At 39.8% G+C, this 72089-nt stretch overlaps 1 protein-coding gene across 1 annotated transcript; it reads left to right on the forward strand.

Moving 5' to 3' along the window:
- Positions 1-21182: 21182 nt before the first annotated feature.
- Positions 21183-42069, forward strand: LOC307138438 (uncharacterized protein). Its single transcript, XM_079836736.1, has 3 exons — positions 21183-21247; positions 21696-21913; positions 40767-42069. Exons 2-3 carry the CDS (start codon positions 21754-21756, stop codon positions 41501-41503), a joined length of 897 nt encoding a protein of 298 aa, XP_079692862.1. The 5' UTR covers positions 21183-21247; positions 21696-21753; the 3' UTR covers positions 41504-42069.
- Positions 42070-72089: the final 30020 nt, after the last annotated feature.

Here is a 72089-nt window from a genome sequence, read left to right on the forward strand (position 1 = left end):
AATAAATAATTTACACAATGTGAGTGTGGTTCTCACAGCTTTAACCAATATACACATACTTACAATATACATATACTTTAAACAATATACTTTAAACAATATACTTTAAACAATATACACACTAAAACATACATTAAACAATATACATTACGCTATAATAATAATAATAATAGTATACAATGTACAGTATACATTATTATTCACAGTAGAGATCCAATGTGCAATAGGTGCTATATGATAAATAATAAATTATATAAATATGTATATAATGTGTGTGTATCGACAGTGGGTTGTGCTGAGTGATATTCTGTCCAGTGTGTGTTATGATCCTGATGGATCAAGAGTTAAGGAGTCTAATTGCTTGTGGGAAGAAGCTGTTCTGGAGTCGGCTGGTGCGTGTTCTGATGCTGCGGTACCGTCTGCCTGATGGCAGCAGTGAGAGCAGCCCATGGCTCGGGTGGCTAGAGTCTCTGATGATCCTCTGAGCTCTCTTCACACACCGCCTGGCGTAAATGTCCTGGAGGGAGGGAAGCTCACCTCCGATGATGCAGCTGGCCGTGCGCACTACCCTTTGCAGGGCTTTGCGGCTGCGGGCGGTACTGTTGCCGTACCAGGTGGTGATGCAGCCAGTCAGCAGGCTCTCTGTAGTGCTGGTGTAGAACCGTGTGAGGATGTGGCGGTTCATTCCAAACCTCCTCAGCCGTCGCAGGAAGAAAAGGCGCTGATGAGCCTTCTTCACAACGGCCTCGGTGTGGACGGACCATGAGAGTTCCTCTGTGATGTGGACACCGAGGAACTTGAAGCTGCTGACTCTCTCCACCGGTGCTCCATCGATGGTGATGGGGCGGTGTTCTCTCTCATTCCTCCTGAAGTCGACCACCAGCTCCTTGGTCTTGCTGACGTTGAGGGAGAGGTTGTGCTCCTGACACCACCGTGTCAGAGTGTGCACCTCCTCTCTGTAGGCCGTTTCATCATTGTCAGTGATGAGACCTACCACCGTCGTGTCGTCAGCAAACTTGATGATGGTGTTGGAGCTGTGGGTTGCCACACAGTCATGTGTGTACAAGGAGTACAGGAGTGGGCTGAGAACACAGCCCTGAGGGGCTCCAGTGTTGAGAGTCAGTGGTGAGGAGATGTTACTGCCCATTCTGACCACCTGGCGTCTGTTTGACAGGAAGTCCAGGATCCAGCTGCATAACAGGCTGTTTAAGCCGAGAGCCCGGAGTTTCATGTCAAGTATGGAGGGCACAATGGTGTTGAATGCTGAGCTGTAGTCTACAAACAGCATTCTCACATATGTGTTCCTCTTTTCCAGGTGGGAGAGAGCAGTGTGAATAGTGGATGAAATGGCATCATCAGTGGAGCGGTTTTTGCGGTATGCAAACTGCAGTGGGTCCAGTGAGGGGGGGAGAACAGAGCAGATGTGGTTTCTGACTAGTCTCTCAAAGCATTTGCTGATGATGGGGGTCAGAGCAACAGGACGCCAGTCGTTTAAGCAGGTGGTTTTTGCTTGCTTCGGTACAGGAACAATGGTGGACGTTTTGAAGCATGTGGGGACCACAGACAGGGAGAGGGACAGGTTAAAAATGTCCGTGAAAACTCCAGCCAGTTGGCGCGCGCACGCTCTGATGACGCGGCCCGGAATGCCGTCTGGACCCGCGGCTTTACGGACGTTCACCCGCCGGAAGGATCGGGTAAAATCCGCTACAGATACGGAGAGTGCACTAACCTCTGTATCTTCAGCCACGAGCTCTCTCTCCGCGAGGGCGGTGTTAGTTCCCTCAAAGCGAGCATAGAAGGTGTTTAGCTCGTCCGGGAGAGAGGCAGCGGTGTTCACGGTGGAGTTTGTGTTCCCTTTGTAGTCCGTGATGGTGTTAATTCCCCTCCACATGCTTCTGGAGTCGGTGGTGTTGAACTGTCCTTCAATCTTGTCCCTGTACTGGCGTTTTGCTGCTCTGATGGTTTTCCGGAGGGCATAACTTGCTTGTTTATGCTCCTCCGCATTACCGGAGTTAAAGGCGAAGGTCCGCGCATTGAGTGCCGCGCGAACATCCACATTTAGCCACGGCTTCTGATTGGGGTACAGCCGTATTGTTTTGGTCGGAACAACGTCTTCTACGCACTTCCTGATGAAACACGTTACGCTATCGGCGTAGACCTCGATGTCGTCATCAGAGGCCGACCGGAACATCTCCCAGTCCGCGTGATCAAAACAGTCTTGTAGCATAGAGTCCGATTGGTCCGACCAGCACTGGATGGTTCTGAGGGCGGGTGCTTCCTGTTTCAGTCTCTGCCTGTAAGCGGGCAGAAGGATGATGGAAGCGTGATCCGATTTGCCAAATGGTGGGCGCGGGAGTGATTTGTAACCATCCTTGAAGGGAGAGTAACAATGATCCAGAACTCGGTTCCCTCGTGTGTTGAAGCTAACATGTTGGTGGTATTTGGGTGCGATGCGCTTGAAGTTGGCTTTGTTAAAGTCCCCGGTCACAATAAACGCAGCCTCAGGATGCGCGGTTTCCTGCTCACTCACTGACCTATACAGTTCCTTCAGTGCCCGGTCTGTGTCGGCTTGTGGGGGAATATACACCGCTGTGATGATGACCGCTGTGAATTCCCTCGGTAGCCAGAATGGTCGACACATAACCGTGAGAAATTCCAGATCAGGAGAACAGAAAGACTTGATAGAATGTACGTTCCTCTGATCACACCAGGATCGGTTGATCATAAAACATACACCCCCGCCTTTGCTTTTCCCGGAGAGATCTTTTTCTCTGTCCATCCGATGCACGGAGAACCCCGTGGTTTCGATGGCCGAATCTGGAATCTCAGCGGACATCCAAGTTTCTGTAAGGCAGATAATGCAGCAGTCCCTCGTCTCTCGTTGGAAAGAGATCCGTGCTCTCAGCTCGTAGAGTTTATTGTCCAGAGACTGAACATTTGCCAGTAAAATACTGGGAAGCGGGGGTCGGTTTGCGCGGCGTCTTAATCTGATGAGCACGCCGGCTCTGCTTCCCCTTCTCCGGCGGCGTTTCCGTGGTCGGGCCGCCCAAACAAAAGGATCCGCTGCTGTGTTTGTAAGCAGCGGTTCGTCACTGGAGAATTTAAAGTCCGGTTTTCGGTGTGCGATTGCCGAACCAATGTCCAAAAGTGTCTGTCTGTCGTACGTAGTGAGGCAGACAACATCCAAGACAAAAAACACAAAAACTATAAACAGAACAAACAAAAAACTACAATGTTTCAGCAGAGCTTGCGACGTTGCGGCCATCCTCGGCGCCATCTCGACTCAGACAGTCGACTCAGGAGTTATGAATATGAAAACCGCGTCTGTACCGCTTGATTGTAATATGAGCCTCAGCGGATCTCATTCATAAAAAAACTCCTCTATTCTCCTCACGAAGACTCGCGACAAATCAACATCCCTCAGGGCTTTTAGTTCAAAAGTGTGCAGATGACGAGACATATTGATAGATTCTCATATGTCTGTGTCAAATTTCTAAACAGAGGAGTATTTTTTATTCAATACTTCCTCAAAATGCGCAGATGTAGCCTAATCTTGAGCGATTGAGTCTCTTTTGTGTTGTTTTCAATTCATACTGGCAGCCGGAGGGCGCTCTGTGCACATGTAATCCATATATGGTACAAACAGACGAAGAAGATACCATGTGCCATAATAGAAGTCCATAATAAAAGCTTCCTGAGATCGCGAAACATACATTTGACGACTAATAAACACTCAATCGCGACGATGTATGGTTTGTCTTCAAGCCACTTAGTCTTCAAATGCTCATCCTTGGTCAGATGAAAGAAGTTTGCTTTTGAGTCGCACTTCAGAACACAGCGTCTCGTCGCCATGATGTTTTCTAGTTTTCACTGGCGTCTCGTCTCCATGATGTTTTCTAGTTTTCACTGGCGTCTTGGAGCGCAATAAGTGGGCGTATCGTATTCAAATAACTTGACATGTTGACGTCATCTAGTCAGAGAAAAAGCTTCGGTCTTCTAACGATTCTTAAAAATGACTCAGAGTCGACTCTTACTTTTGAAAGAAAATAACTATATATACGGTGCACTGTCATATTTCAAGCTATCACAGGATGTTTTTGTTCACTTAGATCTACATACCTGCCAACTTATCAAAAAACCTTGGAGTGAGATTTTGTCTGGGGAGATCAAAATGATTCCACACACGCAGCCACAAAAGTTGGTGGCTCAGATATCAGAGAATTGGAATTAATTTGATGTTGTACTCTGCATTTTGGTGGTTTGTGGGGATGCCCAAAGCCGTTGATTTGGGCAGCTACTGGAGATGGACAATATTGGTTACATTCTGTGAAGCAGTCATAGCTGAAAGTCCACCCCCAGGAAATTTTGGATTAAGTAAATATGATTTCCTGTATTCTAGTGGATTTTGGGGTGGTCTGCTAAAGATGTGCAATACTTGAACTTATTCTGATTCATGTTCGGCATCATTGACTTGTAGAGCTTTCTAGACTTGAGCTAAACATTCAACCAGAAAACTATTGCTTTGCCTAAATGACCTATTTATTGTGGCCTACCACAATATAGCCTTATTCATAGACCAGTGTTTAAGGTTGATTAAGGTAGGTAGGTTGATTGATATTTTGATTAGAATGGTATTAAACTAATTCTTAACTGAAACCTAGCCTTGTTATGAATAATTGTATTCTTAAGATCACTTAATGCCCCTGTTCAGCCAAAAACGACACATGATTAGTTGGGAAGGACATTATTCTTCATTCAAAGCCTCCCACCACATGGGCCATCAGAAACAAATAAAGTGCAACAGATAAAGCGCTTAAACAGTATACATCGAGAATATTATATATAATCATTTTAAATAAATGTATAATTTATCATTTTGACTTCTAATTTATCATTTGCCCTGTTCTTAAAAATTGTTTAAATTCAGTTATGTGATGTTGATCATTTTATAAAGCTTTTTTTTTATATATAAAACGATTGCTAAACAGGATGATTTTTGAGAATTTAAGCCTTCAAATAATACCTATAATGATTAGGCATACTTCAAACTTGGTTTGAATAAATATGCTATATTGATGTTTATTAAACACATAAGCCAATTTATTATTAATTTTATAATTTATTTATTTTGATGGCTGATCAGTTTATGGTTTATTTCCAATTAACTTGTTTATAATGAGTTCACTGCTTTCATCAAAAGCTGAGCAATGTGTCTGTAGGGCTCTCTGATGATCAATATTAATGATGTTAAGATAATTTTAAGATCTTTAACCATTTTTTTTAGTAGGCCTATATGCAGAATTATCTACCATTAATGATAAACTAAATTATTTAGTCTAAATCCTATAAAATCCTCTGCTTCAGTCTATTGCAGATCTGATATTAATACATGCATGCGTATAACTACGGTGCAGACGCACAGGCAACAGTTGAATGTTCACAAAGCACATTCACGACCGGCTTTGACAACGTATAGTGGCCCATAGGAAGAGTCGCATATCGTCAGGTTTTTTTTGCGTGAGAAATTGGATGTGTGGCGTGAGTGCGTGTGAAAACAGTCAAAACCGTGTGTCACACGGCGAAAGCGTGAGAGTTGGCAGCTCTGGATCTATGTTACACACTACATGAAAGGTAAATTTCAAAATTCCATGATAGGTGCTCTTTAAATAGTGAAATAATATTCCTTTCTTGATGTGCATTGTTCATTCTCTTGACTTATTTGAAGAAAAAATACAATCGAGGAAGTTTTGAACATACTGATTTGTCTGCAGTGAAGTTTTCCTGATGCACTGTGTGTGTGTGTGTGTGTGTGTGTGTGTGTGTGTGTGTGTGTGTGTGTGTGTGTGTGTGTGTGTGTGTGTGTGTGTGTGTGTGTGTTAGTGATGCGGTTCGCGGTTATATCCACCGATCGGGCAGGCCAATTAAAAATAACATTCCAATAAATTGCGGGTGGATGAGAGATAAATCATTGTGCTTTTTTGATAAAGATATTTTGTTAACACTGGGCGAAACATTCAGTTCGCCGTTTCTCCACACGTTTTCAAAACAATTCCACATGTACTGATTGAGGAGCCGAAGCTCATTATAATATGCAAAACTGTAATCCAATCATAGCTGTGGGCGTTTACTTCCAGGTCTTCAATGCAGCACGCCCATCAAAACCAAGCGTTCCAGGAGAGAGAGAGAGCCTCAAAACCAGGGCAGAAAATAGCCTTTTACTTATTCATTATGATGTTTTTGAATGTAAAAACTACACAAACGTCATAAATTGACCAGTTTATGACCCCTTTAATATAAATAATAATAAAGATAAATCATATCAAATACCAACAGATAAAAAAAAAAAAATCAAAACCTGACAGCCTCATTTTAGGGGTATAACGATTCACACACTTTTCTTGATGCATCGATTGATGAATTGTGAATTGTTGATTTCAGTCAATAATAGATCAAAAATGTTTAGAATCAAATTAATTGTGATTCAATAGCCATTCAGTGCTTTAAAATAAACATTAGCTTATACTGCATGCGTGAATTAATGGAGACGTTGTGCCATCATCCGCGCCATCACAGCTCTCCTTCACAGACACTCTTTACCACCTTTCACTGTATTGAACTCACATTCTATCCGTAGCTCTCAACTTATGTTCATTATCTGTAGTCATTTGTTGTCTCCATCTGCTTGTTTGATTGTAATACTAAGCAGGCTGACTGTTACTTTGTGAATTAATTGTACTATTGTACTACTTTGTGAAGCGACCTTGGGTTCTTGAAAGGCGCAAAAAAAAAACCCATTTGTAATATTATTATTATTAAACTAAATGAAAGGATGAAGATGAAGATTGGTGTGCAAACGGTAGCTCAGGTAGGTCAAAAAACATGAGGAGAAGTGTTAGGATAATACAACATCAGCAATCACAGACATACGCATTCGGACGGGATTAGATTGCTCAAGAAGACCACTGAATTTGCTGAAAAACAGTAGATGACTTACCCTGGAGGTTGAGTGAGAAAACACAGATTTGGCAGATTTGGATGGGATTAAAATCACAAAGTACGAATTTCTCCAGTGTCCCCCTGGAAAACTAGTAAAGTCCGAATATGGCCATTGTTTTGTCTCAAGATGCACATCATTAATATATATTTTTTCTAAAACATATTTATAAAAGCTACTTAAATGTCCTAATTAAACTAAGGCCAAATCCTGGCTTAGTTTAAACCCTGTCTGTGAAACCAGGCCATAATATTACTAGTAACTGTACTAATCAATGCAAAACAATAGTAATTTTATGATAAAAATCCCCCCTCGCCCCTCAGCGCAACTGTAGAGGTTAATGGCACCAGTCCTACTGCCCTGAATTATTTATTGCTTGATTTAATGTTTATTTACTGCTATTTATGTTCAGGGATGTTAAAATGTTCAGTGCAAGTAGATATTGGGCTTAATCTTACACAAAATAATTTTTTTGTTTAGGCTACTTCAGGATTAAGTCGCTGTATGATTATACTTTAGTGGGTCAAATGACTGAGTTCAGCTTTGAGAATGAAACCAACCTGTTTGTTCCTCAGTTTCTTCAATCTTCACGTCTTCACTCTCCTCTTTCTCTGTTTGTTCTTCAGTTTCTTCTTGTTTCACTCTCAATGTTTCTTCAATCTTCATGTCTTCACTCTCCTCTTTCTCTGTTTGTTCCTCAGTTTCTTCATGTTTCACTCTCAATGTTTCTTCAATCTTCATGTCTTCACTCTCCTCTTTCTCTGTTTGTTCCTCAGTTTCTTCATGTTTCACTCTCAATGTTTCTTCAATCTTCACGTCTTCTCTCTCCTCTTTCTCTGTTTGTTCCTCAGTTTCTTCAATCTTCACGTCTTCACTCTCCTCTTTCTCTGTTTGTTCCTCAGTTTCTTCATGTTTCACTCTCAATGTTTCTTCAATCTTCACGTCTTCATTCTCCTCTTTAATAAACGCCATCATTATAATAGTATGTCACGTGGATCTCAGTCACTCCACCCAAAGTTTATCTTTGTGTTTGTCCTGTTTAAGATGAGAATAATTAACAGAAAGGAAAATAAATCAAAACTAAATCTCTGAGAGTGTCTCAATCAGCACTAGTTCAGTAGTTTAGTCACTGGTAAAAGAGTCAGAGAGAGTTAACAGATTACAGATTAGTATAGACACACCATGGCATTTATGATCTACATTTCATATTTAATTAATTAAATATGAGCAGTTTAGCAGTTTGTTAAAGTTGTCATGACACATGTTAGTGTTTATGTTCTCGTTCATTTACACTGTTTGAGCAACACGAGTCGTGAATCAAATCACTGAATCATTTTGCAAAGTATTTGATTCAATTGATTCGGAGATTCGAAAAGTGTCAGTTTCTCCATCATTACTCACCAGAGACTGAACTCGTGTTTATGATGAACTGATTCACGACAGAGGAAGAGAAATGAGACGCAGCTTTTCTGTTACTGGTGTGAATGAGACTTACTCACACAAAATATCCTTCATTGAAGTTAGTTAAAGCTTTACAACGTTGCATTCAATAGTGAATAATCTATTTTCACATTGCTTGTAAAAAAATGTTAATCATTGAACGGTTTCTATAGATTTAAACAGATTAAATTCTTAAAACAAACCTTTCATCAGCAGAATCACAACAGATGCAGGAGCGCGGCGCAGCCTTATGACGTCACATCACCGCACCAAAATAAAAGTCCCGTTCACACTCAGCTGTCTACAATCACAGAAGTGCAGAGAAATGTCTGTCTGTTTACTATTTTTTACCAGATAATATATATTAAACTTAAAACAGTGACAGATGTAATAAAAACAAACATGTTAAAAAAGTGTATGAGTTAATAAAGCAAAGTTCTTACATGTGTCCGAATGTAAACACATGAGAGTCAGTGTGTTTTGACAATATTATTAAAAATGTTGCACAAATAAAGTTAATGTGAGTCTAAAATGTGTAAAATATATATATATATATATATATATATATATATATATATATATATATATATATATATATATATATATATATATATATACATTTCAAGAATGAAAAGTAAAAGAAGCAATAAAATGTTATACATGTAAATGTAATTTCTATTAATGTAATAACTATTATTGCTAAAAGGTTCAGTCCAAATACAAAATGTAATATTTCACAGAATTGTAATGAAATCAAATGTCAAGTCTTCAATGTCAAGGGTCATTTACTGTATTAAGCAGATTTTTGGATGATTAAATCATAAGTAGGGCTGTACAATGAATCAGATATTGATACGGACTAGTGTCTGTGAATATTAAAGCTCTTAAAGACTTAAAGTTAATGAAATCTGAAGTCTGTATGTTGTGCCGTGTCTGTGTGAGTGAGCGCTGCAGTTTCAAATTTGTAAACCAACATAACAAAAAAAAAAGAGAATATCAGCAAATACTTTTTATATAGAATAGTGTTGTCACGATACCAAAATTATGACTTCAAGATGTTTGCAACAATCACATTATTATCAATCATGTTAACACTAACCACTATTCTGAACAGGTTGGGATGACCGAAATCTTGTATCATGATATGAGTAATTTAATATTTTTTAATGTAATATTATAATTACAATATAGATATTTAATTTTATTTTATCTTTGTTTTTGTTTTTTTAAATAAGTACAAACGAAATGTAAAGTACAATCAATATGACAAAAACAGTGCTTTATTTTCAGCTACAGTAGCTCTAATTAACAGTAGCATTCAATAAAGAAATTAAATAATCAAATGTAAAAACAAAAATGCACAGTCTGTATAGTCACTCTGTAAATTAACTATACACAGATTCTTAATAAATATATTAAAGTTTTTCAGTCAAGCATGGGGTGTCTCACCTCGCACAGCTTTTTCATGTTTTTCGGTGTCCATGTGAGCTTTGAGATCTGTGGCCCCCCCATTGGACACCGAAACACATGTGCCAGGTTTGCACACAGCCTCACACTTGTCCCGACCGCGAGAGTTAGTGGGGAATTTCTTCTGTAACTTATTTGCAGGTAGGGTTGGTGAAGTTGTATGAGTGTTTATCCCACAGTGAGATTGGGACAGTCCCTGTGCTGTCTGCTATGGTGCAGTTTTTGACTTCTCATCCCGCTCCATATGCAGGCGGCGTCCCCACTGTAGACGGATGCAGATCGGTCTGAAATCTGCAATAAACAACACAAAGACATTATTTGAATCAAGACGGGAGAACAAGTGAAATAAGAAACATTACAGCTTATAGTTGTAGGGTTGTAGAGCCAGATGTATCATTTTTACATTTTATACCTGCTTAAACTTGGAATGTTAGGTTGGTGTAGTTACACATATACAGCACTGAAAATATGTGGAGTATGTTTAAGTGCAAAAGACGTTTCAATAGTTACTTTTACTCAAAGGACAATTTGTGTTTTTAAGTATAAGTCATAACTCCCTGTTTCTGCACAAACATTTTCATGGGTGGTAAATAAAATGTTATGGTCTGTAAATTTGCTTTTAAACTAAAGGGATAGTTTACCCAAAAATGAAAAATGAGTCCATGATTGAATCACCCTCAAGTCACCCTAGTAGTGTAAATTACATTCTAGTTTCAGACATTTGGAGTTTCATTAATAAAATGTCCTTGGTCTTCCCAGCTTTATAATGGCAGTGAATGGGTGTTTCTGTCTTGAAGCCAATAAAAGTGCATCCATCCATTCTAAAGGTGCTTCACATGGCTCTGGGGGATTAATAAAGGCCTTCTGAAGCAAATCAATGCATTTTGTATAAGACAAATATAACGTTATTAAGTCAAATATCTATCTTCCGCCAGTCCACCTTCTGTATTGAACTTATGAAGAAAGTGTAGCACCTCTCTCTGTTTAAAATGCTTACACTACGTCCATTGTCATTTTAACAATTAATTCAAGTGGAAAACAATATTCTCCGATTATGTAATCAGTATGAAATGTGCATATGTGTGTCCACTGTAGAGAAGATCAATCAGCATCGTCAAATTAATCTCTGCAGCCGAAAACACAATTTATCAATAAATTTGTTTTAATGTTTAGGCAGTGTTTTTACACAACACGGTGCTAATGCACTCTTTATGTGTGAGCGCTGATTAGGCTGTATTTAGGCCATTAAAGGCTCAGTATTTGATGGCTTACGGTGCAGGTGAAACTCAAAAAATGAGTAGTAAATAATTTCAGTAATTCAACATAAAAGGTGAAACTAATATATTATATAGACTCATTGCATGCAAAGTGAGATATTTCAAGCCTTCATTTGTTATAATTTTGATGATTATGCTTTACAGCTTATTGAAAACCCCAAATTTTAAATCTCAGAAAATTAGAATATTACCTTTTGCATGAATCACTGCCTCAATGTGGCGTGGCATGGATGCTCTCAGCCTGTGGCACTGCTGAGGTGTTATGAAGACCAGGATGCTTCAATAGTGGCCTTCAGCTCTTCTGGATTGTTCGGTCTCATGTCTCTCTTGGCAATGCCCCATAGATTCTCTATGACAAAACGTTGCAAAACGTTTTTTAAACGGAAACGGTGTTGCGTTGGACACCCTGTTCTGTTGACGCAAGAGTTGCAGCTACGGCAGCTGAGAAGGCCATTCTTTGTGTTCTTTTGAGGAATTTTCGGAGCCTGATAAAATCGATATAAATACGTGTTTAATACTGCAAAATACATGCAATCACTGTCCTTGCCGTCCAGAATAAAAGACAACATCCCAATCCCATTTAATGAACCTTTTTTATCTCCTGGTAACCCAGTGGGCATTTGATGTCAATTTAACATCAAAATGACATCAAACATTGATGTCAAAATTACGTCACGAAATAGGTCAAAAATGAAAGTCATTTTGACGTCAAAGTGTCGATGTCAATTTGATGTTAAGATTTTGACCTCTGCTGATGTCATTTTGATGTTATTTTGATGTCATGCTTTGTTGTTATTTGATGTCAATTCTACATCTATTTGATGTCAGGATGTCATGATGTTGATGTAATTTTAATGCTATTTTGATATCATTCAATATCAAGCTTCGATATCAATTCAACATAAATGTGACATCAAACATTTATTGACATATTTTGATATTTCAATGTCAAGCATTACTCAATTTCAACCCAAATGTACAATGACTGACAACATACACATACTTTGAGATCTGATATGTTTTTATTTAGTTTTTTTGTAATATAGTGGGGCCGCTATGGATTCACACTTCCAGAGCTCTCAAGTGCCTGTAAAAGAGAACAAGAAAGCAAACATTAAAATTGGCCCTGTCTATCAGTAGTAGGCTACTCTTTATTATTATATTATTATTAATAGTATATAGACAACTAAAAGATAACCCACATTATAGCCTATCACATGCAGTAGTCAGAGGTGCAGATGTGTACTAATATATGATAATGGATCAAACCTTTTGTTAATCTGTTAAAGGGATACTCCACCGTTTTTTTCATATTAAACTATGTTATTCCCTTAACTAAAATGAGTTGATACATACCTGTCTCGTCTCAGTGTATGCACTTAATCTTTCTCACTGGCTGTGACAATTTGATATATCATTTAGCTTAGCATACAAAGCCCAGTTCATTCAATAGTACCAAACAGATACAGTTAGAAGCAACCAAACACCTTCACGTTTGCCCTTTTTAAAAACAGTCACACGAATAGTTGAAAGACCAAGTTTGGTGACACAAAATAAAACGTGACGCTTTTCTAAGCGGGTTAAAAAGGAGAACTATAATGTATGGCGGAATAGCACTTTTGACAGTACTTCGGCTCCGCGCAAGAGCCTGAAAGATCCTCTCCCTTTCCGGCCGGTTCACGTCTGCGGCAGTGCGCCGACTTCACAAGGCAGGAGGGCTGCGTATGGAGAGCTAGAGAGCCGCCCGCGGGAGCTGTCATTTACACGGGCGTTTGTCTCACGCAGATGAACGCGGCTCGTGTATTGCAAATACAGTTGAATATTGTCCATTATGTCACATTTCCCGTGTTCTCCTCCGAGCTCTCTGTCTCGTGCTTTGCATTTATGATGGGCAGCATATATGAGCTGAGAATGCACAGCTGAACGCGGCTCGTGTATTGTAAATACAGTTGAATATTGTCCATTATGCCACATTTTCCCGTTTTCCCCTCCGACCCCTGTCTGTCTCGTGCTTTGCATTTATGATGGACACAGATATCAGCTGAGAACTCTGTCTCATAGATAAAATATGATATGTCTCATATGATAAAAGTAACCATTAAAGTTAAGATTTAAATGCTTTAAGGATGCTTTAAATCATTTAATCTGACATTTGAAGTTTGGGCAAAAACTTCTAGCAGTGTTGTGTTTTCGCGTACTTTACTTTTTTTTTTCACAGCACTGGATGTCATATGGTGATGGTTAAACGCGAGACACTTCACTGCATGATTTCATGATGAAATTTGTTATGTAAACATATCAAAGTATGAATGAAAGCACATGATCGGAGCTGTTTTCTTGGCTGTTTGTTGTTTACCATTTACATGCAAATGTTAAAGGACAACTCCGGTGAAAAATGAACCCTGGGGCAGTTAACACATGATTACCGAGTAGATCGTTCTCTGGGATGCGTTTTCATGAAAATCGAATGTAAAGAGTTCTCTAAAAACAGATTCACTCATAACGTTAGTATATGGGGCACATGGTAAGTCAAATTAAATCGCTAGTTAATACCACTAACAAGACTCAGAATAGCCTCACACTAACACAGCAGCATGTCTAGTTGTCTTTACAGAAATACTCACATATATGATATAAGTGAACTTTATTTATAGCATTGGAGTCGCTGTACAAACGCTTCCAGGGTCTAAGTTACTCTCACAGATCTGCAGTCACAGTGCTGCTTACGCTTGTGTGTAACAGCCGTCAGAGGGAGAGGATGTTTTTCAGTGACTTTTGCGCGGAGCCGAAGTACTGTCAAAAGTGCTATTCCGCCATACATTATAGTTCTCCTTTTTAACCCGCTTAGAAAAGCATCACGTTTTATTTTGTGTCACCAAACTTGGCCGTTCAACTATTCGTGTGACTGTTTTTAAATAGGGCAAACGTGAAGGTGTTTGGTTGCTTCTAACTGTATCTGTTTGGTACTATTGAATGAATTGGGCTTTGTATGCTAAGCTAAATGCTATCAAAATGTCTCCGCGAGTTAGAAAGATTAAGTGCATGCACTGAGACGAGACAGGTATGTATCAACTCATCTTAGTTAAGGGAATAACATAGTTTAATATGAAAAAACGGTGGAGTATCCCTTTAATAGTGTCATATGTCAGGATCTCATTTCACTGCTAGTAATCATTCCACATTTTGTACTGAATTGTAGAATGTGAACATTCATTCAAAGCCAGAGAGCAGCGTTTTCAAAACATCATATTCTCTTGGCTCTTCCCTATGTAAGGCTAGTGGTGTCTCATTTCCATGGTGAATATTTTTACCCCCATGTCTTGCCACTCTGTTTAGAATGACATGGTGTAGGCGTAAAGCGAAGGGGACGGGTAAAAACAGAGAAATGGGATTGGGCCTAAATCTACATCGTTGTTTGCAGCAGCTCCTACCTTCCGGCGCCCAGTGCCCCCTCTTCTGTCCGGCGCAGCGCGCAAATGGTTGGCCATCAGGCTACCAATGGAAGCTTCCGTGATGCCAGGTTGTGACTTCTGGATGGCACCTGAAAAATTTAACAGCACTTGCCATTTATCTTGCACATACTGATCAAAATAAAAATCATGTAGAGAATAGAGCTATAGGTGATGTAGATGCACAAATAGAATAGAATAATTACCTATCATGACCCTATAAAGTTCCATTCTTCTGAATGGCAGCTTGTCACCAGTCCCATCCATGTTCATAATGGACATGAGCCTATTTGTGAGCACTCTGTCAATAAAAATGGGAATAAACAAAGTTATACATGCAGTACAGCAAGAAATGTGAAATAATGTCCAGAGGTACATGCCTGTTTGCGCACATGTGTGCGTCAGACTGAGTTACTGCACACAGACACGAGAACAGTGGCTCATCGTATCTAGCTCTATCTCTGACTGTGAATAAGCTAATTTCACAAAATGTTGGCGTACTCATTTAAGGAAAAGAAGAGTCCATAAATTTTAAGATATTAACAGCACAACTTCAGAGACTGACCTTTTCATCACATTATTGATATTTTCCCGCAGGGTAGCTCCACCAATTTTTGACATCTGAGCTGTCTGAAGGAAGAATTTAGAAAATATGCAGAAATGTACGTATGAGGTACAAGAATATGTGAATAAGATATTGTATGTGGAATAATTACATCTGTTGGCAAAGGTTTGTTTTCCTTTTTCGTAGTAACCTACCATGAGTTTTCGTTTTTCCTCGCTGGTTAGCTGTCTGTTAAGCTGTTGAAGCTGGTCTACGGAGTCGATCAATTCTAAGTGGAACTGGGAATGCGGGGGCTCATAAAAACGCCCAGCTTCAGAGAGCTTTGCTCTCATGTCAGCTAGCAAGTACAGCACTCGCTTTTGGAACTCTGAATGTCAGACCAAAGAGAGCAATATCACATCATATTCTGTAAAATAATTTTCAATGCAGCAGCTATTTTTGTTTAGAACACACTTACTTTTCTCTTCCATTGGGAAGACATCTCTCTCCCGACTTGGCGTTTCCATGATCCTGGACCTGGAACGATTGTGTGGTCTTTCCAGAATCCTGGAACGATTGTGTGGTCTTTCAAGGGTCCTGGACCTGGAACGATTGTGTGGTCTTTCTTTGAATATGAGAGAAAAGTCATTTAGAGAAAATGGGCTTTAAATATTTATCATCAGCCAATTAGAAAAGATTGATAATAACACTGGACAAAAACTGAAAACATGCTATAAAGTCTCTCTGCTGTTCCTTATTCCCTTTCTAAAAATCTTGCATCTTAATCTTTAAATGCCTAAATAAACTTGATGTAAATGTAAAATAAAGAATAAAAACATTAAAATGTCATTAATAGATAATAATTATTGGACAAATATTATGTAGTACAATAAAATATCTACTTAATATATACTGAACAAAAATATAGTGATTTTGTATTGTATTGATAAAGTTACACTTAAGAATAGCACAAGAAAAACACTAATGTCATCTCTCCATCACAACTAAAATGCTGCTGTGAATGTCTTCAGAGTAGTGCTCAATGCGTTATGCATTACTATTCAGAAAAACAAAATGGTTGGGAATAGCGAGGCTGCATCTCTCTGCTCAAACCCATTTCGCGCGCATTTCTCCTGCATGAATCATGTGACCGCTGAGCGCGAACTCAAAGCTTGTCAGTCACGACTCTCTCGAGCAATAACCGCTCACAAAAAACTCCAGTTGTGTTCAATAACCCTTTCTACACTGCACAATGAATTACATGCTTCACATTTGCACTTGGTTGTTTATGATTAGAGAACTCGGCGGCGGAGGCCTCACCGGATTCATTCACCGGTGACTGATATAACAGCCTTCCATTGCACAAAGCCGTTTCTAAACTCATCATACGCGCGTGACCGTTCTACAGCTTAAGGCAGCCTTTAAATGACAAGAACTGACATAAACCCAGCAACCGACTCTTCTCATTGTAATCTATGCATCCATGTATCAATGTAAAATGCAACAGACAGCTAAACTACCATAATAATACCATTACCTTGTACATCACCACATAAAAATGAGCGCCAAAACACTCGCTAAACAAACGCAGAAACCACACAACGTATATTCATCAAACTCACACAAAATATGATTTTAAGTTGTACACACAAAGCTAAAAGGAAGGGTGGCTAGCTGGAGACATTACTTATACACACATCACCGTCTTTACAGATAAAAACATCTTCAACATCAGCAAAAACGATCAACAACTTTACCCCAGATCATAATATCAATAATATTGCTAACATTTTATTAAAATAAAGAGCTAGATGTGACATTACAATGCTTTATAACACAGCATATCAGAAAGCAGCCGATCACTCACCTGATGAGAATAAAGTGGGATGATCGGTTCATAACTGCTCTGCGTTGTCGATGGCGCCAGCCAATCAGCAGCGAGCTTTGATTGTACAACCAATAAAATCACAGCTTTGCTTTGAATAATTTTCACAGACGTTTGCGACCAGGCAAATTAGCAATTAAAGTGGTATCGCATAATAATAATAATAATAATAATAATAATAATAATAATAATAATAATAATAATAATGTTAATATAATATAAACCAGAAAGCATAACAATAATGTTAATTTATATATCACCATGCTGAACATGCATTATTTTATACTGGCATTAAAAAAAAGCAAATGTAAAAAGTGATAGGCCTACGTTTGTATTAAAGTTACTGAGGGAGAGGTGGTGATTTGACACCTCTTCTCTATCAGCCATAATCAATCTCCCTGTAATTTATTCCTCTTATAGAAATTATATATTAGAGATATATTACACATACTTATAGTGTGTGTGTGTGTGTGTGTGTGTGGCTGTGTGTGTGTGTGTGTGTGTGTGTGTGTGTGTGTGTGTGTGTGTGTGTGTGTGTGTGTGTGTGTGTGTGTGTGTGTGTGTGTAAGAGAGAGAGAGAGAGAGAGAGAGAGAGAGAGAGATAGTGTTCAGTTATAACAAAGATGTATTATATCTTTTTTATTTTATTTTATTTATTAGCCTATTATAATTCTTCATTTATTTTATTATTATTAATCATTATTATTAATATTATCTTGCTCTATCAAGCAATATTCACGTAATATATTGTCTTTTTTATTTTTTGTTCTATCATAATTACTTTTATCTCTGAAAATGTTCAGTTGTTACAAATCAGTTGTTGTAAATGCTTTGGCAATACAAAATGTCACAAAATGTTTTTGTCATGTCAATAAAGCTTGCTGAATTGAATTGAAATTGAGAGAGAGAGTGTGTTATGATGACATATGGAAAGAATGCACAGTCCAATGCATTAGACCAACAGCAGTTAAAATTGATGTTTATTCCACAATTACTAGGGTGTTCTAGGTGGTTGCTAGGGTGTTGCTAGGGTGTTCTGGGTGGTTACTATGGTATTGCTAGGCGATTGCTTGGGTATTCTGTGGGATTGCTATGGTGTTCTGGGTGGTTGCTAGGTAGTTGCTATTATATTTTGGGTGGTTGCTACGATGTTGCTACACAGTTGCAAGGGTATTCTGGTGGTTGCTAGGGTGTTGTTAGGTGGTTGGTATAGTAATGTATGTGGTTGCTAAGATGTTCTGGGCAGTTAAGATGTTACTAGGTGGTTGCTATGGTGTTCTGGGTGTTTGCTAGGGCTTTACTAGGCAGTTGCTAAGGTATTCTGGGTGGTTGCTAGGCGGTTGCTAGGGTATTCGAGGTGGTTGCTAGGGTGTTGCTAGGCGGTTGCTAGGGTATTCTGGGTGGTTGCTAAGCAGTTGCTAGGGTGTTCTGTGTGGTTACTAGGGTGTTACTAGGGTATTTGGGGTGGTTGCTAGGGCACTGCTAGGCGGTTACGAGTGAATGAGTTAGAGATAGTGTGTGTGTGTGAGAGAGAGAGAGTGAGTAAATGAGTTTGTGTGAGGGAGAGGGTGTGTTTGTGTGTGTTATGATGACATGGAAAGAATGCACAGTCCAATGCATTAGACCAACAGCAGTTAAAATTGATGTTTATTCCACAATTACTAGGGTGTTCTAGGTGGTTGCTAGGGTGTTGTTAGGTGGATGGTATTGCCACAAATACCAAATGCTTCAGATTTGACTTCAAGGAAATCATGATAGTTAAAAATGATCAGGTTAAAATAAAAACTGTTTTGTTCATACTGCAAATAATTAAGACCATATTCACCCATCCGTTCTCCAAACCACTTGTTCTATATAGAGATGCTGGAGCTTATCCCAGCCCCATATTTTAAGAGAGAAAACATGTGAATGGATTAACGTTATATGCGGTTAACACGAACCCGTCCAAAACAGCGCACCGCTAAGGTTCATATCTGTTCTATAGGTCTGTGTTGTGCATGTCAAATAAAATCAGTTATAATCAATAATGGTAATTTCTCTTTTTTTTTATTCAGTATTTATTGATCCTTAAATTAATTTTAAATAGACTTTCTTGTTATTTATACATAAATGCACCTATGTTATTCATGATTTAATGAGAATATATTTTTATCATTAGTTACGTGAGGCAAAAGTAGTAAAATATAAGGAATAAACTGAAATTCACTTTTTCAACAACTTGCTGTGATAAAAATGATTAAACTTGACGTCTTATTTCCTGACATCAAATCAACATCGATTTAATGTCAATGATATTGACCTGAGACAGGGACCAGAAAAAACATGTCAGATTGATACCTTTATTGGGCCTCTTTACAACCACAAGAAAATTATTACAAAATATAATGAAAATATGCATATTCATGCATGTCATACATGGTGGTCAAAATCTTGACTATTTGTTGATGTCAAATTGACGTCAAGGTGCCCGCTGGGAATCAATTCTAATTTAAATCATTTTATTTCTAGTTCTTACTTTTTTAATAGCTTGTATTTTCTTTCTCACTTTAAGTCAAGCACTTAATTACCATATATGAAATTTGGTATATAAATAAACTTGCCTTGCAATTAAGCTAAAGATATAAATAAATACATCATCATGTTGATTATATATATATATATATATATATAATTACTATAAAACTCTTACGACAATCATGTCTTCTAATACCAGCGGACACATTAAACAACTTTACTTCCATTGTGTGAGCTGTCTCTTTAATACCGCGTGGTTTATATACATTTTGCCGCTGATTGGGCTGACATTTTTGACACACTCATCAAACGAGATCAAGCGCATCTCAAACCTGTTACACACCGTTGCACACCGTTTCCAGGAAACATGACGTTCAACCGGAAACCGTAGCAAAACGTTGCGCACCGGTTTGAGCTTTGAACGTGCCCCAGGTCAGGCGAGTTTGCTGGCCAATCAAGCACAGTAATCCCATGCTCAGTGAACCAGGTTTTGGTACTTTTGGTAAAATCACAAAAAGGGTTTAGGGTTTCATGACCCTTTAAAGGCTCAGGAACCCTTTGCAGGTGTTTTGGATTAATTATCTGATGAGAGTGTGACACTTTGAGCCCACAATACTGAACCTTTTCACAATATTCTCATTTTCTGAGTAACTACACTAATATATTAGTTTCATCTTTTTAAGTTGAATTACTGAAATAAATGAACTTTTCCATGACAGTGTAATTTATTGAGATGCACCTGTAAGAAGGGATTGGGTAGTTCCACACGAGCAGCACGAGTCGTGATTCGAATCACTGAATCATTTAGCAAAGTATTTGATTCAATTGACTCTGAGATTCTAAAAGCTCAGTTTCTCCATCTCAACTCGTGTTTATGATGAACTGATTCACGATAGAGGGAGAGAAATTAGACTTTTTTGTTACTGGTGTGGATTAGTTTTACTCACACAAAATATCCTTCATTAAAGTTAAATAAAGCACTACAATGTTACAATTAATAATTTCACATTGCTTGTAAAAACCGTAAAACATTGAACGGTTTCTATCAATTTAAACAGATTAAATAAATAAATAAAAATAACAGCCGCAGGAGCGCAGACTTACTTCTGCGGCAGACTAGACGCATCAGTGGCGTATTGCTGCCCTCCTCAGTTCATTTAAAGAATTCATAGACTTGTTAGATTATATCCTTATATATAATCCAGTCCGGTGCAAAAAATGTATAACAATTTGTGATTGTCTCATATTCCTTATTACTAAGTAATGATTTCTTTATGATGTCACATCACCAAGAGAAATGTCTGTCTACTAGTTTTACCAGATAATCCCTGTATTAAAATTAAAACAGTGACAAATGTGATAAAAACAAACATGTTTGTTTGTGTATGAGTTTTTTCACAACATTGTAGAAACATATTTATGTTTTTATCAGGTTACCATGTGTCCTTGCACCGTTACAGAAATGTAAATTACCATTGTGTTATTAAATGTATTTCAATAATACATTCAGCACTGAATTCTGTCATCTTTTTTAATAGATTTTTTTAATGTGAATTTCTATCCACTTCTGTGATTTTAGACTCATCAGTGTGAACGGGACTTTTATTTTGGTATCTAAGAGTGACGTCATAAGGCCGCGCCGCAATCCTGCATCTGTTGTGATTCTGCTCGAGGAAGGTTTGTGTTTTAAGCGTTTAAAGTGTTTAAAGCAAAACAGAATGAATGATATATTATTAAATGTAACGCTGCATTGCTTTATCTAACATTTATCAGCGTTGTTTGAGTAAAGTAACATCATAAACTCATTTCGCTCTTTATGGTGAATCAGTTCAGTCTCTGGCGAGTGACAAGAGAACCGGAGCTTTAGACTCTCCGAGTCAATTTAATCGCAACAAATGATTCAGTGATTCAAAGCGCTGCATTTCTATTTCCATCTCGATTTCTACAAATCAGTAAGTTGAACTAATATTTTAAGGGTCTGTATAATTGTATCATTTGAATTATTTAATTAATACGTTAGTTTTGAGTGTTTTTGTCTCAGGTAATTAAGGTCCATTAACTGAGCTACTGAACTAGAGCTGATTGAGACAGATTTGTTTCTGTTAATTATTCTCATCTTAAACAGTTTTCAAACACACAGAAAAACTCCTGGTGATGTGACTGAGATCCACGTCTACATAAAGATGGCGTTTATTAAAGAGGAGAGAGAAGACGTGAAGATTGAGGAAACATTGAGAGTGAAAGATGAAGAAACTGAGGAACAAACAGAGAAAGAGGAGAGAGAAGACGTGAAGATTGAAGAAACATTGAGAGTGAAACATGAAGAAACTGAGGAACAAACAGGTTGGTTTCATTCTCAAAGCTGAACTCAGTCATTTGATCTTTATTAAAATCTCCAGCTCTACAGAAATTGAATTATATTTTTGAAGAATGTCATATAAGTGTCATTATTTAACATGGAGCGGGTCGCCTCGTGGGCAGACATGAGATCACATGACCAGACAAACACTAATGCTGCTTCAATTGAACTTGTGAAGATCTGATGTCCATTTGTTATTACAACACTACAATTAGTAAAAATAATTAAGTAATAGCGTTTTATAATTACTTGTGTGACATTAAACCCAAAATCTACTTCTATTTGAAAACCATTAATTTCTGTCATTTAATTACACTGGATAACTTGTCTGTCTATCACCAGAACAAGCTCAGTGTACAATTGAACATTGGTCTGGGGAGTCTGCTCTGTATTTTCTACTGCATAATTCAAATGACTCCGTACACAATTGGATAGTCCTTCAACCAATCAGACCACAAGAGGCGTGATCAACGGGCAACGACCCATCGCTTCTCCATCCGTCATCGTATTAAACTCGCCAATAGCGCACCAGGTGGATAATCCAGTCTGTGATTGGTTCCTGCAAAAGTGTAACAGAAGCAGTAGAAATGAATGTACAGGTTTCCAGAATAATCTAAAACACTAATGCTGCTTCAAGTGAATCTGTGAAGATCTGATGTCCATTTGTTACGACACATTAAATTAGGAAAAAATAATACAGTAATAGCCTTTTATAATTATTTATGTGATATTAAATCCCAAATCTACTTCTGATTTGAAAACCATTCATTTATGTCTCTTAATTGTACTAGATAACAGTATCTAACAAAATCTGTGTTTTGCATAAAGCAAAGCATGAAATGTGACTGATCAGCTTTACATTTGTTGTCTATATGGGATTTTTTTCTCATCCTCAAAAGCTCTCTCTGTTTCGCTAAAATGTTAGCCTGACGTTGTCATAGTCAATTCTAGTCAGAATACATATATACTGTATATGGGGCGTGTTTCAACCGAACCAGGAAAGACCTCAATTGGATAGACCTACAAACAATCAGAGCAACGGAGCGACGCATAACGTTAGTTGTCAAATGTCAACTGAACACAGTGTTGCCAAGTCTGCGCGTTGAAGCGACCCCAATTATGTGATATTTAGACCCAGGAATGTGAATTTTAGCAGGTAACCCTGCCAAACCAAGTTCTCCGTTTAGGATTAAAACAAATTCAACCCAAGCGTTCTTTGGTGACGTGGATGATTACGTTACTGTTTATCATCTGTCCATCGTCGTATAAAGCCCACCATGACAATTTGATTGGTCCGAACAGCTCTGGTTCGAGCATAGTGGCTCTACAACGAATCAAAGGCCAGACCTCAAATGTTTTGGGCGGGGCTAAGTTTGGCTGGCATCCAGGCTACTAACATGTTGTACTATAGAAGATTCATATTGCACAATGTCATTGGTGATTGAAATGGGCATTGATATGGAGATTATGCGTGTAATCTGGAGAAAAGTTAACGAGGGAAGTGTGTAAACATTTTAAGTAAGAGTCCTGCATGTGGGAGAGCGAAATGCTAGTATTTAAAGCAACACTTGAGTTACACAGTTGAATTTTAGCGTTTTCGAATTCATTTCTGCGGGTCTGGAGGTAGCACTTTTAGCTGAAATGTCAAAAAAGCAGGTAGAGATACAAGCTTAGACAGATATTATCAGGTTGACATGACAAATAAAGCTGTGAATCATCTGCCCAACTGTATTAAGATATGCCACGTGTATTCATGTTTTGGGAGAGAAGGAAGTGTAGAGTGGAACGCGTGTAGGTGAACACTGGCCGTGGGTAAGTGGTGCAGGAACCTGCCAGAAAGCTCATACGATTGGTGCTGCTTTTAAACCAACAGCCAAATCAACCACAACACCTTCAAGATCAAAATCTGCAACCTGTAAATAATAGTTTTTTGTAAATTCATCATCTGTACATCACCTAAATGATAAACGTGTAGTGATTTTACTTTCGTCCATCCAAGGACGTTAAGTAAGGTAGTGATTGGTACTCACGTCACCACTGACGTTGTGATTTTTGGATCACACGTCACTTAAGGTGTGGTTATGAGTACATCAGATGACCACCTTCCCCCTCTCTTAGTTTAGGACACTAGTCAAGTTCTTTTACCTTGGCTGCATGAGAACACTCCAAACAGGAGGCGGTTCAATCATTTTAGATTGAATGTAAAATCAGTTGGTCTTATGGAAAGATAAACCGTTGTTTCTCTGAAAATAAGGTGAAGAACCTTATTATGCATCAAACAAATAAATGAAAGATTATTTATTATTAACTAGCATCAGTAAATTAGAAAATCATATACTGATAATATACAACTATGCCATGGTTTCTGGAAAGAGGTTTGGTTAAGTGATATTTATGTTCCACTTGGTTGAGTGAGCAGTCCGATGGCGGTGACTTCATCCACTGGTTGTGCTGGGAGACAATGCAGTGGGAAAGGAGCTGTAATCCGTTTCAACAGTCTTGAACACAAAGATCTGTGGGATGCTCATCTCCTGGAGCACCAAAGGGTCCTAAAATCTGGAACACGCAGATGAGGCCCTGAAGTAGGTGCAGAAGGTCCTTGAAGTGAAGGTTTGCTCTCCGGAGCTTAACCTTGTTGTCTTCTGACTCTGTGGGTCTAACACTCCGGACATGGTCAATCCGCTTTTGTCTCTCTGGCATGGAGACTCGGGACATGCTGTAGTCGTCTCGCTGCACTAAATGTCTTTTAAAATGTGTTTGTTAATGTCTCTTTCCTCACAGGCTGGAGGCTCAGAACGTGGTCGTATCTGTTGCTGCCTCACAAGATGTAGACTCAGATCCTCTGATCTTTTGTTGTCTCTCTGGATTAACCAGAGGCACAGAATGTTACGGTGTATCTGATATGTCTCATCCTTGGTGGACTCTTGAAGGGAGACTCAGAACTTGGTGATCTGTTTGTCTCTCTCAAGGAGAAACCCTGGACTTGGTTGCTCTGTCACAGTCTCATCTTTGTGGGGAGACTCAGAACAAGGTGAGTCTGTTGAAAGGGTACCTTTATCCTTTTCCGAATAGGAGGAGATTTTAATTTGGCGCTTCTCCATTCCAGTGTTGCGATTGGCTGCTGTCATCAGAGGGCGCACAGAGTGTGGCCCACCCTTTTTCCCCTGTGGAACTCATTTGCATACTGTACACAGAAGTCTTTAAAGTGTCTTTAAAGTTTACCAATGCATTTCTCACTTTCCAAACCACCATCAGAAAACCCTTGGCAATATTCTTATCAAATAGACACCAAACGTGATGGGAAAAGATTGAACTGTTCATTAATTTGTTAATTAACAGCTTATTCTGTGTAAGATGTTGCATTACAAATAGCTGTCACTGAGAATAAGTATGAAATGGATGTTTGTAGTTTACATCAGTGTTAAGGTTTCCAAACATAGTTATGAATGGATTTGGATGGATCATTGTGGTCTTTCTTTCACTCACTGGTCACTTGAGGTCCTGTGGAATTTTTATGGCAGTCACAGACCAGGACATTAGGGATTAGTCTCTAGATTGGGTGAAGGGTAGAAACTGCCTGTGGACCAATGAGAAGTCCTTTACTTCCTGGGCTTGGTACCAGAGGTCTTCTTCTTGCCCTCCAAGAGGTGTCTGGCTTTTGTCCTAGTATCTTTATCTCGTGGCGTTGGACAGTCTGTTTGTGTTAGTCCACCAAGATCCAATCAAAATGTAGCAAACCTTTGTCCACTGTTATGGACAGAGAGTAGCCCGGCCATAAACTGGGCCCTGGAATGTGCTGTCCACTACAGTGTGATAGAAAAAAAGGTTTTATTAACTACACTAAACACTTGTAGCAAATTAGCTCTGAGGGGAAATATTAATAATTATTCATAACTCATTATGATTATTCATTCACCTTTAGGGGACTTAAGAGGAATAAAGCCCCCGGCCCAGACAACATCAGCCCCACCGTTCTTTACCACTGTGCTGCAGAACTGGCTGGAGTCTTCACCAGCATTTTCAATAACTCCCTCTGTGAAAACTCAGTACCCAAGTGCTTTAAAGAATCCATTATCATCCCGGTTCCCAAGACCAAGACCATCTCTTGCCTCAATGATTACAGACCTATTGCCTTGACATCAGCAGTCATGAAATCATTTGAGCGCATCATACTCAAACACCTAAAAAGCGTCACCACCCCCCTAATGGACCCCTTCCAATTTGCATACAGAGCCAACAGGTCAGCTGAGGATACCGTCAACTTGGCAATACATCACATACTGAACCACCTTGAGTCCGCAAACACATATGCCCGCATCCTGTTTATGGATTTCAGTTCTGCATTCAATACAATAAACCCTGCCAAACTGTTTAATATATTACTGGACATGAATATCGACCCATGCATCTGTCACTGGATTCACAGTTTTCTCTGTAATAGGCAACAGAAGGTAAAGATTAAAAATAATACATCCTCCCCTCTGTTCCTCAGCACAGGCGCACCACAAGGCTGTGTTCTCTCACCCTGGCTATTTTCTCTCTACACAAACCACCTTACATCACACCACAATTCTGTCAGCCTATACAAATATGCGGACGATACAACTATCGTAGGATTCATTACCAACAACCAAGAAACCGAATACCGCGCACAGATCAATCAAACAGTGACCTGGTGCATAGACCACGATCTCTTACTCAACACATCAAAAACAAAAGAACTCATCATCGACCTAAGATATCGGCCATCCCCCAAAACTCCTGTGCTCATTGACGGTGAACCTATCTCCATCACTGACACATTCAAATTCCTTGGAATCCATATCAGCAATAACCTCAAATGGAAAATCAATTCAGATCATATCTACAAAAAAGCCCAGCAAAGACTTTTCCATCTCCGATAGCTTAAGAGGTTTAGAGTAAGGTTTCATCTCCTGCTCCGCTTCTACACGGCCATCGTTGAGAGCATCCTCACCACATCCATCACAGTTTGGTTTGGCAGTCTAGACACACTTTCCCAGAAAAAATTACAGCGCATCATCAACAGAGCATCCAAAGTTATTGGTTCACCTCTACCATCACTTGAATCACTCTACCACAAACGGACACTACGCAGAGCCCACAAGATAATTTCAGACATCAACCACCCAGCACACTACGCCTTCCAGTTACTGCCCTCTAGAAGGCGTTACAGGACAATCGCCGCCAGAACAACTCGCTTTAAAAACAGTTTCATCCCCAGAGCAATAAGCATACTGAACTCTGAACACTGAGTACTGTGGAGTAGGCATGACCACCCTATTTGTTACTGTTTAATGTAATGTTGGAACCTGTACATAGAGCTGTACTGAAAACAAATTCCACCAGCCTGGCTGTGTGGTCATTAAATAAAGAATAAGAATAAGAATTATGATTAATTATGAATATTTTAATCTGTTAAATAGATTAACTTGATGTAGCTACATTAACATTACAATCATTCAATCAGGTCATCCTATGGACGTTCAGTATGGATTATTAATTAATTCTTAGAAAAGGATATTTTTCATGGCCACAGAAAAATATTTTTTTCTTTGAATTTACCTAAGCGCTTAGAGCGCATAGCAAGATCGATCATTTAAGGGACAATATGTTTGCAGGCACGGAGTCAGGACCAAACATATATTGTGCACAAACTTTAATAACTAAATCACGGAACAAGACTAAAACTAACAGAAGAGATACATACACAATACATACATGACAAGAGGTAAGGTTAAAGTGGTTGGAGGGAAAAGGGTCAGAACAGATGGATGTTATACAGAGAGTCTAAACCTGGGAGAACCACCACTGATAAACTTTACAGTTTTATTAACTAAACAGCAACTTGTATTTCTTAGTACATTACTTGCATTTGCCTGGGAAGGCGTCCAGATATACGGTCGCAGGAGAAAGTCTTAATGGTTCCGTCCAATGGTTTTGCAGTTGCGATCGATTCCTTCCGTGATGAGCGAAGGAACGACGGTGAACTTGCTTGCTTTGACTCCGTCGAGGAAGTAGCACAAGCTGTGAGTTGGGCCTGCTGGACCAATTGGCTCTGTAGTGGCATCTGGTTTCCTGTCCCACACACACACACACACACACGTGAGGCTGTGTGTGGAGGCCTTATCTGGCCGGTAGGCAGGCTGGTTGAGATGAGGTGTTGTTTCAGCCAGGAAGAAGAGAAGAGTGGGCGGAGAGAGTGCATCGCTCCTTAAAAGGTCTGCAGGAGGTCATCACCTCCTGAGGTAGACTTGACCAATGAGATTGTTGGGATTTCCAAGTGGAAAATTTGTCTGGAGATTTTATGGCTCTTTGTTTCAAGCATGAAATCAAAGGTTCTGTGCCCATTTAAACTCTAATTAATGCAACAAACACATATTGCCTCCTATGAGGACGTGACATGCATGAAAGTCGTGAAGCGAGCATTAATTTGATAGGAGACACAACATATATGAGGTTACATGAAATAGTAAGTTGTTCATAAGACATGCATAAACGACATACAATACCATGGACACATTACAAGACAGTTATATCTGTACATACAATCAGTGGTTAAAGTGGGATTTGGCAGGTGGGGGAACCCTCAAATTTTGTGTAGGTACAACAAGGTTAAATGACCAACCGTGGGACAACATATTGAGTATCGTGGTTTAGCAAATCACTGTGGCACCAAGTATCACAATACTTATTTACTTGATATTTAAAAAAAAAAAAAAAGGTCCATCTACAGGCCTGGATTAAGAACATGTAAACCCAAGAGCCACCATATAGTAGCCGATTTTGGTGCCACACTGCTTTCTACCACATAATTAATTAGTATTTTAAAAATAAATAAAAAATCTTCAAAGCACAGAGATACAATGAGTATATATAGTGTCTGAATATTCAGTTTTAATATTAAGTATGTCTATATATAAATATGCCAGGCAGGCACAACACATTAGCAGCTTAAATGCATTTAACAGGAACCAAAAAGCGCAAACACATTACCCCCATCCTCGCTTCACTGCACTGGCTTCCGGTTCGATTTAGAATTGATTTTAAGATTTTATTGTTTGTTTTTAAAGCTTTGCATGGACTAGCCCCACAGTATATCACGGGCCTCATCCAAATTTATACACCGTTGCGTTCACTGAGGTCTGAGGGCCAGCTACAGCTTTTGGTTCCTAAGACCAGACTTAAAACCAGGGGGGACCGGGCTTTCGCAGTGATTGGCCCCAGATTGTGGAACGCTCTGCCTCCCATGGTCAGAAAGGCTCCCACAGTTGAATGTTTTAAGTTTCGTCTTAAGACCCATTTTCTATTCCTTGGCTTTCAACTACATGTGAGTTGGGTGGTCCTGTGTCTTATTGATTTTATATATTTTTTGTGTATTTTTCTTGTATTGCTAATATTTTTATGTGCAGCACTTTGGAAACTGATTGTTGTTTGTTAAATGTGCTATATAAATAAAGTGGATTGGATTGGACTCCAGATATTAGGTCAAAGCAAACAGAAACTGCAACAACTTTTGAGCATGCAAATAAAGAGTTTTAAAGCCAGTGAGGTCCCACATATGAGGTAGTTTGGGGGGCCTGGACCCACAATAAAGTGAACCCACAGTGTGAACCCACACTGAATGTGCATTTTAAGATGTTTGAAGGCTAAAAAAATAAATAGCTTTAAAAACTAATGTTAGTGGGCAGTAGATTGTCTCTCATTTCTATCACTCTCCTCATTTCCATCACTCTTTCACTCTTTCTTTTTATCTCAGTCTCCTCCTTTTGCCCTGTCTCTTCACCTCCTAAAGCTGAGCTTTGACTGATAGTCTTTCCATTTTCGTCTGTGTCAGTGAAGAAAGTAAACATAGGGTCAACTTATAATTAGCCTCTTAGACAAGTTAATTCACTGAAGGCTAACATATACACTAGGTATATACGTTTAATAAATTAATTCACAATATACACACATTCATTTTATGCCTAATCTGATGAAATCAGCTTCGTTAATGTCCTTTTTTTAATTCAATATGGCGAAATTAGACAAAATTGTATTAGTTTCTGTCCTAAAACAGCTGTCAAATATGAAATGAAATTTTAGTTTTTACATCTCGCACCGTGTAAAATTCAAAAAGTGCTCAGTGTCTGTGAACATAAAGCTCGCCTACTTTAATTTGATGTCATCTCAAATATTTTGACATTGACGAGCGGTGACAGACCGCAGGCAGCTCAGATGAGAAGATATACTTGCAGCATTAAAGTGTAGCCTATAGTTTACCTCTTCTGGTAAGCACTTTAGTTTACATGGTCGGAGCTAGAGGTCTGGTTCAGCTTGTTTTGCCACAGAATTGTGGATATCGCCTGTGCGTGAGATGATTCAGCTGCTCATCTCGCGCTGCGACTGCTGGATCTATTTATTCATTCATTTATCTGAGGTGCCGGAATGTAGTTCCGGACCATTCCGACCCACTTTAACCCCTGCATACAATGTCCTGGGATGTATATATGTACAGGGCTGGATTAACATAAGGGCTAGCTGGGGCTGAATCCCCAGGGCCTGAGCACAGAGGGGGCCCGTGATTGGCCGAGGAAATGATTGACAGTCGATCGGGAGAACATAAACTTTTCCTGGAGCGCCGCTCGCCAAACCCCACCACGCCCCCACATATTAAGCGCTGTTATTTACTCGAGTGCTGCAAATGCATGGGATTGGGAACAAGCATCAAAAGCCAGGTGAAGAAACGGCATTACCTGATTAAACCGCGAGCGCATCCAACAGACTCGAAGCGCGAGAGCAGCTGATGAACTCCACTCGTTCTGCGATTTTGCCGCTCAATTGAAGTGATAATGAGTTACGAGCACCAGGCAGTCACTTTATCCATTTGAATTTGATACAAGCGGAACTTCATGTGTACAGTAAAGGCTCTGTGGAGAAACTAGCTGAACAAGACTGAATAGCTCCGACCATGTGTACAGTAAAGGCTCTGTGGAGGAACTAGCTGAACAAGACTGAATAGCTCCGACCATGTAAACTGAAGTGTTGAGGTAAACTAGGCTGCCTACTAGGGGTGCCACCTTCAGTGTGGCAAAATAAGGGACACCCATTCACGACACGTCAACCCCAACGGAAAAAAATAGCCTAAAAAACAATTGCATAAAGGACAGAAATAAAGAATACGTCATGAAATGATTATTTCAATCTTAACAACTTGACAGCTCAATAATAAACCATAAGAAAACATAAGATCAAGTACGTGAACTTGCAACAGAACACATGCATGCTATATTATTTTACATTTGATTATTTTATTTAATTCTAAAGAACTCTTAGCCTATTTGGTGCACTTATGACGCCTCATGATGTCCAAACTAGAGGTCTTCACGGAGCCCCCGAGACCCGTGGACCCGGGACCCGACCCGGGACCCGTACGGGTTCGGGTCTATATTTTAAATGATCAGCCGGGTCCGGGTCGGGTCCCAATCTATTACTACGGGTCCCGGGTCTGTTTAACATTGTGTGCAATACCCGAGTCGATCCGGACTCGGAGAACACCTGCCCGTGATCAGAGTCAGTCAGCACTGCTTGTGTGTTTTTTGTAACTTGCAACTGTAAAATTAGGATAAGAAAAGTGTGAGCCGGGAAATAAGGTTTAAAAAAAAGAAAGAAGAAAAACACGAGCGATCTCTCTCTTGCTCGCTCGCCTCACGCGCTCGCTCTCTCTCTCTCTCTCTCGCTCTCTCTGCAAGCGCACGGTAATAATAATGGTTACCTTCATGAGTGATGTGTGAAAAAAGCTAAAAAACAATGAATATAAAGAAGTTAAACCCACGGGCACCTCTTCTGTCCGGGCATCCTTCATGCATATTGTGGACAAACATGAGAAAAAAGTAAGTGCTGTCTACGTGTGACGCACTGTTGAAGTTTGATTTGAAATTATATTTAAATAATATATTTAAAATCAGCAACAAAATCTCAGTAGAACTGTCACAAATGTTTTCTATGATGCTCAAATTGCGTAAAAAAGCTCATATTTCAGGTTGCTCCAGCCACCGCGCATGTGCAGTATCAAGTCCGTGTCATTTCTATGGCAACCCGAGCTTCCGCTGTGATTGACTTTAATAATAATATGAATTAACCGTCTTATTTCTTAAAGTTTTGGTGGTCAGGCTCGGCTCACAGAGATTATAGCAAATAAATAATGCGGACGTCAGCGGCCACCGAACGAGCAATCGTTATTATAGTTCAAAAAGGCAAACAGTCAAAGTTATTATGCGAGTTAACTCGAGTCGAAATGCAAATCTGCAAAGACGCATTTGTCATCCGTCACCGTGACATAAAGTGGACTTTTAAAGCTGAAATGATGAGTGAATTAAGCATGCTTGGAATAACAAGAGAGGAATAACATGGATTTAACTTTTTGGCAAGGATGTAATGAATCACAAGTAACGTTACAAGGAAGGGAGACGACGGCTAGGTAAGACAAAAAGTTATATTTTTCACAACTTGTTTATTGACTTGTTAATATCAGTTATTGTGGAATATGTGACAAACGGGTCCAGTCGGGTCTGTGTCTTCACGCCGGGTTCGGTTCCAGCTTTTAAATAATAGACGGGTCCAGGTCGGTTCCGGGTACTACGTTTTTGGCATTTCTCGGATCTTCACGGGTCCGGGTCCAGCTTTTGAAATAATAGACGGGTCCGGGTCGGTTCCGTTAAGCACATTACGGGTCTCTTCGGGTTCGGGTATGAATTTTTGGACCCGTGAAGACCTCTAGTCCAAACCTGTATGAGTTTCTTTGTTCTGCTGTACACAAAAGAAGATATTTTGAAGAATGTTTGTAACCAGGCTGCTTTGGGGGCACCATTGACTTCCACAGTAATCTTACTATGTGTTCAACATAACAAAGAAATGTATACATGTTTGGAACAACTTGAGGGTGAATAAATGATGACAGAATTTTCATTTTTGGGTGAACTGTCCCTTTAAGCCGTCATTCTGAACCAGTAGGCCTAATCACTTTTTTGAATTTTAAAAATGTTTATTTTCTTTGAATAATTTACTTAAATTATGACTATATTATCGTGTAATTATTTGTCCCATTTTTATCTAAATATTTTTTAAATGTCATAAACTTTATAAGACAGGATTATTTATTATGTATGATATAGCCTAGCTAAATTATAAATTAATAATAATCTATAGGCTATAATCTATTAATTAACCTGTCTAAAAAATAATAATTCTGTCTGCCAAGCTCTGATAATGTATTGGAATATTATATTAATATATTATCCATTAAAAAAAACTATAGGCCTAGCTTTAGAAGCACGGATGTGTGTGTCACATAGACCGGTCTGTCACCAAAGTCAGTCAGTCTGAGACACTGAAATGCTTCTCATAAAGTGTGCAGTTGGCCTGAGGTTCATCATGAGTTACTGGACAGACCCATTGATACCTTTTTGATATTCAGCTCTATATCTGGAGATCCTCTTGCGTTCAAACGGTGGACGCGACGCGAGCTCGACATGTTTTTTAAAAAACCGCGCAAGTTTTCAGGCACACTCTGGCACAGCTCGTGTTCTCGAGACAAAGCCCGCAATCACGCACAAATGAGCTCCTGTACTACTTATTGTGAAATTGATTTCTTTATATTTGCTATCAGTATTCTCCACACTGCAAAATCCTTGTGTGTTTATTGAACTATGTGTGGACCTGTGTAAAATACGGGACAAATCGCGTCCCGTATTGGTTTGATACGGAACGCATCATTTTGCTTGTAAATACGGGACGATTCCGTATTTTACGGGACGGATGGCAACCCTACTGCCTACACGATGGCCGTAGCCAGATATGAGGTCTGGACCTCTTTATTTTTCCAAGGTGTACATAATACATTAGTCATTTAGTAGACACATTTATGCAAAGTGACTTTAAAATGAAAGCAATAGAAGCAACTAGAACAGTCAAGGGCAACAAAGTGTTAATATGTGTTAAATGTTGCGAAGTAATTGCCTAATAGAGTATTAACACTACTTTAGTGCTGCAAGGATATCTTCTTGTCTGAGCTGCCCTGCCTGCGGTCGGTCACCGTCACAGCTCATCAATATCAAAATATGAGATGACCAATCAAATTAAAGTATGCATGCTTTATTCGCAGAAGCTTCTGTGCGAGTAAAACGCTCCAGTAAACGGTGCGAGATGCAAGTAGCCAAACTAAACATTTCATATTTGACAGCTGTTTTAAAGGTCCCATGGCATGGCATTTTTCTATTATTTTATAATGTTTCCTGAGGTGTACTTATATTGTTAGTATGATTTTTACATCATAAAATGTCATAATTTAGAAATAAAAGGCATTTTTTCAATACTGATGTTTTCCCTGTGGCTGAATGCCCTGTTTCAAGAGGCGTGTCTGCTGTGAGACTTCAGTAAAAACGCCCACTATTGTGATTGGCTGACATCTTTGCATTTGAAATGAACGGAGGGGGCGTGGTTTAACAAGGTCTACCAGGCACGAGCAGGAACGAGCTGCTGCCAGAGAGACGGATGGACCGGAGTTCACTTCTCATCAGTTCTCTCAGCACGTCTCAGTTCAATGACCTGTTGTAGTTACTAGAATATACTTCAGGTTATTAGTTTATTTCTAGTCGGAGGGACTGTCACTCATGTCAGAAAGTTAGTAACTTTAGTAAATTATGGATCAGCGCTGACTGGAGACGCGAATCGTTTAGAACGATTCAGTCCAATTTGGTGAACTGATTCGGTTCACTAAAAAGAACCAGTTCAAAAGAATGATTAGTTCGCGAATCGGACATCACTAATGTACCAGAGACGGAGCTCAGCGATTGCAGACAAAGTTATTTATAGTAACTACTGAGTTGTGAGAGAGCTGTTAGCGCAAGTTTATTGTGTTTGTATCTGAGAGTTCTGAATAAACACGAGTCCCAGTCATGCCGAGTCCGTCTTCAGCCCGTCTTCTCTGGTCAGCCTGAGCTTCTGCGTGCGTGAGGTTTATCTCTAAAGATGTGACTCTGCCGATGTTGAGCAGAAACTCATGACTGTATGCATATTGTAAAACAGATAGACGCTACGAGGACGCACAAAAACACTGACTCACAAGATAGAAAACATGAAAACACCGTTCTGTCAGGAGAGAGAGAAGCCGCAGTGTGTGCACGAATAATAAATAATTGGCTACACATAAGAAATCACTGATCACAGATCAGAAGGAACTGAAAAAAGACTTCTGTTTTCATTTGTACATCCAAACACTGAGCAACTGGCATGCCTCGCTCGTTTAAAAGCCATGATCAGTCGAGGACAAACAAATATGACGCTCGCTTGGGCGTGCCTGATTCTCTGGGCGGAGGAAAGGGAGGGAACCGTTCCTGTTTTGACTTCATAACAGGAGACTTCAGGATTGGCTAGTCTGGCCTGTCATTTTCTCAAAGGCAGAGAAAGACAGCCAGAACTCGGTTTACACCGATCAACATTTCTATCCACTTGGGGACAATATTCAGGCTAGGGGAACTCATATTAATGTTGAAAAACCTCATAAAATGAAAATTTCATGCCATGGGACCTTTTAATATATAAAATGTTAAACAATGAAAAGACTATCAACCAGAGCTCAGCTTTAGGAGGGGAAGAGACAGGGCAAGAGAAGGAGACAAAAAGAAAGCGTGATGTAAATGAGGAGGCTTATATAAATGAGAGAATGATGAAAAAAGGAGAGAGGAGGTATGACAGATAATCTACTGCACACTAACATATAGAAGTATATACTTATATTATAGAAGTATCGGATCGGGACTCGGTATCGGTAGATACTTAAAGGGTTAGTTCACCCAAAAATGAAAATTCTGTCATTAATTACTCACCCTCATGTCGTTGGACACCCGTAAGACCTCCGTTCATATTCGGAACACAAATGAAGATATTTTAGTTGAAAGCTGATGGCTGAGAAAGGCTTCACACAGGCCTCCATTGGCATTCAGTACATTGACACTTCCAAGATCCATGAAAGGCACTTAAAACGTCGTTACAAAGTCTATCTCACCACAGTGGCTCTACAATAATCATACAATGCGACGACAATAGTTTTTGTGCGCAAAAAAAAATCAAAATAACACCTTTATCCAACTTGTTCTCGACTTCCGTGTGCGCCTCCACGACGCATGCGCGAGAATATGACGCAGATCCGGCGTTCGGACATATGACCCAGAAGCGATTTGTTTACGAGCAGAGGAAGACGCGCGTGTCTAAGCTGTTGGATTCTACATTGATCGTGCTTTAGGTCTCGGCGTAGTGCTCAAAATGGAGCTTAAGTGTGTATTTCATCGATTCCCGAACACCGGCGCTACGTCATATTCTCGCGCATGCGTCGTGGAGGCGCACACGGAAGACAAGAACAAGTTGGATAAAGGTGTTATTTTGATTTTTTTTTGCGCACAAAAACTATTGTCGTCGCATTGTATGATTATTGTAGAGCCACTGTGGTGAGATAGACTTTGTAACGACGTTTTAAGTGCCTTTCATGGATCTTGGAAGTGTCAATGTACTGAATGCCAATGGAGGCCTGTGTGAAGCCTTTCTCAGCCATCAGCTTTCAACTAAAATATCTTCATTTGTGTTCCGAATATGAACGGAGGTCTTACGGGTGTCCAACGACATGAGGGTGAGTAATTAATGACAGAATTTTCATTTTTGGGTGAACTAACCCTTTAAAATCAAATGACTCGGACTCAAGGGCAAAAAAACTTGATCAGGACATCCCTAATGTGAACAGAGGAAATTGGTGATACTTAATGTATCAAATAATAAAAAGACAAAGTCTGATACTGGCATGTCTCAAGAGTTGAAAGAGTGTCCTAATACTAGTTCTTGAGGCTTCAGGTGATCTTTGCTGAAGTTGTGTTGATGAGAGCGAGAGAGGTTGATGGGTTGATGTAGAAGGTCTTTGATGATTAAGGCCCTTTCCACACGAACACAGGTATTTTCAAAACTGCAGATTTTTAATTGCGGTTTGGCCGTTTTCCCACATGCAAACACAGTATTCGGTCACTGAAACCAAACTTTTTTGAACACTTCCAGGGTGAACATTTTCAGAAACTCCGGTTGCAGTGTTGTAGTGTGGACAGTGAAACTGGAGATTTTGGCTTGTTGTGTCAGAATCAGAACCAGCCATAACCCTTTTTCCAGGCTTCTGATTGGCCAACATGGCTTTATGGTTAGGGTTGTATTGCCACCTGTTGGTTTGGCATGCTCTTGATGGCTTCATAGTGTGTATTTGAGTTTTCATGTGGACGCAACTTTTTTTTTTTTTTAAACAGAGGAAATACTCATGTGTGGACTAGATCTTAAAAGACAAGGCCACAGCCTGACACAAACTTAGGGGTTCTTCGAAGACTTCTAGCTCAGCATCTTCATCATAATTTCTCCCCTGAATTCCCAAAAGCTTTTTAAAGGCCCACTGAAATCAAACTTGAAGAGTTTTAGCTTTTAGTATGACTATGCTAGCCTTAAGGTTAGGAATAAGCTGGTGTGTTCCAAAACAATGACAACTTTTTCATTTAGGAGATATAAGCATTCAAAACTTAGTCACTCACTTCCGTTAAAATGAATCACAGATTTTGATGACATCATCGCAGACTTCACCTTCTCATCAAATCTTCTGTCCAATCAAATGCTCTCTAGAGTCTGAAGCGCCCCCCTGCATTATAAATAGACGCTGAAGCTGCATTTGAAATCGGTCAGCTGTTCACACTAGGGATGTCCCGATCCGATCACGTGATTGGAAATCGGGCCCGATCACGTGGTTTCAGACTCGATCGGAATCGGACGTTACCTCCTGATCAGGACTCGGATATATGTATATATATTCTCATTATTTTTTAACACATCTATAGTTATGCGGTAGCACAGAGTTAGACCCTTTTGACTCCACACAGAAACAGCAACGCGTGCGGCATGACGTCACTTTGTTGCAGAGACGCTATTGGTTAAATAAGGTGAATTAAATAACATATAAGGAACATCCTGGATCTGTTTTTTCGCTTTTCTTTATTCTTTTTTTATGTAATATAGAAGTATCGGAATCGGGACTCGGTATCTGTAGATACTCAAAATCAAATGACTCGGACTCGAGGGCAAAAAAACTTGATCGGGACAATCCCTAGTTCACACATTTACTAATTTCTACTTGGTGAAAGGCACATAGCGAACGATTCAGACGGTGTAAATAAGCTTTCACTTAAGGCGAATGAAGTCTGGTTAGTTTCTCGTTACTTTCACGCGCAACGCCGCAGCGCGCACACATAGTCTAGACCAGAGCCGTTGACTGGAGACACGAGAGCGCAGCGCGGATCATATGCACGAGTCGGCTCAGACAACCAAACATATCGGACCCATTTAAATTCTGCACGGAATGCTGTGTTTCAAAGCGATATGGAAGAGATTATGATGATAAACGGTTAGAGATTAGGAGGAAACTGGCTTTACCAAACAGAAAGGCTCTAGTCAAACTGTGGTATTAATGAAACTCTATTGGCTGTTTCAAAAAAGGGGAGGAGCTGTTAACAGCTGGAGCGTATTCAGGGGAAATTACGTCAACACATTGAATAATGCTGCGTGTTTCAAGGCACTTCAGGGGGCCTTTAAGAGTGATGATGTTAGGCGGTGATGAGGAAATGAGGAGTTATACTTTTGGAAGGAAAGTTTGCAATCCTTTGTCTTCTATTGGGTGTTTTGCATAGAGGGAAGAACTTCCGAGAATCTTACTGTATAAGAGTAATTCATAACAGAGTTGGTGAAATGTAATGGAAGTGAACATACAGAATATCATAGATACTAAACATGTTAAACATGTAAACTTTGTTAGTTACACTTAGTAATTCTAAAACATTTCAGAAGAGTTTGAATTAATCCATAGGCAAAAACAATACAAAAGGAAAATCTAGAGGTGGGAAACTTGGATTCATGTCTCCATTTCTCAAGTGTTTTTGTCTGTTTCAAAGTGAAGTGGGAGTGCAACTCTCTACAATTCCTTTAGCTCATAGAACTTTAGGTCTTGTACTGCTGATGTGTTTTTGCTGCTATGGTAACCAGTACCTGGTTCGGGTTTTCAGTTTGGGGATTACAGAGTTGAAGAACTCTAACTCTTAGGCTACGTTCAGACTGTCAGTCCAAATTCGTTTTTTGTGCTGACCCGATTAACACAGGCAGCAAATGTTGTCCTGTGCATTTTTCTCTGAAAATCTTAAAATGGGTTGAAGTATAAATTTAAGAGGTTGATGTTATGGCACATTCACAAATGAAGAGAGTCATTTTTAATGGAGATGGGATTTTTATTTTCCCCAATTAAGGCCAAGGGCTTAACAAAATACATTTTAAAGACATAACAAGTAACAAAACAAAACAAAAAAGACATGAGAGTAAAAAAAAAAAAAAACAATAGAAAAAAATTGGGGGAAAAAAACTTGAGGCGACTTTCAAAAGTACAATGAACAAAATTGGCTTCTTGCCAGCCAGCAACCATGTTACTCAAGCATCCAAGGGTTTTTACAGACATCTGTTTGCTTAGTCTCTCTCCCCCCAACACTAAACAGCCTTCTTTTTCCACATTACCTGAAAACAGCAATTGCTAAAAATAGCAATTTAGTAAATCTGAAGATTTAACCCACATAAAGTGACACACACATTTTACCAGCTTCAAAAGATCATAATTGCAGCAAAGAAAAACAACAACAAAGACCAGATTTATAACACAAATACTCACAGGTACTAGTGGGCGTGCTCCAGTAGTGAGACCTACACATTCAACCACAAAGAAGTGATGACGGTAAAACAATGCCAACGTGTTCCCAGCTTTGTGTGAAATAAATGGAACTTTACAGCACAAAAATGGTATGTGGAGGGGTTATTTCAACAGATGTAAGAATCCACTTCTTACACTGCTAAATGGAAGATGTAACTCATAGATGGGTGTAACATTTATCTATCTATTTAACCGGTGCACTGAATCAAATAAATGCATATCTGTACGTGTACAATTAAATGAATATTGTGTATACATCAGTTCTGATCAATTTCCATTTATAGAATGTAGGAATGACGACACATAGTAAACATAAAACATTTTTCATGGTATTAGAAACTCATAGTCCAATGGGAGAAATGTCTGCCGTAACGAAGAGTAAACCGGCCTAATACAAATGGTTTAATTACATTTTAATTGTAAATTATTTAACAATCAGTGATTTTAAGAATAATAATAATAATTTGTTACATTTATATAGCGCTTTTCTAAGTACTCAGAACGGTTTACATATAGAAGGGGGGGGGGGGGGGTCTCCTCAACCACCACCAATGTGTAGCACCCCCTGGATGATGAGACAGCAGCCATATTGAGCCAGAATGCCCACCACACACCAGCTGATTGGTGGAGAGGCGATAGACCGATGAAGCCAATCTGTTAATGGGCATGATTAGGAGGCCATGATGGACAGGGGCCAATGGGTAAATTTGGCCAGGATGCCGGGGTTACACCCCTACTCTTTTACCGAAGAACATCCTGGGTTTTTAATGACCACAGAGAGTCAGGACCTCGGTTTAACGTCTCATCCGAAGGATCCATTTCAATCAATTTTTTTCCTTCAGAAATTGTGTTGTGTATTTGTATCAGAAATGTTGTTGCGTATTAAAATTTTACTGGTAATCAAATGAAGACATAAAACATTCATTTAAATTATCTTTTAATCATATGAAATTAGACATAATCAAAACATATGTTAAAACATCATGCAGGTAACATTTTATTTGTCTTTTTTTCCTTAGACCTGATGTCACTGAAAAAGGAGAGTCTAGATCTGAATGAATTAAAAGAGAAAGATCAATATGAGAATCATGATTTCATAACAGAAGACACATCTTTTAGTTGCTCACAGACTGAAAAGAGTTCCTCACGAGAAAAAGCTCAAACTACAGAAACTTATTTCCCCTGCCAACAGTGTGTAAAGAGTTTCAGCCGAAAAGGAAACCTTAAAGTCCACATGAGAATTCACACTGGAGAGAAACTCTTCACCTGCCCTCAGTGTGGAAAGAGTTTCATTCATAAAGGAAACTTTAATAGACACTTAAGAACTCATGCTGGAGAGAAGCCTTACACCTGCCCTCAGTGTGGAAAGAGTTTCACTGATAAAGGAAACTTTAATAGACACTTGAGAACTCACGCTGGAGAGAAGCCTTACACCTGCAGACAGTGTGGAAAGAGTTTTGAACGACATGGAAACCTTAAAGTCCACATGAGAATTCACACTGGAGAGAAGCCTTACACCTGCCCTCAGTGTTGGAAGAGTTTCAATCAAAAAGGACACTTTAAAGACCATTTAAGAATTCACACTGGAGAGAAGCCTTACACATGCCAACAGTGTGGAAAGAGTTTCACTGATAAAGGAAACTTTAATAGACACTTAAGAACTCATGCTGGAGAGAAGCCTTACACCTGCAGACAGTGTCGAAAGAGTTTTGTACAACATGAAAATCTTAAACTCCACATGACAGTTCACTCTTGAGAGAAACCCTACACGTGCCCTCAGAGTTGGAAGAGTTTCAATCAAAAAGGACACTTTAAAGACCATTTAAGAATTCACACTGGAGAGAAGCCTTACATCTGCCAACAGTGTGGAAAAGATTTCATCAAAAAAGGAAGTCTTGAATGCCACATGAGAACTTACACTGGAGAGAAGCCGTTCATTTGTGATATCTGTGGAGAGAGTTTCAGATATAAAGCCACCTTTAAGAACCACATGAGCATTCACTTATGAGAGAACGGTTTTATGTCATCAGTGTGGAATGAGTTGCAGACAGAAAAACCTTTGGTTTATGTAATAACTCGTACGAGAGAGAATCATTTCATGTGGCATCACTGGCCAACCTTGAGATTAACATAAGAGTTTAGATTATAGAGAGGCCTTTCACCAGCCCTCAAGGCCCTGAAATACGGCAAAGTTAGTTTTGTTATATTTTATCTGTCTTTGCTTAAGGGTTAGCGCACAGGTGAATATCCCGTGTGGCAGTTAAATGAATGTAAATTTGTGCTGTCTATTTTTCCTTTCAGTAGCAAAATAAATACGGTGAGAAAACGACTCGGGTTATGACTATAACTCTTGTTCCCTGAGAAAGGGAACGCGCACTGCATCGGAACGACGAATTTGGAGATGCTCCCTAAGCAACAGCATATCTGAAGTCTGAATGAAACTATTCCAATCCTGATTGTTGTTGCGTCATGATGTAGAATGTGACGGCATATCCGGAAGCTACATAAGGGGGGCGAGCGCATAGTAATGGCAATTATCGCGATGAAGCAAGCGCTCCAGGGTGATCAGGTGTGGCAACGAGACGCAGTGCTCGTTCCCTTTCTCAGGGAACAAGGGATATAGACATAACCCGAGCCTTTCCCTTTCGAGGGAACTCGCACTGCATCAGAATGACGAATTTGAGGAACAAGTACCCACTAGGCCACACCGAGGGTCGCGCCTGGCCTAGTGTGAAGCTGGAGACCAGGCACAACTAGGACTGGAGCACCCTAGCGCCGGGCGTTGTAGGGAGGTGCAAGCTGTAAAATCTTATAAAAGTGTGCGGGCCCCTAGTGGAATGGGCCCTCACGGCCATTGGTGAAGGCAAATTGTGCACCTGATAAGCCGTGGCTATAGCCTGGACAATCCAGTTGCTGATTGTCTGAGTAGAAGCACACTAACAGCGGTTCTGATTTCCTCCACTGCGCAGACTTCTCCAAATATAGTTTTAAAGCTCTGACCGGGCAGAGCAGGTGAAGATGGAAAGCCTGAAGAACCAATGACCTGGCCACACTAGATGGCACCTTGGGCACATAGCCCGGTTTAGGATGTAAGATGGGCTTAACCCCGCTAGGGGCAAACTCCAGGCAAGTCGGCGTCACCGCCAAGGCCTGGAGGTCCCCCACCCTCATCAGAGAAGTGATAGCAAGGAGAAAGGCCACCTTAAAGGTCAGGTTCTTTTCTTCAGCCGACTCCAGTGGCTCAAAGGGGGCCTCAGCCAAACCTTCAAGTACCACTGCCAGATCCCAGGTTGGAACTCTGGAACAAGCCGCAGGCCTCATCCTCCGAGCCCCACGGAGGAACCGTACAACCAGATGGTGCCTACCCAAAGGCCCATCACTCATAGGAGCATGTAAAGCCCCAATGGCAGCCACATACACCTTGAGTGTGGACGGGGTAAGACCCGCAGAGAAGCGATTTTGGAGGAACTCCAGCACTGAAGCCACTGGGCAGTTAACTGGGTCCACCTCACACACTCTACACCAAGTGGAAAACACATTCCACTTAAAAAAAAATATCGTGCCCCCCGCCTGAGATAGGAGATCCCTCCTCAGAAGGCCAGCAGAGCTATGTCTGAGAACCAAACTCGAGTCGGCAACAGTTTCCCTCGGGACCACAGGAGGATGTGATGCGCCAGTCTGCAAAGAGGGCGCAACCTCAGACCCCCCTGACGTTTCGGGAAAAAACTCATTAGAGCTTTGTAGACTGGCATCATCTCAATTTATGTGCCAGGAGGAATGACAGCCCTCCCACGGGCCTCTCGCAAAACGGCCGTCCATGATCGCGCCCCAACCAGTGAGGGAGGCGTCTGTTGAAACGGTTTTCCGACAACAGGACACTCCCAACACTGGCCCCTGGGACAGAAACCAAGATTTCTTCCATATGACTAGGGAACGAAAGCATCTGTGCGTTACCCTGATTATACGGAACAGATTCCCTCTGGGGAAAAACCCCTTGGTTTTCAGCCACCACTGTAGGGGTCTCATGTGCAGCAGGCCAAAAGGGATCACGTTGGACGCTGCCGCCATGTGCCCCAGCAACTTCTGGAAGTGCTTTACCGTGAAGCTGTTGCCTAGCTTTATTCTCTAGACCATCGCCAGCATGGTCTCGACCCGTGCGGGAGACATCTGTGCCCGCATCGTCGGCGAGTCACATACAATCCCCAGGAACATGGTTCTCTGGGAGGGCGCCAACACACTCTTTTTCGTGTTGAGTCTCAGCCCCAAGAGCTGAATGTGGGCCAGAACGACATCTCGATGCCGAACTGCCATCTCGTACGACTGGGCCAATATCAGCCAGTCATTAATGTAATTCAGTACACGGATGCCCTGGAGTCTCAGTGGAGCCAGAGCTGCATCCATGCACTTCGTAAAAGTGCGAGGGGAAAGAGCTAGGGGGAAGGGAAGCACTCGATATTAGTACGCCTCGCCCCCGAAAGCGAACCTCAGGAACTTCCTGTGACATGGAAGGATGGATATATGGAAATACGCGTCTTTCAGATCTATTGTGACGAACAGGTCCTCGGACTGTATCTGACCCACAATGATGGGAGCAGTGAGCATCTTGAATCTGAACCTCCTCAGAGACCGATTCAAATATCTCAGATCTAGAATAGGACACAGCCCTCCATCCTTTTTGGGAACTATAAAGTACCGGCTGTAGAACCCGGACTCCCTCTTTGGCGGAGGAACACGCTCTACGGCCTCCTTTGCCAGCAAGGATTTTACTTCTTGTTCCATTACCCGAACCCGCTCTGGTACCACTGCAGTCCAAGTCACCCCGTTGTACTTTGGCGGAGGGTGACCGTACTGCAGTCTGTAACCTTTTTCTACAGTACGCAGGACCCGTGTAGAAATATTCGGAAGGCACTCCCATGCGCCGAGATAATCTACAGCCTCTCGAGGCTGGTCTCGGATGTTATACGAGCCTCGTTCCCAACACCCTGAAGCGGCTGACCAGCAGGAAGCAGTTGGAAACGATTTTCGGTGTGCGGATGCGTGGGCTGCCCAGCCGCAGGTCTTTCCAGAGGCGGCTGTGGCAGCATGCGTTCACGGGAAACCGATGTGGCCCGAAGCGTCTGTGACGGCGGGATTACCACATCGATTTCCCAAGAGCGCCGGAGGTAGCAACCTCGGTTGCCCCTGCGCGGGGGGGGGGGACTGCTCTTAGAAGCCCAGCCGAAGCTAGGACTTCTTCCCAGCAGCCTTCCTCGCCTGAAGGACGTTCCTCAGATCGCCCTTCGGCACTGAAGACTGCAGGTGAGAGCGCCGCCTCTGTTGCCAAGCTCCTGGAGTTACAATGACTTACCTTATACTAGATGCAAAGTGCCTTGAGGGCTGCTGCCCTTTTAAGATTGATGCCACTTGTAGCCTGTGTAAAGGATTACAACTATTCAAATATAATAATAAAAAAAAATTATATCTTGAAACTGTAGAATATTTCAATCCTGTGGTAACCTCAAAAATATGACTTCATTATACATTCTGTAAATGGACTGCCCTCTTTAGCTAAAGAATGTTAAGTGTATTGTGACTTAATTTTCATAAAATATCAGGTCTGAATGTGTAGGGCGATAGCACTATTGTAACTTCTAATTATTCAGGGAAGTTTCCTGAGAGCAATGGTCTCTTCTTCACTGTTTGCACCTAGAAAAACAAATGTCAGATCTGCTGGCTACTGAGGATTAAAGGGATATTTCACCCAAAAATGAACATTTTATGTTTTCCTGCTTACCCCTAAGGCATCCAAGATGTAGGTGTCTTTGTTTCTTCAGTAGAACACAAATGAAGATTTTTAACTCCAACCGTTGCTGTGTGCCAGTTGTATAATGCTTGTCGATGGGGTCTAATTCTATTAGAGTAAAAAAAACATGGACAGACAACCTCAAATGAAACCCTGCGGCTCGTGACGACACGTTGATGTCTTAAGACACGAAGCGATCGGTTTCTGAGAGAAACCGAATGGTATTTATGCAAATATATCACCTCATATCAGACGAACACTTCAGCTCTCCAGACTGCCATCACTTCCCGTGAGTGAGGTCAAAATTCCGGCCGGGTCATAGATATGTATACATAGATACCTCATTCGAGCGATCCACGCAGGCACTAATGGAGGATCTGGAGCTGTGGACGGCCATGGCAGATCAGGGGCCGTGGACGGCCATGGCGGATTAGGGGCCGTGGACAGCCATGGCGGTAACGGCAGTTCAAGGGGCCATGGCAGCAACGGCAGTTCAACGGGCCATGGTGGTAACGCCGGTTCAGGGGGCCACAGAGGTGTGGCCTTCGTGGCCTCTATGTACCCCTTGCCCCCCCAAAAAAAATGTTCTTGGGCAGGACAGTGGGCTCGTGGGCTGGAGCCTGGACGTGGCTAGGTGGCATGGTCGCTGGACTAACTGGTGTGGAGGGTATTGTGGGATTGTGGGGCTCCTCCACAACTCCCACAGTAAAAGAGGAACTACTCAACACCAGTGCAAAGTCAATATATGCCTCCAGCGTGCATGGGTCATTACTCTCAGGCATTAGGTAACTTAAAGTGTCATTAAGTCCATTACGGAAAATACCTTTGAGAGCAGCATCATTAAAGTTCACAACATGACGAAGTTCAAAAAAGTCCCCCACATAATCTTCAACGGTGCGATGGCCTTGGCGCAGAGAAACTGCTGGGTTCATGGTTGACAGTCTGTTATTCTGTAACAATCTCCACTGAAGAGGCAAGTTTTTCGAACCCAAGTGCAGTTTTTATTAACTTAAATCTTAACTCAAAACATGGTACAAAGACATGGCAAAACAAATACTTGGCGTGGCTAAACATAGGACTCACCAACAGCAGGTTACAACATCAATAACAGACCAAGACACATGGCAAACATGAGGGCTAAATACACAGACTAATGACAAGACAAATGACACCTGTGAACAGTGATTAAACAATGAACCAATGACATGACACAACACAAGATCACATGAGGTCATGGGAGGCACATGACAAGACCAGGAAACAAGACAGTGAACATGACACTCAAACATAACATGAACATGATAAACTAAAAACATGAACAATGAACATGAACCAACACCAAAACACCCTGTGACAGTCATATATGAAAATAAATATATAATTTGTTAGTTAGTTCACATGCATTATGGTAATCAAAAGTTTGAAATAATTAAGACTTTTTAAAATGTTTTTGAAAGAAGAAGGCTGAATTAATTTGATCAAAAATACAGTAAAACCACAAATATTAAGAAATATTAATACAACTTCCAATAGGCCTAGTTATTTTCTATGAGAATGTATTGTAAAATGTAATTTATTTCTGTAAAAGCTGACTTTTCAGCATCATTACTTCAGTAAGTGTCACATGATCCTTCAGAAATCATTTTAATATGCTGTATTTTTCATATAATTTTTAAACTCTTTGAGCTCTATTCCATAAAATTACAGATGTCTAGATACTATAACCACTAGAAAGGCACCCTAAAACACTCCACATTCTGCACTACATCCTAAGTCTTCTAGATGGTGAGGTGTGTTGCAGACCAGGTGTGATGGGCCGCTTTGTGCCAGAAAGTCCAGGGCCACTTTTTTGCCCCAGTCCACCCCTGGTATACGTGTTATTTGCACAGTACAAAATATTTTAATAAAAATACCAAAGCAAAAACACTGTCAGTAGCATGTTTTTGCTTTGCATGACTGACAAGACCCAATCAGGAAGCCTCTGTAGCAGTGTGGATGTAGCCTTAGGAACCAACCTTGCCCCTTACAAATAATCAAGGCTGGCACTAGACAGGTACATTTCAAGTTTCTCCACAGTGTATATGATATTTTCTACTACAATGTAAAAACATGTTTACCTCTTGCAAGATCGCCAGATGTGTGGCTAGTTTTTGGCCAGAAACAACTCCCTTATTCTTAAAAATAGATGTCAGCTGGGGTAAATGGCTGTCCAATTGAGCCATGAAGGTTGTTTCAAGTGGGATTATTGTTATGCGCTGGAATTCACACACACACACCACACACACACACACACACACACACACACACACACAAAAACAACAACAACAGAAGACAAAGAGCACTGTGATCAGCGATCGGTGTATTGATATGCCAGCCTTGCACCCACAGTGCACTGTTTCTTTGTCTGACATCATTCAACAGCTCAAGTCTGACATTTTCTAAGCTTTCATCCTTTTCGCCAGCAGGGTATGAAGGACAAAAGTTGACTTCTGCCTTTTTAGGCTTCTTTACATTATTGGCTGTGAGGCAGTCATCTCTACGTTTGTTTTTCAAAGCATTTACAGTCACTTCTGGAAAGCCAATGTTTCGCATCTTTGTCCTGTAATTAGCCATTTTATATTTTAGGCTAATCATCCAGCCATAGTACCCATTGGCAGATGGTTCCTTCAAACAGGGAAATGTTATGATGAGTGCCTCTGCTACCTCATCTATTTGGTAATTTTGTGGATATGCTGTATACTGGAAGCTCAACCCTGTAGTAATCTTCTGTTGAGTGCCAGTTTCTCTGAAGCTGTCATTTCCACGTTGAAGCTGCACCTCTACATTGTATGGAAAGCGAGGAATGGGGAATTCACGTGGCCGTGTACGTGATCTCAAGTCATTGTCTAAATGAGGCAGAATGATGGTGTTATACAAGTCTGTCGAGGGCAATGAGGCCTGTGAGGAAATGGGAGATGTTTGGCTGCTCACTGGTGCTCCAGAAGTGCTGGGAGCATTCTGCATTAAAGAAGATGGACTCAAACCCAAATCATTTAGGGGAGTTAGAGTTAGGGTTGCCATGTACACCAACTTGACTGTACTTCTGTTCTTTATGTCTTGTACTGATGTAACATTCATGAATTCATTGTTGAAGTCAGGATCCATGAATTGAATACGAAAGTCTGTTTCAAATAGTATTGTGTAACTCTGCCAAAGTTTCTGGCATTGCTGAATGGAGATCAAGTCTTCTATAGTCATCGTCGTCCACAATGACTCTCAACTTCTGATGCTATGCCAGAGTCCTGCACGGGTGCGGGTACGAATATAGGCCTATATATACAAAAATATGCCTTGCCTGTATTTCAAGTTGATAAAATGATTTCAAATCCATATCAGTTTATTTGTGGCCGTGCGGCATGCCCTCCCAGAAGAATCACAACCGCGCATGCGATCTGCCTGCACTGCAGTCGTCAAGATGGATTATGAGGAGTTGAAGAAAAGATAGCCACAAATGTGGAAGTTCATCGCTGAGGAAGCATGCAGATAACTGTGGTAACAAACCAAGCACAAGCAGGTCTATCCAACAGTATTTTTGTTATGTATCCTGAGTTTGGTCTCTTTATAACACTGTCTTAGTACATTATGCCACGTTAAGCGTTTTTTTTCAATGGTTTTCTATGGGAGGAAACGCTTAACGTGTAATTATACGCGTTGCGTTCATATTCTGGGCTCATCTGATTTTTTGTACATAGTATACGTTATTAGTATTATGTTTACTGAGTTTGGTCTCTCAATAACAGTATCTTACCTACATTAAGCCACGTTAAGCGTTTTTCACGTTAAGCGTTTAGAATGTCCCGGCTGAAGTTGTCCTTGTGTTAATGGTCGTGTAATAACTTCTGTATGCTGGCAATAAACATTTTTGTAAGTGTGTCTATAATGTGATATGCTAAACTGATTTTATTGTGGGTGTCGGTTCTATTTGAAGCGGGTCGGGTCGGGTGCGGATTTTATTTAGTGCTGCTGTCGGAAAACGGGTCGGATGCGGTTTTAAGCACTGCGGGTACGGGCGGGTGTGGATTTACAAAATCGGACCTGTGCAGGACTCTGTGCTGTGCCATTCTTCAATCTAATTGTTAAAGAAGACAAAAAAAAGTTAAATCAGCATTATGTACTATTGTTACTTAAGTATGCATTTTTATGAACCAAATTAGAGCAGGAACATACTACAACAAAATTCCAATCTGTAATGTTATTCTACACTTGAAAACACAATTTTTTATCCGTTAATTGTGACCCCGTCTGTGAAACCCCGGCTAAAGTCGCATAATCTAATTAGGAGATATAGAGCGTCAAAGTAGTCATAGCCATAAAAATGACCAAAACAGGTGATTTGTGTTTATTGCTGTAAATGATAGATTATACCAAGGGCTTTGAGAGGCAGTACTCAATTTTTCATTTATAATATTATAAATAAATGATTTTATTGATGCTACGTTTTATTATTTTGCACCAAAAAATACCGGACGTGGGCTTCTTAAATATTGATTTAATGTTTACTTTCGACGCAGAAACAACTGCTGATTCTTATATCATTCGGTTCAGAAACATATTTTTTACAATTACAAAGTGCAAACAGACCATAATATCAATCCGCACGACCAAGGATCAGGTCAGTGTCGGGAAAGGCAAGAAAACGGCGACTTAAGCCGGTTCTGATTTCTGTGTGGATTTCTTTGTGCCATCACCGACATTTCAGGAACAGCTTATTAGTTTTCTAACTACACCTTCTGCCGATATATCCATCTTATTTTAAAGACATTAAATGGCTGCGACGTGTCGAAATAGTTTGGTTTTTTGATACTGATGCGCTGGGTTTATGAATTCGCTCTCTGACAGGGCGGCCGCGGCAAGTGAAGCGCAAGGAACAGAACAGCTGATAGTTTAATTAATAATGATTAATATAGGCCTACTGTTTTTTTGTAGGCTAAATAAAGAACCCGTATTATATATTAATATAAAAAAGTTGCGTATGTCCTTAGGAAGCAAAGCTCTTGCGTCTGATGTTTTGGTTTCGGTTTGTAAGCCTATACGAATAGAACATGCATGAATGAGAACATAAAGTACAGGACGTGCTTTATGTAAAAGAGTTATTAAGCACAATGAGCCATGAAAAAATCATTATGAATCATAATCTAATCGAAAAGTGAAGATTCACAGTTATCACTAACTGTACAAAGTTTGAGACTGACCTGTTCACTTGGTAGGGCATTAGATTTACTTTACAAATGTTACACAGTGAGATTTTCTATGGATGTTTTATATATTAATGGATATATATAGGCCTATTAATGACATTTTCTACTGAGATTTCATTTTACTAACAAAGTTATAGTCTACAAATCATTAGAGTGAACTGCCTTTGTAAATCAAGCTCTGGTACCCCCATTCGTTTCAATGTTTCACGCTTTTTGGACATGAACATCATAATAAATAGACTTGTTTTACAAAACTCTAAGAATTTTCCCATAAATGTGTCCTATATCACTGAAAATTGGAGAATCTTAGCTTTTATGTGGTATATGGCACGTAGTCAGAATAATAATGGTTAAAATGTTTTGCAATTTTAAACATAAGCTTGATTTTAAAATTGGAATTTCTCAAAATCATGATTTTCTGAGGCCGAAATTCAAATAATTTTTGACATGGTCTTACTCAGTCAATATCAAAGATATCAAGGTTATATTTTCACAGAATGTTCTTTACATTATGTAGGATGATTTTATGTTTAAAACTTGACATGGTCTTACTCAGTCAATATCAAAGATATCAAGGTTATATTTTCACAGAATGTTCTTTACATTATGTAGGATGATTTTATGTTTAAAACAGTGAATCACCAAAAAATGACTTTAGCTGGGTTTTCACAGAGAGGGTCACAATTTCTTTGCGTGGAATGAAAAACACTGCAATATTTTTTTTCTTTGTTTGTGGTTGTGTGGTAGTTCTTCCTTTGAACATGATTCATTTAAACTGACAGATTTGAACACTCATTTGTATTATTTTAGTCACAAATGTTTTCCTTAACATGTGCATTTATATAATAAATGGCAACATAAGGGTAATTTAGTACAGATGTTCAGAAATTTTAGGCAGCCCTCTTGTTACCATATTTAGTGTATAAGTGTATGAACTCCTGCAGCATATGAACAACACAAACTACCATAATCCAACCTTGTATCTGTAGGAATCTTTTAAAGGTCCCATGGCATGGCATTTTTCTATTATTTTATAGTGTTTTCTGAGGTGTACTTATATTATTAGTATGATTTTTACATCATAAAATGTCATAATTTAGAAATAAAAGGCATTTTTTCTATACTGCTGTTTGCCCTGTGGCTGAATGCCCTGCTTCAAGAGGCGTGTCTGCTGTGAGACTTCAGTAAAAACGCCCACTGTTGTGATTGGCTGACATCTTTGCATTTTAAATGAGCGGAGGGGGCGTGGTTTAACGAGGCACGAGCAGGCACGAGTCTGCCAGAGAGACGGATGGACCTGTGTTCACTTCTCATCAGTTCTCTCAGCATGTCTCAGTTCAGGGTGAACTGTTGTAGTTACAGCATATACTTCAGGTTATTAGTTTATTTCTAGTCGGAGGGGCTGTCACTCATGTCAGAAAGTTAGTAACTTTAGTAAATTATGGATCAGCGCTGACTCGAGACGCGAACCGTTTAGAACGATTCAGTCCGATTTGGTGAACTGGTTCGGTTCACTAAAAAGAACCGATTCAAAAGAATGATTCGTTCGCGAACCGGACATCACGGAGACGAAGCGATTGCTAACAAAGTTATTTATAGTAACTACTGAGTTATGAGAGCGCTGTCAGTCAGCGCGAGTTTATTGTGTTTGTATCTGAGAGTTCTGAATAAACACGAGTCCCAGTCACACCGAGTCCTCTTCATCATTATTCTACCAACTTTGTAACACATGCAATGTACCATTACAGCGAGATGAACGAGTTAGTAAGTGTTGAGTATAGCATTATTTCTAGATATGTTCCAATCATATGAATAGCGTCATTGACGCGCATTGAGTAACTTACACAGCGCAAACAAAGACACAACAGCTGTAATCGAATGTAACGTTAATCCAGTTTATTGTGGGGAAAGCTGGCTAGCCTAGCCGGATACCCTCACGCTTACCCCCCTTTTGCTTAATCTCACGCCGCGTTTGGCTCCTCCGCTGTGGGCCAGATGCAGTACTGGGGGTTGGGGATGTTGGAGGCCGAGCTTCGGCGTGCGTGAAGTTTATCTCTAAAGATGTGACTGCTGATGTTAAACAGAAAAGACTGTATGCACATTTTAGAACAGATAGACGCGACAAGGACGTACAAAAACACTGACTCACAAGATATAAAACACGAAAACACCGTTCTGTCGGGAGAGAGAGAAGCCGCTGCGTGTCCACAAATAATAAATAATTAGCTACACATAAGAAATCAATGATCACAGATCAGAAGGAACTGAAGAAAGACTTCCGTTTTCATTTGTACATCCAAACACTGAGAAACTGCCAGTGTTCACTCGTTCACAAGTAACGTTAATGATCTCGAGTGTTTGCATGGGCGTGCCAGATTCTCTGGGCGGGGGAAAGGGAGGAAACCGCTCCTGCTTGGACGTCAAACCAGGAGACTTCAGGATTGGCTCGTCTGGCCTGTCATTTTCTCAAAGGCAGAGAGAGACAGTCAGAACTCGGGTTTACACCGATCAACATTTCTATCCACTTGGGGACAATATTCAGGCTAGGGGAACTCATATTAATGTTGAAATACCTCATAAAATGAAAATTTCATGCCATGGGACCTTTAAGGGTCACCATTCGCCGGCCTCCAATCCTGTAATCTGCCTAGGGCACTGCAAAAACTCAAAATCTTGCCAAGTATATTTTTCTAATTTCTAGTCAAAATATCTCATCACACTTAATATAAGACAAAATTACCTAAAGAGCAAGATTTAAGTTAGATAAAAAAACTTTTAGACAGTGCATCTTGAATATCTTGTTAAGTGAAACTGTCTTGAAAACATCTTGTTTTGAGTCGTATCTCAGATGAAATAAGCTTTTTTGTCATGTCATTAAGTTTTTAAGCTAATGTGTTATTTGTAAAAGATGCATCGTCTTGTTTCAAGAAATAGACTTAACTTGAATTGAGACAACAAATCTGCTTTATTGAAAACTGTCATGCCCAACTCACAATGCACAGTACAGTCTGGCTATTTGTCTTACATTTCCATCAAACCATGTACATATAATAATGTAAAAATGACATAGGCAAAAGCTGGAATTATGTTTCCTTCTCTGTTCTGTTTACAGTGTTTGTCAGTGCTTAAAAAAAATAAATTCAGCACAAACACCCACACTCAATACAGACTTAAGAATGATGTTTGATGATGTCTGTGAGATCATACTTCAGTGGAATGTACTTGCTATTATTGAAGTTTACACAGAAGTATGGTGTATAATCAACAAGCTTTTTCAGCATCCATGAAAATATTGGCTTGAGCTAGTTCGGGAACTTCTACCTCATAAGCTAAATAATGATCATTCCACCCAACTGTAGAGAGAGGTTGGCATTCAAAACAATACACTGAAGCATTTAAAATATAAGTGTTTTTCACAAGTGCAAACTCTGGAGTATCACTGATGACATTAGAAATAACCAAAGATTTTCCACATGTATGCTTATTTCCATGTTGCATAATCCACTGTACCGAAACTATATGTTCAACGTGCTCTATTCCTAAGAAGTCTTTAATCTTTCCTTCTACATAGTGAACATTTTTCACCTCAGAGGCTGGGCCCAAATCAACTTCACCTGAACAAATTGGATGTTTCTCATGCACATTCTGACTACATTCATAAAGTTGGTTGTGCTTCACAAGAGACTTACATATATTTTTAAAACTACTTTTCAAAGCCCACTGCTTAAAAAAGCAATGCTTTGACTCAAAGCGCAGCCTTAATCTGAGAAGGAAGATGCAGCAAGTAATGCTGTTTAGGTATAATATTTGCATCTGGAAAAAGTTGCTTGAAATGTTTTAAATGTTGCTCTATTAAAAGCTTCAGCCTTGAAAGAGTTGAGAGAGCAATAATAGGTGAAAACAGAATTTTGACTATCTCTAACAACTTAAGTAGCATTTGTGTGTAATCGTTTTCTCCAATTTTGTCAATGAGAAATGGCAGAATCTTTAACAAAACCAGCATCTGCCCAGCTGACTGTTTCAATTCATTGTCATTTGATGACAGTGTATTGACAGATATGGGGCAAGGCTTATCTCTTGCATCCACAGGAGAATAAGGGAAATAAATAATTGCACTGTTGAATGCGTCTAAGTCCATATGCCCTGAGAGCACAAGATGCTTTAAAACACATTTTATTTCATACGGGGCAACACCTTCAAGAATGACATGCATGATGTCCTGTGGGGTTTGATTGATTATATCAAAGTGAGGAAATTCTGTTAATTTGCTTCTCCTGTTTATGTCATTTTTAGATTGTCTTTCAGAAAGTCAGTATTTGCCTTTTCAATGTCATTGCATTGCCTGTTATGACTTGCCATTGTCCTTTTAACAAACAAATCTTCCTTAAATTGCTCCTGCATGTCTTCAAAGTTGCATTCGCAGTTCCTGCATTTACTGTAGGCAAATCCCACTCCTATCTTAAATCCAGCCACTTCATGCTGAGCAAGAGTGTCTCCGCACACAGACATAAGTGCCCCATAAATTGTCCTCTCACCATTTGCAGTGACAACCTGGACACCATCATACAGCTCAGTTAAGTCACGGTTAATCCGCTCAAATATCTCATCAATACCACAATGGGAAAGATCTTTTGATTTTACCATGGCAAGCAGACGAATGGCAGCAAGTCTTGATCTGTATTTAGGGTTGATGTTACCTAAGGTGTAATAAATCAATAACAATTTGTTCTTGTTTGCCCGAGATCCAAGAGGATTGCATAGCTCAATTTCATCTGTATATAAAATGAACTGCAATGCTGTGGGAAATTTCAAAAACAGTGGGTGCGACTTAAAAATGTCTCCATCAATGAAATCATGAAAAAATCCACCCTTGCATGCCTGTGGCCTCTTATCAATCGTTGCAATTATTCTCGGATGTGTAAGGTGGAAAATAATCAAAGATATTTGAAATGGAACAAAATCATCTGCTTTGCTGTTTGTAGCCATCGTCGTGATCAAGATATTGAAATTGACTCAACCCCTTCCCCCTTAACGCCATCAGAGGGGCCAGTTGGAGATAGAACAAAAGAATGACTGGCTGGGTGGCCAAATGGTTAACACCTTTGATACAATGGGGGAAGTTTTGTCTGATTAGCTACTTTCAAATGTCTCACGGTTTGGTCTGATTGGTCAGTTTTACAAGAGTCAGATTTGAATTTGGGGACATCAGGGAAGGGGATAAAAGAGGATTTCATCTGTAGCTCGCTCTCTTTGGATTCTCTGCTTTCTCTGGAGAGAGCTGTTCTTTAGCTCTCTCTTTCTTTCTCTCTCTCTCTCTCTTTCTCTCTCTCTCTCTTTCTCTCTCTATCTCACAGGTAACATTCTAGGCAGAGGCCTACAGAGCATAATTAAGGGTTTATGTTTTACATTTATTTGAAACTATTTTAAGTGTAACCATAACCAGTATTTGTGTTTCCTTTTAGAAGAGATTTATGTCTATGATGTAATTGACATTTTACATTTACTTGATTGTTAATAAATTGTTACATTTTGATCCTTTCTGAATTAAACTGTAATCATTAACTATCTCCAATGTGGAACGTTATAATTGTAACAAAGGGTTAAAATGGAACGATCAAATGTATGATTAACTATCAAATACAAATGACCAAACATTCGGTTGGGATTCTCTTCTAAATGCGACAACTATGATAAATGGAGTCAGATAAAGAATATTATAATCAAATCCATTCTTCCAGCTGAGACACTGAATGCGTGCGGCCTTCACCGCGGTTCGCTGCCGATTCTTGGAGCGAATTCATGCGGTCTTACAGATGTGATAGCAGCTGCTCCAAACTTTTCACCAACGGTATATAATGAAAAAAATGGTCCTTGATGGTAAGAACTCTGGAGTCTCCATTTTTCACATAACATACTGTTTGTTTTGCGACAAGAATCTCTGGTTCAACTGGTTTTAACAGTTCTTTGATGGTCTTATCCTGCAAATGGGTGGAAGTAATTTGGCAGAAAGGGTCAACAAACTGGTCAAAGATCCCCATTGCATCACTCTTTAGTAGATCCAGGTCTCCAGAATTTCTCTCAATCATGTCACTCATTTGCTGTTTTAGGTGCTCCAATAATGCGGCCTGATATTGCTGGACTCCACTCACCATTTGGTTAACAGCTCTCTGGGGAGTAGAAAACAAACAAAATGTATATATTATAAAATTCATATAAAAATGCAGTCAACATGCAAACTCACAGACACTTTTTTTTTTAAGTAGCCCTTTAATTACATATTGTTAGCAATTGACATGCAATGATCAAAATAGGCTATTTCCAGCAAAACTATCATGCAATAATGTTGCCTTTCCTGAAGCTTTAAGACCTTGTTTACACTTGGTCCTTAAATGCGTTTTGAGCAACAGGATCACAAGTAGACAGTGCTAAATAAAAGTGTAATGGTGCATCAGAGCCAGCGGCAGACGTCAGAAGGGCTGGCTGAGGAAAGGCTGCTCTCGCCAGGTTAATGAGCGCTGAGCGCCGCTAATCCACTGGAGCTCACACACACACACACACACCCCAGATCACATGTTCAAATAGGCACTCTTTATATAAATAAACCACAGATTTGAGCTTTAAACAACTACATTATCGACTGAAAAAGTCTTAAAACTACGTTGTCACACATTAACAGTAGATTTTAACACAAAAAGACGTGTAAACACAGCCCATGTCAGACATTTCTCAACGAGACGAGCTGCTGGCAGAAGCCCCGCCCATGAGGAGAATCATGTCTGTTGTGCAGTGAATGTCACACGCGATTTGCGCGGATAAAGCGAGTAAACTCGAGATGTTCAAGCGTTCACCTTGCGTGATTAGTGCAAATTATTCGCGTCAATCGGGTCCAGTGTGAACGCACCATAAGTGTTGGGTGTATCATGTTGTCTCTATTCTTAGCTCATGCTCAACAAATATAGTGGATGGGTAGATTTTGTAAACAAAGTATGTGTCCATTTTCATATAGCCGGGAAGTGAGGTCTGATCACAAGTGGTCACTGTAGAAGCATGTGGAGACACATTCTAATGTCAGGTGTTTCTCTGATATACCTTTAGCTGTCCACCTGTGATCGCATCAACCAAGATGCCAGGTCTGAACAGTGGCTAAATCATTCTACAGTTTAAGCTTATTGCTTTTAAACTTGCTAATAAAAATTAAATATAATTAATTGGAAAATCAGTGGCATAAATTACCTGTGTCAGTCGATGGGTTTCTCTGGCTTGAAGAAGAAATGCCGTTGCATGTTTAGAAAGATCAACATTCATGCGACCCACTCCATCTTCTTGAAATCCACTCTGAAAGAGATTAACAACAAACATATCTATTAAAACAGGGAAAATATTGGCATTTTTAGGCATCACCACCATACAATTTGACAACTACCTGGGTAAGCTAGCTAGCTTTTTTTTTTTTTTCTTCCAATAAAAAGGTACAAGATGGGTGTATTTTTACTGATTGGCACCTTTATTTTTAGTATGTAAAATAAATACAAAAACAACAACTAATAAAAGCAAAACAGCACTACGAAAATACAATAACTATAACAGCTTCAAAAAAAAAATTTCTGTACTTCATGTGTAAGATTGACACACATACTAAATTAATTGTATCCATTCACTTGATGTCTTGCCAAGAAATTAACATTACTTAAGGCCTTGAAACTGAACTTGTATTCCAATAAGCTATACGGAGACAACTTTCTGTCACACACTGTCATGAAGACATGTCTCACCTGCCAGTTACAACTTTGTGAATGATAAGCTAATAATACACACAATACATCCTCTATGCTTGATTCAAACTTTTGAAGGATAACCTGCAATTTTCTATTTGTTGTTTACATGACTAACATTAACATTACTGATTTTCAACTTTTTTTCAATGAAGTCTGGTAACTGAATTACATAAATAAATAAACTAAACATATTAAACTAAAAATCAAATAAGTTAATTAATTTACCAGTTACTGCACATAAAATTAAGCATTAGACATTAGATCATAAGTGGACAATCTGTGGGGCGGTAGGCTGCGTTTGTCAACAATGTAACCATTAAGTGAAAGGGGTACGCTGGGAAGCTGAATGTGTTTTTAAACTGGGTCATTAATGTAGTAGAAATGTGAAATTATTTTTGAATTTGGTGCCTTCTAGACTGAGAAAAGCCAGAAAATGTATTTTTGTCTCAGGGGATGAAAGACAACAACTCCCAGAATGCACTTGCTTCGCTGCCCTACGAGGCCATTTTCATACTAATAAAACCATTCAGTTCGGTTAGAGAACAGACACTACAATTAAAAACTGTCTGTTCAATATAATGCGAGTAAACTGAGAGATTGTTACAGCACAAACACAGCAGGAGTCAGATTACATTCATCACAATAGAGCGCAGCGGCCCGTGTGAATGCGGCGTCAGTCGTTCACAGTGCGTGCTCAGTCTGAAGCCTTGTTGGTTTATTATTTATACTCGACGCGTCCGCAAGAGCGCGAGGCTGCGCGCGGCAAAAATAATGTCAACGCGGAGTGGGCGGTTGTGCGCAAGACTCCATTCGCCTGGCGGTGTGCAGCGCATTTTTTGAAGATGCCCGAGTTGCAGGCGAATCTAGCCGAGCATGACGTCTCAGCACACCTGCCCCCAGTTAGCACATACAAATGAGGTGCTTATATTTACAAAACGAGTCTACGAAAGCAGAAATAAGCCCTTTTAAATAACGGTCCATGTTTAATAAAAAAAAAAAAAAAAGATTCACAAACATGTTAAGTGGACAGTTGACCTAAATAAATGAAACATTTAGCTTGCGTGACTTACCGCTGGAATGACGATGCTTGAGCCCTCCGCTTCAGCCACATGGCTTGCATTCGTTTGGTCATTCGCGGCTGCCCTTTGTGCTCCAGGTAAACCGTGGCCAGTCGGTCCTTCATCCTCCGCCGCTTCAACGTGGAGAAGATGATGCGCGTGTGTCCGCTTCACGTGATAGTAGAAGGAGTTATACACCCTGTACTCATTTGGACAGCCATCAATCCCGCACACGACGCGAAAGTCAGGGCTGCGACTGTGCATGATGTTAATGTGACTTAAAAGTCGTTTCAGAGTCAATGCCACAAATATGTAGCATATGAAGCAACGCCAAATCATGTTGGAAGCAAAGATGTCACAGGCAAGAAGACGGTCAACTGGTCACAGGTCGGTAGAGAGCAAGACTGCCGTAAAAACTCGTTACTATGGTTACACCCGCCAGCTAGCTGCTGCAAATGAGAATGTGGGCGTATCCTAATGGTCCAGAGCCACTTGGATTTGAACTACGAGACAGTGTTTGTCGTTGCTGCCGAACAGAGAAAGCGAGACGAAGCTATCATCATGGAGGAATTGGATGATGTCGCAGTGTCGATTTTAAAGGGTATGTATGAAAATATTATTCTTTATCATATATAAACCTACGATTGCAGAGGCCTAATTGAAGCTTAAAAAAAGAAGCTAATTGCTTCCTGGCGCTGCTCCACAGCTAATGCTACAGCAGCACTGTGGGCCTCGAACTTTCTCCCATTTGTCACATCACGCTCCTTCTTTCACCTGTTGTGTGAAGTGTTATGTGTGGTCGGTGAACTAAAGGAGCTGAATTGCGATAGGAAATAATGTTGTAAGTTATATTATGTTGTGTTCAAAAGCAGAATCTAAGCCTTAAACGTTACTCGCGCCATTTTGTTCCCGCTAAATTCATAAACGGTGAAGACTAACTTAGTCAACTAATGGCGACAAATAACAATGGTTGGTCACTAAAAAAATTCTTACCTAATTTGAATTAAGTTTCAACTTCATAGTTTTCACGTGCTTATAGGAAGGCCTAACGCCACCTGTAGGGCAAAGAAAAAAATGCTTTCCTCATTGCCCGCCAGTCATTTTTACCAGGTTTGTAGTCAGCAATAATGCAGTAAAACAGTGATATATAAAAAATACCAAAATTCAATATACAACTTATTGATGTTTCATACTTTGTACAGGAAAGCAGATGAACGCAGAATATTAATGCAAAGCGAGGTTTCTCGTTAGGCGTTTTCCCCATCGAAACCCATTATAAAGAAAACACTTTGCGTTCATATTCTTGCCTCATCTACTCGCCTGTATATAGTATGCATCATCAAAAAGGTGTAAACTGAATTTTATCTTTTAATATCACTGTTTTAGTTCATTACAGCACTTTATATTAAGGGTTGGTTGCACTAATAAGTTGCACTTCACCTGTCGTCAGTTCACCCTTCATCTGCTGCTTGATCAGCTCTATTACGTTTTTACTGCGTAATTAATCTGTTTAAAATTAAGTGGTGCAACAACTCGATTTAAAATAAAACCCATATCAACAAATCCTAGATTAACGTTAAATTTTGCTTAATTTAATCCTTATTGGTGCAGCTCACCCTATAGTGTTTAAGCGTTTTAAAAACGTCCCGCTGTTTTCAGTGATTGAAATACTGCAGCAGGTGCTGTATATGGATCATAAGTGCCCAAAACGTGCATCTTGTTCACATATTTTTGTTTTAAGATGGAAATTTGACAGGCTTGTGCTGCAGTTCTATGGAGTACTGAAAACTATGGATAGTCTCATGCAGTTTCATTTCTAGGGCCCTCATCTATGTTGTCTTCCATTGTTTTCATAGCTGCAAACATCACAGAGACAATGATGAGCACCCTGTCTCGTGAAGATTTGCGGGATCTTTTCCCAGGCCCAGAGAACTTTATACGGAGAAAGGCGGTCTGGCGTGCTTGTCATGATGTATCTGAGGAGGTCAGTTTCTCAGTTAAGTGGCCTAAACTAACCACATATTTAAAGGAACACGCCGTTTTTTGGGACTTCAGCTTTTACTGTATCCCCCAGAGTTAGATAAGTCCATACATATCCTTTTTATCTCCGTGCGTGCTGTAAATCTGACGCACCCAACGCTAGCCTAGCTTAGCACAAAGACTGAAAGTAAATTGCTACAGCTAGCATACTGCTCCCAATAAGTGACAAAATAACGCCAACATTTTCCTATTTACATGTAGTGATGTGTATGGTCACAGCGTGTACAAATAACGAGGTCACATGAGATGCAGCCATCTTCAAACAAAATACAAACTGGGAACTATTTTCTCAGAATGCAAAGCACTGCTACTTCTGCTCGCAGCCCATGATGAGCCCCGTGTCGAGGAGCAGAGAGGCACTGTAGCGCTTCAGAGCGGCTCAATCAGTAAATAACATACATTTATGCTAGGCAATTGTTTTGAACTAATGCTGAGGAATAATGAAAATGTTTACTTCACAATTTTTATATAGTAATGTGATTTAGAGGTTGTAACAATGCATATTTTATCTCCCTCATCTGAACTTGAATGAGCAGCTGCAATAAGGCGCATGCATTCCAAAATAAGAGTCCCGGTGCATTTCCAGCTTGTTTATAATTAGAAGTCATGCAATATATATTCGCTTTTGTTTACACAATGCACTGTATTCATTCCCATTTAATTAATAGAAAGACAAGTATTTGACACATAATCAATAACGTATTAACTAAAACCATTAAAAAGAACTTCATTACTTGAAATTAAATAAATGTTAACTAAAATGAAATACAAAGTTAAAGCCCGGCAGCGCATGCATACACAAACAACATGGCAGAAACAGCCGGCGAAAGAGAGCAGCTCCTTCCAAAAAAAATGTCTTCGACTTCAGTCGTGTGGAGTTGGTTTGGATTTACGGCATCTGATGAGGAACAGACAACACCTCGATGCAAACTATGTCTTAAGGCTGTTGTTGTTGCTGGCAGCAGTACGACAAATCCTTTGCAATTTTATGTTGATACACTTTAATTAAATATAATAAATATATATTTTTAAAATATATGTACATTTTGCAATTATTTTGTTTTAAATGGGGGGCGGGGAAAAAAATCGAATCGAATCGTAAATCGAGTTTTTTATAAAAAAAAAAAATCGCAGATTTTTTTAGGGGGAAAAAAATCGCCCAGCCCTAGTTGTTACAAAGTCCATCTCACTACAGTGGCTCTACAATAACTTTATGAATCGGCGAGAATAGTTTCTGTGCGCAAAAAAACCCTAAATAACGACTTACATAGTGATGACGATTTCAAAACACGGCATCATGAAGCTTCGAAGCGTTACGAATCAGCGAGTCGACTCAGCGATTCAAAGCGTTATGAATCAGTGAGTCGATTCAGCGGTTCGAAGCATTATGAATCAGCAAGTCGATTCAGCGGTTTGGATCGCCAAAGTCACGTGATTTCAGCAGTTTGGCGGTTTGACACGTGATCCGAATCTATATCCATGACGCTTTGAAACTTTATGATGCTGTGTTTTGAAGTCAGTCATCACTATATAAGTCGTTATTTTGTTTTTTTTTGTGCACAAAAACTATTCTCGTCGGTTCATAAAGTTATAAAGTCATAAAGTCTTTAGTACCTTTTATGGGTCTTGAGAGTGTAAAGTGCATTGTGCCAATGGAGGCCTTTCTGAGCCATCGGATTTCAACTTGTGATTTTTTGTGTTCCGAAGATGAACAGAGGTCTTATGGGTGTCGAACGACATGAGGGTCAGTCATTAATGACAGAATTTTCATTTTTGGGTGAACTAACCCTTTAAGTCAATATCAAACTGTAATGTAACCTAAAACTATTTTATAACAGTGCCGTTAAACATTAATAAACACCTTTATTTTGTTTGTTATCTGTTTGTTACCCTAGGCCTGCTAGTATGATTTTACAGTTTAAGGCAGGAATGAATTCATGTGGATCCATTTGGAAGACAGTGGAAAACAACACTCACTGACGAGAAGTGAGTTCAAAGACCTCCTTGTTGTGAACTGGAGTGATGAAGGCAGCAACAACAGACAGATTGAAGAGGACACCATGGAATGTTTACTCAACAGCATTCAGGGTAGGTTGTACTATAATTAATGTATTTTAATTTATAATGCAGCTTTAAAGCCTGAAACACACCAAGCCGACGGTCAGCCATCGTCAGTTTTTGTGCGCCGGCCAACAAAGTTTTCTCTGTGTGTTTCACACCGTCAGCTGACGTTGGTCCTCGCCAGCTATTTTTCAACCGATTCGACATGTTGAATCGGTATCGGCGCTTGTCGGTCAGTCAGGCCATCTGATCATTCTGATTGGCTGTTCTACTAGCGAACCAGTGCACAAGAAACCCCCCCCCCCCCCAGAAGTTATCATCTGTGGTGAGCGAGATTATGAGATGCTTTTTTTATATCATAGACTGTAAAAAAATATGGATGTAGTGTACGTGACGTCACCCATAGGATTCTGAAGAGCCGCTTTGAAGCGCAAAGTAGGGTCGAGCTGGCTGTTGCCATCTTGTCAGCGTGTCACTCACGGATAATAGAAAATGGGCAAAGAGGAGGGACGTGGGCGGAGCTGAAGTGACATGATGACTAAAAGACAGCAGATAAATGGCTATCCGCCTGTCACTCAAAGTGGCCACGCCCTTGTGCAGGACTTTAAAGCTTTATGGGGGGGTTGCACCAACAAGGATTAAATTATACTCAGTTTAGAGCTAATCTAGGATTTGTTGATCTAGGCTTTATTTTAAATCGAGTTGTGTTGCACCACTTAATTTTAAACCCATATTAACAAATCGGGGATTAGAATTTAACCTGCGATTAAAACCTCCATTTACGATTAATTTTCGCCGCCATGATGGATTCGTCATTGACAGCAACAATACTAATATACAATTTCCTTCTTTATTGACCACCAGAAACTCTCCCTCTGACATAAGTAGCCTAGCTCTTGCCAATAAAGGAAATAAACTTGTAAAATGTCAGCTGTCTTTATAAAGCGCTACGTAGAGAGACCGTTACAGATCAAGCAATGAAAACAGCGTGTGCGTAAAATATATTTATAGTAGCCTATCAATTAATAATGGAGTATATTGTGGCAGCGTAATTTATGACGAAACAACTGTCAGCGCCGCCCATCGCGATCACGGGCGCTCACCTCATTATCACCGCTGCCATCAATACTAAAAGTTAATATACGGTAGCCTACTCTCTCTTCTTTTGTTTGTCCGACACCGAGATGAGTGACGGATCCGCATCCCGGACTCGATAGCAGGCATAAACTCGCGGGCCGCCACGACCATCACACTTTATTTTTCATTTTTATTAGTAATAAACACCTCTCTGAGACCTGACGACACACCCACTGTTTCTATCTCTGTTCAATCATCCGCATAGTTTAATTGTAGGTGCACTTTACTTTATTTAAACCTCCTCACATGTCAGTTTAAAATTAATCCATAATTGAGATTTAAATCTGAGTTTAAAGTTATGGAGCAACAGGATTAAAGTTAATCTATTTTAAATATAAATTAAATCCAGGATCAAAATGATGGTTTAAATGTAAACCTGCTTATTTTTAAACAAGGTTTAAAGTTTGGTGCAACAGAATAATTAGATAAACCTTGATTTAATCTAGATTTAATTTAATTTAAGTTAATTTAATTTTCTAGATTAATCCTTGTTGGTGCAACCCACCCTATATGATGTAAACAAATTAGTTATAAAAAAATTCACCCCCCTCACAGTCGTCATGAAGGGTAAAATTAGCCGTATAGACCAAAACCACAATTTGTCCCAGACTGTAAACATGTGTTCTTCCGCTGTAAAGTTGAGCATTTTAACATGAGCTCAATGAGATTCTGCTCCTTCTGGAGCCTGTCCCTATTGGCCAGTCGAGGAATTGCAGTATATGTCACTTCCGTATTGGCTTCAAGAGAAACTGCGGGAGGTTTAGCTCCAACCCTGAAAAAAACACTCACCCGCCTGTAACTTTAGTAATCCTGAAGACTTTGATTAGCTTCGGGTGTGTTTAATTAGGGTTAGAGCTAACTCTGCTGGACAATGGCCCTCCAGGATCAACGTTTCCCACCCCTGGTTTAGGTAAAGCCAGGATTAGGCCTTAGTTCCATTAGGACATTTGAGTAGATGTAATAAATGTGCCTTAGAAAAAAAATACTGTTGTGCATCTTGAGACAAAACAGTGACACTAACATATTTTAATTTATGTTGTATAATGTGATTAACAGAAAAAGAGACCCCTCTGATGTTTGAGGACCTTCTGACATTCGTGACCGGTGCCGATGCTGTCCCTCCTCTTGGCTTTCCCAAAAAAGCTGAAATTGACTTTTACACTCAAGAAGATGGATGCCGGAGACTGCCTTATGTATCAACCTGCTCAATGGTGCTTTTCCTTCCAAGAGGGGTACTTGATGAATCAGAGATACAAAACCTGCTGATAGATGCAGTAAAAGGCTCAATTGGTTTTGGAAAAATTTAGATCTGGTGTAGAATTCTTGATTACGCTGCCCTGATTTTCAAAAAGTTCAATATATTAGAGTAATAGTAACCCCAAAATGAGAATTTTCCTTTAATGTTAATACAACAACAAAAGACAAAGAGAAAATCACTCACTGCTCTTGACTGAAAAAACTTTAATACAACAGCTTTAATAATAATCAATGTATATTTTATAGTGAAGTCTATGTAGTGTTTTATTTTTACATTTATTCATTCAATTTCATACTTAAATGCTGTACAGCTCTGAGCTGCCAGTGTAAATCTTTATATATATATATATTATATTATACAATACACTAGGAATGTGTACAAGGTTTTTTTTTTTTTAAAGTAAAGTTTTAAGTTTAAGTAAGGTTTTTCAATAAAGAAAGAGTATTGCAATTAAAAAATAGTATTTTTTCTCCTTAACCTCTTGCTGTTCCTGTCGCTTAAGAATAGAATAGCAAAAAACTGATGTGACAAGCCATCAGAACCGATCCGAACCGAACCGAAAACCGTGGTTAAAAACCGAGGTATGTATTGAACCGTGGACTAACTGTATTGTTGCATCCCTAATAATTAAATAGTAAATCAGGATTTATTTCCAGGTATAATGGTGTACTCAAAATATGCCTTTGCATTACATGATGCTCTCATATTATGGTAGCCCAGATTGTGCTGAATGCAGTGTAATTACACTTTTTACCATTAGTATGTTTAATATTAATAAATAACCCACAATACCCCTCACCCAACAAATAAACTAAATTAAGAGTTCTTCAACTTTGTAATCCCCAAACTGGTCCCCAAAACCCTGACTATGTTTTTGACCATGGATCTTTTGAAATGTTTTAGAATTGCTTACCATAGCAAACAAAGACCACATGTATAACATGTTTAGTCAATAGATTAACCAGGGGCTGGTTGACTAGTCTAAACTGCTTAGACTAGTCTTAAAAGTAAGTAATCTAATTTGGTTGCATGTGGTCTTCGATCAGCCTAAAATAACCCCATCACACATAAACTCTCAACCCACTGGCTGTCGCAGATCATCTCGGGCCACTCATCAAAGAGTGCTTCAAAGATTCTGCAACTGCACAGGAGTACAAATGTGCAATAACCAGCACTTTAGACACAGTTGCTCCCCTGCGCTTAAAGAAGATTAAAGAAAATAGTCTAACGGCGTGGTACAACGAGCACACTCGGGCCCTTAAAACAGCAGCCAGAAAAATGGAGCACAGCTTGAAGAAAACAAAACTAGAGGTTTTTTGCAATTCGTGGAAAGAGAGCATGATCGCATAAAGAAAGGCCGTAAAAACTGCTAGATCTGCTTATTTCTCGATTCTCTTAGAAGAAAACAAACACAAATCTAGGTATTTATACGATACAGTGGCTAAATTAACCAAAAATAAAGCTTCAACTTCTGATGTTTGTACACAGCAGTAATGACTTTATGAACTTCTTTACGTGTAATATTGATAATATTAGGAAGAAAATTATAACCATGCAGCCGTCTACTACAGTATCACATCAGAGCATTGTAGTGTCACTGAGGAAAAATTACACTCATTCACTGCTATAGGAGAAGAAGAATTGGCTAAACTCGTTAAATCATCAAAATCAACAACGTGCATGCTCGACCCTGTACCGACTAGGCTATTAAAAGAGATGCTACCAGAGGTCATAGATCCTCTTCTTAATATCCTTAATTCATCTTTGTCATTAGGATATGTACCGAAAACTTTTAAGTTGGCTATTATTAAACCACTTATTAAGAAAACGCAAACTTGATCCTACAGAATTAGTCAATTATAGACCAATCTCAAATCTACCCTTTCTGTCAAAAATACTTGAAAAGGCAGTGTCTTCACAATTATGTTCCTTTTTAGAAAGAAATGGTATCTGTGAGGATTTCCAGTCAGGATTTAGAGCGTATCATAGCACTGAGACTGCTCTCATCAGAGTTACAAATGATTTACTCTTATCATCCGATTGTGGTTGCATCTCTCTATTAGTGTTCCTCGATCTTAGTGTTGCATTCTATACTATCGACTACAACATTCTTTTGAATAGATTCGAAAATTATGTAGGAATTGAACACATTAGTGGAATTGCTTTGGCATGGTTTAAATCATATCTATCTGACTGTTATCAGTTTGTAGCAGTAAATGAAGAGATGTCACAGCGATCACAAGTTCAGTATGGAGTACCACAAGGCTCAGTGCTAGGACCGCTACTCTTCACCCTGTACATGCTACCACTGGGAGATATTATTAGGAAGCATGGCGTTAGTTTTCATTGTTATGCTGACGATACTCAGCTCTACATAAAAAAATTGGATGACTAGTAATTTCCAGCAACTTAATTCAGAAAAAAATGCATTTTTAATTATTGGACAAAAAAGCTCCACAAGTAGTAACCTAGAATACTGTCTAACACTTGATGGCGGTTCTGTCAAGTCCTTGTCATCAGTGAGGAACCTGGGTGTGCTCTTTGATACCAATCTCTCATTTGAAAGCCACATTTCTAGCATCTGTAAAACTGCATTCTACCATCTTAAAAATATATCTAAGTAACGCCATATGCTCTCAATGTTAAATGCTAAACAGTTAGTTAATGCATTCATGATTATTGTAATTCTCTACTGGGTTGTTGCTCTGCTCGCTTAATAAACAAACTCCAGCTGGTCCAAAACGCAGCAGCTTGAGTTCTTACTAGAACCAGGAAGTATGACCATATTAGCCCAGTTCTGTCAACACTGCACTGGCTCCCTATTAAACATTGCATACATTTTAAAATAATGCTTACTACTTACAAAGCACTAAATGGTTTAGCTTCCCAGTACTTGAGCGAGCTCTTAACATATTATACGCCATCACGTCTACTCTTCTTTTCCTTTCAGCTGTTCCCTTCAGGGGTCGCCACAGCAAATCATCTGCCTCCATCTAGCCCTATCCCCTGCATCCTCTTCTCTCAGACCGACTACCTTCATGTCCTTCTTCACTACATCCATAAACCTCCTCTTTGGTCTTCCTCTCGACCTCCTGCCTGGCAGCTCTAACCTCGCCATCACGTCCACTGCGGTCTCAAAATTCTAGCCAACTGATAATACCGAGAATATCGAAATCAACTGCAGGCGATCGATCCTTAAATTACCTCATCGACATGGCATCCTCAATAAACCCGTCTCCGGCATTCAAATATTCCCATTTAATAATTGTTTAATCGATATATCATCCACAATAAACCCATGTCCGGCCTGATGGCTCCGATCTTTCGAAAATGGCAGTTTAATTAATTGTTTAATCGATATGTCATTCTCAGTAAACCCGTCCCTGGCGTGATGACTCCGATCTTTAGAATATTTAAATTGAATAATTGTTTAATTGATACATCATCCTCAATAAACCAGTCTCCACCGTGTTGCCTCCGATCTTTTGAATATTCTGATCTAATATGACCCCTGCCCTGTAAAGTCGCCTGAAAAAAAATCATACACTGTTTGTTAATTGGCCAGAGGAGAACTGGCACCCCGACTGAGCCTGGTTTCTCCCAAGGTTTATTTTTCTCCATTATGCTCCTGATGGGGTTTTGGTTCCTTGCTGCTGTCGCCTTTGCCTTGGCTTGCGCAGGTGGGGACACTACATTTTCAACTAAATATTCAAATAAATCTGATTAGTAAACTACATTAACTATATCAACTAAATTACTGATCTGCCCACATTGTCACTGTATAATAATTGAAATGAGCTGATGACATCACCGTTTTCTCTGCATCATTATTTTCCTGTTTAATACTGTGAAGCTGCTTTGAAACAATCTGCCTTGTAAAAAGCGCTATATAAATAAAGTTGACTTGACTTGAACAGAACTACTCAGAGCATGTACCACAAACAACTTTACATGTGACACAAACAAGATTTTATTAGCTAGACTAAACACTTACACTATCTAACATTCAAGGGTTTATTTGTCTTTTTCAACAATAATTAAGCATAGAACTCACTAAATTCATGTGGGTTATAAAATGTAAGTTCACCCAAAAATAAAAATAATGTCATTTATTACTCACCCTCATGCCGTTCCACACCCGTAAGACCTCGGTTCATCTTCGGAACACAAATAAAGATATTTTTGTTGAAATCCGATTAGAATATTTTTGGTGCGCCAAAAAAAAACTAAATAGCGACTTGTATAGTGATAACTGATTACAAAACACTGCTTCATGAAGCTTCGGAGAGAATCAGCGAGTCGAATCAGTGGTTTGGAGAGCTAAAGTCACGTGATTTCAGCAGTTTAACACGCCATCCAAACCATGACTTGACTCGCTGATTCAACACGCTCCGAAGCTTCATGAAGCAGTGTTTTGAAATCGGCAATCACTATATAAGTCGTTATTTTAATTTATTTAAAAAAAAATTCTTGTGGCTTTATAATATTAATATTGAACCACTCTACTCGCATGGACCGATTTAAATATGTTTTTAGTACATTAATGGATCTTTAGAGTGTAAATTTCCGAAGATGAACGGTGGTCTTACGGGTGTGGAACGGCATAGGGGTGAGTAATAAATTACATTATTTTAATTTTTGGGTGAACTAGCCCTTTAATGCGTCCTGTAACCAGACACCTAGTTCTTCCTGTTTGTAAGTTGGATGAGGGATATTATGGATCATTTGTTAACAAATATTTGTGTCTGACCGGTCTCAGTCACTATAATGTGGTGTTCACACCGGACGCGATTGGCGCGAAGGTGGACGCTTGAACATTTTGAGTTTACTCGCTTTATTCGCGCATGAAATTCGTGCAAATCGCGTGTGACATTCACTACACAACAGACGCGAATTCGCGTCATGGGAGGGGCTTCTGCCAGCCGGCTCGTCTCATTGAGAAATGGCTGACATGGGCTGTGTTTACACGTCTTTTTTTGTTAAAATCTACTGTTAAAGGAAATGTATGCAAGATTGTGGCCAAAACTGGTACTGCAATCACTTTCAAATAACTGTAGAGCGGTGTATCCCCTCTCTCCCTCCCCCTGACTCGAGGTTGCCAGATAAGCTGCAGGATACAGCAGGAACGTAGGCTGCTACAGGGAACTTCCAATGGCAAGTGACGAGTCCTACACAGCAAGTTCTTTGTTTTTTCATTGTCACAACGTTTTTCTGATTCATAACGAGGTCTTTTAGGTTTCGTAAAGTTAAATTTTTTATTCAAAAAGTTTGTAGCTGCAGCTGTGGTAACTAGAGCAGAGCTGGCAACCCGGATGCCGAAACACTACTGACTTCGTGATTGGTAGATAGGTGGAGGGTGGTGCTTCAGGCCAAAACACAACATGTCAACATCAGCATCAGTTGAGGGCTGCAACTTCACTTTTAAAATGACAATATCCTGGCCGGACAACTGTTGTCAGTGATATAAATATTTGAAATTAACATGATTTCTTAATGTCTAGTGACATATCAGGGCCATTTTATGATTAATTGAAATACATTTCTTACATACAGTTCCTTTAATGTGTGACAAAACGTAAGTTAAGACTTTTTCAGGCGATAATGTAGTTGTTTAAAGCTCAAATCGGTGGCTTATTTATATAAAGAGTGCCTATTGGAAAATTTTATCTGGCGTTTTCGGAGTTGTGAGCTCCAGTGGATCAGCGGCGCTCCGCGCTCTTCAACGCCGGCGAGGGCAACCTTTCCTCGGCCAGTCCTTCTGACGTCTGCCGCTGGCTCTGATGTCTCTGTGGTGTGTCTCGAGCTATAATTTGTCTTGTAACGGACGATCTTTGGTCTCATGGATCTATAATTTGTTCCCTGGCAAATCGTTTAGGCTGAGGGCAAAGTGAAGTTTCATTACTTTTTTATTTTTAGGCTATAACTGTATGTTACAGTTGTACCCGACTAGCACTGACTTTGAATTATCACAGTGATAATCATATTGTCTGAATC

Source organism: Gobio gobio (genome assembly GCF_949357685.1).
Source record: "Gobio gobio genome assembly, chromosome: 1".
Taxonomy (NCBI): Eukaryota; Metazoa; Chordata; class Actinopteri; order Cypriniformes; family Gobionidae; genus Gobio; species Gobio gobio.

Bases quoted from the DNA above. Each gene is read 5' to 3' on its own strand.
- LOC307138438 (XM_079836736.1), top strand. From the start codon at position 21,754: ATGGCGTTTATTAAAGAGGAGAGAGAAGACGTGAAGATTGAGGAAACA. The intron at 21,914-40,766 runs GTTGGTTTCATT...TTTTTTCCTTAG, and splicing joins AGAAACTGAGGAACAAACAG to ACCTGATGTCACTGAAAAAG.